This window comes from Pinus tabuliformis, chromosome J (genome assembly GCF_031772625.1).
Source record: "Pinus tabuliformis cultivar Carrire ecotype Pingquan chromosome J, CPIR1, whole genome shotgun sequence".
NCBI classification, from domain to species: Eukaryota; Viridiplantae; Streptophyta; class Pinopsida; order Pinales; family Pinaceae; genus Pinus; species Pinus tabuliformis.
The window spans coordinates 1,539,590,928-1,539,663,016 of record NC_142295.1 but is presented as its reverse complement, the minus strand read 5'-3'; positions in this window follow the sequence as shown (position 1 = coordinate 1,539,663,016).

Here is a 72,089-nt window from a genome sequence, read left to right as displayed (position 1 = left end):
TTACAACACTTTATGATTTACTTGTTTCAACACTAGAAATGCATAAATTCAAACCAAACGACAAAAGTAAAAGCTCAATCAACTGTGAACAGCAAACAAACTCACTCCTAAGATCAAAACGACACTTATGATAGGTCTAGATCTAAGGGCGACAGTATGACTAGTTTACTTTTATAATGGGAAACTGCAAATGATGTAACAAATACACAAAGAACAAATACAGTTTCTTTATACAACTGAGGCGGAATTGAGGCAAAGAAAAGGGGTTTCAGATAGGTACACTGACTGATAACAGGCTGCAAAAAAAAGAGATAAAACTGAGCAAAAGGAAGCAGGGAACTACAGCTACACAAGGCAAAGACTGATCAGCGCACTCTCAACATAGAGGTTTTGACATTCAGCGCAGGTAGCCTTCACGGGACCTGCGTTGAAATGCAGAACCTCTTCACAAAGTCTGCGTTGAAGCAGAAACGAGAGTTGTTTCTGGGTTCTGGGTTACGGTTTGCAGTTAAATCAACAGTTTTTGGCCAAATCCAAGCTATCAATTAGGTACAATTAGGAGGATGATTTATAGGAGGACTAAGATCTATCACAAAGGGTTGTTAGAGCACTTGTGTATCAGTTTGTTCAGATCATAAAAACACGCCCAGTGATTGGACTAGAGAGGCAGATCTCTACTTTGCGCTTAAAAATGGCAAGTGCATTTCGATTCGACACTCCTGAGTTTATGAGAAGAACAAGACCAAAAACACAAATAAACTAACAAGATACTCTCCCCAGCGGAGTCGCCAATTTGTTGTTGGGAAAAGTATCCAATACGGAATGCCCCTATCCCACTCTAAGAGGTGATAGTGCCTTAGCAACAAACAGGTAAACTTATTTGAATATTCTTCTTTATGAGATGTAAGTGAGGAAGAAGGATCTAACTAACCTGTATCTTCCACTAGTTTGCCGATCCAAATCACTCCTCTCTTCAGTAGCTCCCAGCTTCTTGCTCCTTCACCGGCCCAGCTTCACCGAATTCCTGCAAGATCACAAGAGAGAGAAACTACACAAAGATACAGATATACATTCATAAAAAGCCCAAGATCAGATTAAGCTAAACATGTAAGCATAACAAAACATCATTGGTATACAACATGTAGGAGAAACTCAAATAGTTTATTGATAGAGTAAATAAAGTCCAAGAGGAGATACAACCAAGTGAGGCCCGATCCAGCATCTACCTCCCAGTAATGGAATCCCTTCCTCTCCTCCAACAAAGCATAAATCACCCAATGTACTAATCTCAATCTCAAACCAACAACAATTCTCTGCAAAGTACAAAATTCCAGCCTCCTGAACCTCTGGGTGAGAGATCCATATATAGATGTGAGCAGAGAGGATGAGTCAACTCATGTTTTGACTTGTTACTTCTCTCTGTCAGTTCTTGCTTCCACTTGGAGGTTGAGAACCTCTTACTCATCACTAGTCGAATTCATTGAGGCAAGTGTCATTGAGGAAGATTCTGGAAGCTTCCAGGGTCTTTCCACCTCGTTGAATGAACTTGCCATTTGTCATTTCCCGCTCAGCGCACCCTGGTAGTGCTTCTACCTGCGTTGCAGTGCACCTAGCCAGTGTAATCTCTGCATTTCAGCGTAGACAGCTAGTGGAGCCTCTGAATTGATCCTGAATTGACTGTTTCTGAGTGGTTTTTGGTGGAGAACTTCTGGGAGAAGCTGTCTTTGGTTGACCTTGTTCCTTTAGGGGTAGGAACAACTCATTTAGGGACTTTGGATCCCTTGGATTATGGACATTTCATGCTCAATGCTGTAAGGCACAAAAATGTCTATAACGATATATATATATATATATATATATATATATATATATATATATATATATATATATATATGCATATATATATGCTCCATATAACCTTTTATATCTAATTCTTTTGCTTTTATCCCTTTAGCAATGCCGATATATAACAAATAAAATATTTTATTTCTTTTAGACTTTTTCACTTTTTTGGTAAGGGTAAAGGATATAAAGGAGTTTTATGACTCCCGATGCTGATATAACTGATAAATAAACCTCAAGCACAATAGAAGCTACAACATTTGGCTCCAACAGGGGATAGTGCTTTTTCCACAGAAGCACTAAGAACCATAGATCAGTGCCTTATCCATTAGGCATGGAGTCATATATTGCTTCTTTGAACTCTTAACTGTGTGAAGATCTATACAGTGAATGAACACCAATATCTGTAGTGATTAGATGCTAGTGCTCTGATTAACAAAGTATTGAGAATCATAGATCAGAAGCCTTAGTTGGGCATGGAGTCCAAAATTGTAAAAAACCCTGAAATCTGGCAACTAAAAACTTGACAATATTGAAGTTTGACACATCTGCAAACCCGTTTCAAACTAGGAAAGCCACCCTTATTCATCCACTCATGTTTAATTGAAGAACTGCAACTTGAAACCAAATTCTCAACACATAAGCTTATTTATGTACAAGTTCCTATCTATGTACATGACTGACCTTAATCAGGCGAAGTCAATCTTCCAATGATACCGGATTAGCATTTGAGTGCTTAATCCAGAACCATTCTACTAGCTAACATTGAAAAAATAATTCATTCTGAATTTCTCTTGAGTTCCAACGTTGTGATCTTGAATGTGTTCATCCTATGAAAACTTCCCTAAGTCAATAGCCACATCATTGGGGTTAGAAAGCCTTTCAAGAGGAATAAGTCCCTTTGGCAAAATATTATCCTTCAATTGAAAAATCTTCAGATTAGCTATTGAATCTTTTGAACCACTGATTTCTGCAACTTCTACTATTTCTTATTTATCCTGATTAATTTCTATGCCCTGAAACTCCTCAGCTATAGTAAAAAATGATTTAATCTGCTGATCATCTTCAAAATCTTGCCAATTTTTAACATTATCAGGAACAGAGGGTCTATGTCTTGTCCCTACCTCATATCTTAGTCTTGGATTAATAGAATGCTTGAAAATACTAGCAGACATAGCTAATGAATCAGCTAATCTATTCTCATCTCTTGGAATGAATTGAATGTTAAAAGCTTCAAAAAATTTCTCAATCAAAACCCATACCTCATTTTTGTATGCCCTAAGCCTAGGGTGCTTTGTTTGGTAGTGATCTTTTATTTTCTTAATGATCAGCTCTGAATCTCCAAAATCAGAAATTGACTTAACTCCCATCTGTTTCGTTTTTTGTAGAGTAATAATCAAGGACTCATATTCGGCTACAATGTTTGTTTCCTCGAACTCTAATTTGAAAGAAAAAGGGAACATATTCCCTACAGGCACAATTAGAAGAAAAATGGCACCTGTTCCTTCCTTGGAATAAGATCCATGAAAGAAGCATTTCCACACTCCTTTAGTCTACAGCTCTGTAAGTACATTGGCTGAAGCAAGTTGCTTCTGATTATCTTCAACCAGCTCTACATTATCATACAGTGTGAAGCAAGCAAATTCATCCTTCTCTTGAGTATATATAGGTGAATTACTTGCTCCATTTATTGTATTTGTTTTTACAAATCTAGTTTCTCTGTACAATCTCTTCTCTTTCCCACCAAAATTGGTATAACAGCATATGTAAAATCCAATTGCAAAGCACTACCCAATTTATTCCCCCCAGGACCTAGATAGAAGCATTCCAAATCTATTAGGTAGATTTGCTACTACTACATCCATGACCAAGCTTCTCGCTGGAATTTGGGCTAGTGACACTGCCAGATCCTTAATAACCCCCAGGCTCCTAACTTTTCTCGAATCAAAAGAATACAAATCCCTATAGGGTTTGGTAACTTGTAGATCTAGTTGCTTCATTACTAACAAAGGCATAAGATTGTGTGAAGCTCCCGAATCAAACATTAAATTATATAAGAGGAAGTCATGGACCAATAAGGAAATATAAAAAGGAGGTATTGAAGGATCTACTTCATCCACATGTGGACCAAAAACCACTACTGGTTTGTCTTCGTTTTCCAACTCCTTAGTAAGACTATTAACATTCCTTTCGTTCTCATCTTCACCTTTCTTCATGACTGGAAGTAATTGAGGAATTGAAACAAGTTTCTCCAAAGGAATTTTTCCAGTTTGATCTTGAGAAGACTCACCTTGAAGTATCTGCGTCTTGCCATTTGCATTCTGTTGCTACTTTCCTTTATTCACTTGTTTTGCAGACTATAATTCCTATGGAGTCACCTTTGGTGAGGAAGTTGAAACTTGTCGCTCACTTTCATTTTCTTGATTTCTTGATCTCTTCCTCGACCTTAAATCATACTTCTTATGTAGTTCATCTTTCATAAAATCAGAGAATTGCTTGCAATATTCATCAATTTTATCATGAATGGCATATGCTTCATCATATTCATACTCTTCTTCTTCGATACCAAGTTCATCTTCATCTATTGCATATAATGTAAAAATTTGACCTTCAGGATGCTCTTCTCTTTCAACAAGACCTGCCTCTATATATATAATAGTGCTTGAATTTGATCCTGATCTTTTCTTTCCTTTTGCAAAATTTGCAAAGGTTGTCTTCTGAATTAGGGATTAAAGTTCTTATTAAATTGTGTTTGTCTCTGAGAGTTCTTATTTTATAACTCTAACATATTTAACTTATCTAACATGGTTTTAATTATATTACACATATCCTCCAATGATTGACTTTGAGAGGACTCTATCTTTTCCTTTCCCTTGTCTTTGGAAAGCTGTGTTTCTCGTGCTTTTCTTGCAGCCAACAGATTTTCTTCTATCTCTAAAGCATCTATTTGGATTTGTTCAAGGAAAGGAGGTAAATCCAAAGTTTGATTCAAAAGCCCCTGCAAAAGTTATTTTCGCACCAGTAGGAGGAGGCTTAATCTCTGTTCGGAGACTATTATACAATTTGTTAAGTCTTTTGACAAATTTAGCCACAGTTTCATCAGACTTCTTCTTTATGGCATTAAATTATGTTAATGAATATCCATGATCTCTTTTTTCTCCCCATCTATGAATAAACACACATTCCATATCTTCGCAAGAAGAAATGGTATTATTGGGAAGTCCTTTGAATAATTTTATTACTTCTCCATCCAGGGACTGAACAAAAAGTCTTAGAACAACATCTAAATGTTCAACATTTAGGCATTCTGCAAAATTACAAAATACTACTACATGATTCTCTATTGTTTGTTCATATTCCCCTGAAAAATGAGGAATAATTTTCAGGTAATCCTCTGGCATTTGATTGTAAGGTTATGGCAACTAAAGAGGTGCATACCTATTCACTAGGAATGCAGGGGCTACCATGTTTACTGAACTTTGATTACCAACAAAAGTGGAACTTGATTGAGTGTGAAAAGGAGTTAATGTGGTTATTGGTTGAGGTTGAATAATTACAGCAGGTATGTTGTTGGGAAAAGTATCTACTCAGAACGCCCCTATCCCACTCTAAGGTGTGACAGTGCCTTAGCAACAAACAAGGAAAACTACTTTCGTATTCTTCTTTATGAAATGTAAACGAAGAGGAAGGATGTAACTAACCTGTGTCTTGCGCTAGTTTGTTGATCCAATCGCTCTCCTCTTTGTTCGCTTCCCGTTGCCTGCTCCCTTACTTGCCTAGCTTCACCAAGTTCCTGCAAGATCACAGAAGAGGAAAACTACACAAAAGACATAGATTTACATTCATAAATAGCTTAGGATCAGATTTAAGCTAAACATGCAAATATAACAAAACATCATTGATACACAAGCATGTAGGAGAAACTCAAATAGTTTTATTGATATAATAAGAAGATCCAAGAGGAGATACAACCAAGTGAGTCCCGATCCAGCATCTACCTCCCAGCAAAGGAATCCCTTCCTCACCTCCAACAAAGCATAAATCACCCAAAGCACTAATCTCAATCTCAAAACCAACAGCAATTCTCTGCAAAGTACAAAATTCCAACCTCTGGATCTCTGGGATGAGGGATCCATATATAGATGTATGCAAAGAGGATGAGTCAGCTTATTTTTTGACTTGTGGCTTCTCTCTGTCAGTTCTTGCTTCCACTTGGAGACTGAGAGCCTCTTACTCATCACTGGTCGAATTCAGTGAGGCAAGTGTCATTGGAGAAGATTCTGGAAGCTTCCATTGTCTTTCCACCTCGTTGAATGACTTTTCCATTTGTCATTTCCCGCTCAACGCACCCTGGTAGTGCATTCACCTGCGTTGCAATGCACCTAGCCAGTGTATTTGGGTGCTTTGCAACGCAGGCAGCTAGTGGAGCATCTGAATTGATCCTGATTTGACTAGTTTTGAGCAGTTTCTGGTGGAGAACTTCTGGGAGAAGCTGTAATTTGTTGACCTTGTTTCTTTAGGAGCTGGAACAACATTTTTGACGAGTTTAACGACAAAGATAAATCGGTCCTTTTCATTTTTAGAGAGTCTGAAAAGATACGTAAAGGTAACTCCAAAGTTCCTTTTTCGTCATCTAATCCCTTAAGTCCGAAAAAGTATAAAACAATACAGAAGGGATGAGTTTTCGATTAGCTTTAACGAGCCGGACAAAACAAGCGCTCGATCTTTTTGTGCAATAATCCCTCAGGTCCAAAAAGATTAAAATCTAGAGGAGGGATAGCACTTCCTGTCGCTTTAACGAGCTGGAAGGCCAAAACTCGGCAATCTTTTCATATTTTACGAGTCAGTTGAAAAGAGCTTAAAGAAGACTCCTCTTTTGAGGAACGAGTGATAAAATGGGTAGCAGCTGATTCCAGGTAAGGTTTGGAATTTTCCAATCACGGCAGTGTCACAAGGATGGCTAGTGAAATCACTCTTCGCAGCTGTTCCTCAAAATGGGTAAACAATCAAATGGAGGTGAATGATCGGCCAATGGAAAAGTGGAGGTGACGGTGCAAACACGACCAAGGCTTTAATGGCTGAAGTACTACATTCACGGTGGTTATTTACCAGGGGATAGTTCATTTTTTAATGATCTTAAACACTGGTGGAAACATTTTCTCGGTGCGGGTTTATTTTTTAACGAGCTTGAACCTTGCGGTAACACTGCTCGATGATAAGTTTGCATGCCTCCAGCATAATAATGCAAATCGAGGTGCATGCCCCCCCAAGCTTCATTGCATTTAATTCGGTGGTTGGAATGAAGGTTTACCTTTGAGATTTGAAAAGGGGATTTGTTTCATTTTTTAATGAGGTTGACATGGTAAAAGAACTATCCTCATGACTCCTTGTTTCATTTTTTAACGAGGTTGACACGAGATAAGAACCGTCCTCAGAGTCCAAATCCATTAGATATAGAAGGTTTCATATTCCACTGTGGCCACTTCCACCAGATTACTCGGAGGCGGTAGGGCAAAAGTACCCATTAAGGCAGGGTCTTTTAGGAGACCCACTCCTATATTTTGGAGCGAATGATTGCTTCCATGGATCATTGGAATGCTTCCAGTAACTTGAGAACCATTGGGGAGGAAGTTTTGCTGATCGACGATTGTAATCCCTCCTTGAAAGGGAAATGCAATCTTTCTGAAATAGGTCGACACAACAACTGCCATGGCATATATCCATGGTCTTCCTAGTAGGATGTTGTAATCAAGATTCCCATCTATGACTTCAACATCAATTTCTATTGTTTTCCCTCCTAGTTCAACTTTCAAGTTATTTAGGATACCATATGGGGTATATGTCCTTCTGTCGAATGCTTTTAATGTCGTCGAAGATCGCGACAAGGTTGGAGATCCTAAAGTTTTCCAGCAACTCATCGACATAATGCATGTAGATGCCCCCTCATCCATAATTGTTCGATGAACAGTTTTGTTGAGGGCTTTCACTTGAATAAGGAAAGCTAGTTGAGCTGGTAACTGAGGGTCATATCCTTTATGATCAAAGGCCACAAGATTGGAATTCATTGGGTCAACCCCACCTATTGCTAATAATAAAGCTTGCTCTTGGGAGAGGCAATTTTGCGGTACCTCAAGTGTCGACATAGCGGACGACGATTGGGCCAGGTCCTCTATTATATTATAATTCTGTGCTATTTTTGCACGAGGATTAAATGTCGATTTGTGCACTACTCCTTTTGGCGACTTTATCATTTATTCAGGAATGATGGGTGGCACAACTTTGGTCAAAGTTGTTGTCGAACTACTAGGTTGTTCATTAACCTTGTTATTCGACACCTGTGGATTCCCGTAATCTTTATTCCTTGCCAAAGCATCATTTTGCTGCTTTGAGATAGACAACATAAGCACTTGGGATCGGGAAGCATTTTGATTAGCAACCAGTTTGGTTCCCGGGCTTGGAAACGGATCAATCAATACTGCTGAGGCTTTTGAACTCTTAAAGAGTTTCTTAATTCAGCTATATGTGGACAATCTCTCGTCCAATGATCCTCATCGCATATATTACACCCCGCAGGGGGTTTCCTTTTTCTCCCTTTCTTTTTCTTCTTTCCACCTGGTTGCTTCAGTTGTTTGCCCTTGTCGGTCGACACGGCATTTACTTCCGAGGCAAGAAGTTCCTCATTTGCATTTTGACTGGAAATCTTACGGGCCTTTTTAGATGTAGCCTTTGTCAATTTCGTGTCTGTCGTGCCAATCACGCCATCAATGGCATGAGATTCATTGTTTGATTTAGGAGGAGGAACTGAGAATTCGGGTCTAAGGGCGTCAGGTATTTTATCGTAGAGCATGTCGGACTGAGTGTAAATCAAGTCCAAATATTGCGCACGGGCGATAACTTGCTCTTCTGTGACGACTCCCCCTTTTGCCACATCTTCCGTGATGGAAGGTAGTAATGACTTGATAAACCATTCAGCTAAAAGCTGATCAGGAACATACGTTTTTACCATTCTACGACGACATCGCCACTCATGTATATGATCAGATATGTGAGTGGTCGTCGTTTGTTTGAAGTTGGTAAGGAGTTCCATTCCCGTTTCATACCTAATCAGTAATTGAAAATGGGTTAAAAAGGTTTTGGCTAGGGTACTGAAGTTGTCGAATGAAGCTCTAGGCAATTCGATATACCATTTTGCTGCCGGACGAGTTAACGTCCTCTGAAAAAGGCGAAGCCTAATCGAATCATCGTTTAGGGTGTTTGATGAACACCACAAATGAAAGGTCATCACATGATTCGATGGATCTTCCCCCAGATTTCCATTAAATTTAGGAATATCTAATGGAAGTTTATGCGGAATCGCTGGCCACCAAGCGGCATAAGCAATTGGATCATTTGTCAGCCGATTTAGATCTGGTAATTCTAGAGTTGCTACAAAGGGCAACTGTTGATTCAGGCTAGGCGAAGCATACCCAGGATAAGATGGAATCGCCTGAGCAGTGGGTCTTTGCATACCAGCATAATGTATTTGATGCTGGCAACTTTGACAAGGTTGATGGGCATAACCATTATAGTATGGTTGTTGATAACCGCTTTGGAAATGTAGTTGCCCATTACTTACAAAGACTTGTTGCTCAGGTCCTTGATATGATTGCTGGAATTGCGGTTGTTGAGATTGAACCAGGCCTGGTTGTTGGACCATTTGCTGTTGTCCAATACTGGATGATTGACCAAGATGAGGAGTCATAGTACTTGTTTGAGCCTGAGTCTCTCCAGATAAGGAGGCACTAACCTGAGGTTGTGATTGAGTTGTCGAGACAAGAGGTTGTTGTATTGCAACCTGAGAAACTTGGGGTTGACATACAACAGGTAGCGCTTGTACTTGCGACGCAATCACCATACCAGGTATAGTGGGAATATTCGACACAGGGTGGACTGGTTGCATTGAATATGCAACCCTTGGTTGCTGAGGCAGTATTGGTACCCAACTGCTGGATGTAATTCCAGTTTGACCTGAACTTTGTTGTAAACTCCCATATGGTTGTTCTCCGGGAGGGAACAATGAAAAGGCATACTGCCCTCCATATGGTGGAAATCTAGTACTTAAAGGGTATATTGGCCTTTGAAGACACATTGGATCAATTTGTTGAGTTTCAACATAAGAAATACCAGATGATAATCTGGATGAAGAAATAGGAACTGACCATGTCGTCAGAACAGTCTCTGATTGGACTCCGGCTTGTTGTTGATAACTTGCCAGGACAGATGATATACCATCGAACATCGTTGGAGTAGCAGCAGGAGGCTCTGCCGCTGCTGCGTCGGATGACACAGTCCTGGAATTCGACGGTTGTTCAGACATATCTAGTCTATCCAAAAGATTTTCTAGCGATTCTACAAGAACTTGCGATGAAAAGAGACTAACTTCGAAGACCAATGAGGGAATGGTGACGATTATTCCGTTTAAAATAAATTTTAGACGCTTTGACACAACTTGTTTTTTCAATTTTTAAGAGTCGAGAAAAAACAAAATATGACTCTAGTCTCCTTCGATTTTTAATGAGCCTGAAGTGACAAGTGCTTAGATGGACCTTTTCTGTTAAGGAGTCTGAAAAGGAACGAAAGGGACTGCTCTGGAGATCTAGGTAGAGGGTTTGCCAAACCAATCGCAAAACTGTAGAATACTTTTTAAGGTACGGGCGGTCAATCTTCCTGAATGCTGTGTTCAGTGCATTGCGATCAGTAGGGCGGCCAACACGGCTTCCTATGGATAAAGGTTTTATGCCTATAGGGGTCTCCCAATATATACTCGACGGTATGTGGGAGCACAATCCGTACTGGCACTTATCGTCTCACAGTGGAGGAATCACCCAACCAACAGTGAGGACAACAGTTACCAGGCTTTACGACGCCGAAACACGTCTCTAGCCTAGACCTCTATGTTGTGCGTTAAGTTACAAAGCGTTGTTAAGTTCATTCAATTTATTTTAGGTTGATCTTTCTTAGAAGTTTGCCTTTTTGGATCACCACGAGATGTAGATGTAATTCCTAAATGCAGTCTAAAGATGATAAGCAAGCTTTTATCTCTTTTCAACAATGAAAATCCTAGCTACAAGGGGAAAAGAAAGACACAATCTTTTCTCAAAGAGCAAAGAGCACACTCTAAATGCACTTTTCCTAAATCAAGCCATACAAACTGTCAATATGAAAATGCACTTGTGCATGTATTTGTTTTTCACTTTCTTAATATTGATGCCTAAAAAGAAATTTTTTGTACAAATTTGAATTCGATTTCAAGTGAAAAACACAAACAAGCTTCTTTTCGAAATCAAAAAGGTAGAGATGATTACGACACTTTATGATTTTGAAGTAAACACTTGTTTCGACACTAGAAATTCACAAATTCAAACCAAAAGGCAAAAGTAAAAGCACAATCAACTGTCAACAGCAAATAAACTTTCTCCTAAGATCAAAACTACACTTACGATAGATCTAAATCTAAGGGCGACAATATGATCAGTTTACTTTTGCAATGGGAAACTGTAAATGACGTAACAAATACACAAAAAAAAATACAGTTTCTTTTATACAACTGAGGCGGAATTAAGGAAAAGAAAAGGGGTTTTCAGATAGGTACACACACTGATAACAGGCTGCAAAAAACAGAGGCAAAACTGGAAAAAGTGAGCAAAGAACGTCAGCTAGGCAGGGCTAGGCTGATCAACGCACTTGCTACACAGAGAAACTGAATTGCAGCGCAGGTAGCCCTCTCGAGACCTACGTTGAAATGCAGAGTCTCTTCACAGAGCTTGCGCTGAAGCAGAAACGAGAATTTTCTCTAGGTTCTGGGTCACGGTTTGCAGTTTAATCTATGGTTTTTGGCCGGATAAAAGCTATCAGTAAGGTACAATCAGAGGGATGATTTAAAACAGGACTAAGAGCTATCACAAAGGGCAATTAGAGCATTTGTGGATCAATTGTTCAGATCATAAATAGGCCCAGTGAATGGACTAGAGTAGCAGATCTCTACTTTGCATTTGTAAATGGCAAATGCAGTTCAATTCGCCACTCCTGAGTTTATGAGATGAACAACAATAGAAACACAAATAAACTAACTAGAAACGATCCCCAGTGGAGTCGCCATTTTGTTGTTGGGAAAAGTATCTACTTAGAACGCCCCTATCCCACTCTAAGGTGTGACAGTGCCTTAGCAACAAACAAGGAAAGCTACTTTCATATTCTTCTTTATGAAATGTAAACGAAGAGGAAGGATGTAACTAACCTATGTCTTGCGCTAGTTTGTTGATCCAATCGCTCTCCTCTTTGTTTGCTTCCCACTGCCTGCTACCTTACTTGCCGAGCTTCACCAAGTTCCTGCAAGATCACAGAAGAGGAAAACTACACAAAAGACATAGATTTACATTCATAAATAGCTTAGGATCAGATTTAAGCTAAACATGCAAATATAACAAAACATCATTGATACACAAGCATGTAGGAGAAACTCAAATAGTTTTATTGATATAATAAGAAGATCCAAGAGGAGATACAACCAAGTGAGTCTCGATCCAGCATCTACCTCCTAGCAAAGGAATCCCTTCCTCACCGCCAACAAAGCATAAATCACCCAAAGCACTAATCTCAATCTCAAAACCAACAACAATTCTCTGCAAAGTACAAAATTCCAGCCTTTGGATCTCTGGGATGAGGGATCCATATATAGATGTATGCAAAGAGGATGATTCAGCTTATGTTTGACTTGTGGCTTCTCTCTGTCAGTTCGTGCTTCCACTTGGAGACTGAGAGCCTCTTACTCATCACTGGTCGAATTCAGTGAGGCAATTGTCATTGGAGAAGATTCTGGAAGCTTCCATTGTCTCTCCACCTCGTTGAATGACTTTGCCATTTGTCATTTCCCGCTCAACGCACCCTGGTAGTGCATTCACCTGCGTTGCAACGCACCTAGCCAGTGTATTTGGGTGCTTTGCAATGCAAGCAGCTAGTGGAGCATCTGAATTGATCCTGATTTGACTAGTTTTGAGCAGTTTCTGGTGGAGAACTTCTAGGAGAAGCTGTAATTTGTTGACCTTGTTTCTTTAGGAGCTGGAACAACATATTTAGGGACTTAGGATCCCTTGGTTTATGGACATTTCATGCTTATAGTTGTAAGGCACAAAAATGTCTATAACAAGGTAAATGAAAAGTGACAGACTCAAAAGATTGTTCTTAACATCTAGGTTCCTGAAATTAAGATGATGAAAAAGATGATTCTTCACCAGATGAATGTTCAAGTGAATTGTTGCCTGATGTAAACAATGTAGGAATGGGTGTAATTGGAATCTTAGACCTTTCAACCCTCTTAGAAAATAGCCTTTCAGGATCTGAAAGAGCTTGAACTTTCATTTGTGAAGTGCCTGATCTTGTATGTGGCCTTCCTGAAGCTAGAATTATTACTTTGATTCAAAACAGCCAAATATTTCCTCCTCACTGAACAATAAGAGGAAAATATTGAAACCCAGGGAAAAATATTCTTATCTTCTCTCCCCAGCGGCGATGCCAATTAATGTTGTTCCTTAAGAAACAAATTTCCTAGCTGTTAGCTACCTATACCAATAGGTTTCATGTTTCATGATTAGCAGGGGAAGTGCCAATATGATCTGCTTTGATGATGCAAAGATCTCATATTCTTGTGGAAGACACATATCTACAGTTGGTTGATGCTGCCCCACTTCTGAATGGGTGATCCAACAGTCTAAGCTGGGTCATGCCATGTTTCAATTTTCTGTTGTAGATTAGAGAAAGAAATCTGTCCAAACAGTTCAATCTTGGCAGATAAAGTAGTTAGGTAGAGAATGAAGGTTCCCAACTGTTTAATCTCGAGCCTTGGAAGAAATAAGGCTAGCCTTAGATAGAAAATCAAGAGAAAAATCCAAAGGAAAGGAAAAGGCACATAAGGGTTTGCAAGTCTAAGTGCACCCTCCTTGGAGTAACAAAAAATGCTAGGCAATAGAGTGGGTAGGTAGATGGGGTTGCAGAAGCATGATTTCTTTTATGTCACTGGCCCAAGCAAAGGAAAAACATGGTGCCAGTGCAGGTCTCTTATTCAGCAGTTTTGCAGCAATACAATGAAGCATGTCTAACTCCCTGATTATCCCCCATTACATTCATTACTAACATCCCAATACTACCTATGTTCATGGAAGAAGTCAAAGTCTTTTGTTGGTTCTTGTTTCTTTAAGAGCCACATTTCTTGTGTAAAATTCTTTTCATTTTGATCTACTTCCTAACTAAGTTTGTTTCCTTAAAACTTAGTATCTATCACTTCCCATTCCTATTCCCCTACAAAACTAGCTACTAACACTATCTATACTTAATTCCCTATGTTTCCCTTTCCCTATTACTATAACACCATGGTGTATAAAACCCCCAAAAATGTATATTCCCTCCCCTTTGGCATTATAGCCATATGTCCAAATATTGGACAACCATGCTGAGTCCAAGTCTGAAACCGGATGCTTTGTTCGAAGTCAGGAATTAAATTGATCTCTGGTCAGTCTAATAACCTAAACCCTACCCCTTTTCCCTCTACAACCCTCTGAAATGATTTACCCACTTTATTTTGCAAGCAGCCTTGTAAAAACCCACTATTACTCCTAACTCGCGCTATTTGCAAAATACACTAAAAAACCCATTTTTCTGCTTTATCCAAAGTTTTGGTGCAATGCGCGTTTGAATGCAAGACCCTTGTAAAAACCCACAAATCTGCCAAAGTTCCAAAGTCCCCGCTGGGCGCGCACTTCAAGAAAAACAATAAAATATTCCCGCCCCGCTGGCGTATTGTCCTTGCTTTTTATCGACCCGTCGACCGTTGGATTTGGGCTTTCCCATCCAACGGCCCACATCCATATCGGGTCGCCCCCGATGACCGGACGTTACCTCCCGAGAAAGTGTCAGAGGGTGACGTCAGGCCTCTGCCACGCGTCGCTCCCAAATCTTATCGGGAGGCCGCCTGCCAATACCACCACCGTACCATAAGCGGTCCGATGGAACCGCTTACCACCCTTTGTATACCACTTGCCCACGTCACCGCTACGTCATCCCCACGTCATGCCACTCAGCGCTGCGTCAGCACCCGACCCGCCACTGCTCCGACCTGTCTGCCACCTCACCAGTCCCCGTGGACCACTCGCAGGCTGCCACATCACCTTTCCGTACCCAACCCCACCCGATGATGTCATGCTGACGTCATCCAAAAAAAACGCCAATAACCCAAAAAGTCCATATTTTCGCCAAAATTCGTGTTTTTTGTCACTTTTACCTAAAAGAACTATTGCTTCTCTCTGCATGCAAATTACGACCATTCTGTCGCCAACCTGCAGAAATCGATCCAAAGACCGTGGGCACTTCCAATCCACCTGCATTTGTAACCATTGCCGGCAATTTACCAGGTATTTATTCAAATCATTCCCTCTGCGCCTGGTTTTGTCCATAATTCCCCGAAGCTAGCTTAAAAAGAGTGAAAAACAGTGTATTTACCAGCAAATCCTCGATGACCAGCATTCATTTTCAGTTGTAGGTTCGAAATTCACCTGTACAGTCCACATTTAGCCAAGTTTTCATAAACCTTACAGTCAGTCCGCGCATTCGTGGACTTAAAACCTGAGCTGCACTAATTCACCGGGAAAACAGTGTTACTAGTCCCAGCATTTGCTCACTCAACTGTCTTTGGAGCATTTCAATTTCTCTCACCACAATTTACCCCGTTTTCCCCTGCAATTTGCCTTACTCTTGCAAAAAATACCCCTTTGTGTTGCTCTGTCTAGTAACACAAGTTCTAGTACAAATCAGAGTTCTAATTAGCCATGGAAACACCAGTAGCATTAAATGTTCCACCTCTGAATGCCCCACACAGAGAGCTAGAGTGGAAACCCCTGGGTGATAAAGATTATCAGATGACAGAGACATTCTCAATAAATTCCAAGTTTAACATTCATATGCTAAATGAGTTGAAGGCCCAGCACCTCAGTGGAGCTGATATTTTAGGGATTTGGGACTCCAATTTGCCCATTTTCAACCTTCCTCAAGTCAATGTCCTTCCAGACTTGATCCATAAATGCTGTGAAAACTATGATCCATGTCAAAGAGCTAATCTCAGCCCCTCAGGATCAGTTCTGTTCCATATAACCCCTGAGGCCATAAATGAGATGCTGCACTTTCACACTACAAAGCCACTAACTCCTCTTTCCATGATGGAGTTGTTAAAGAAAGGGGGCAAGCTGTCCAGTGCCCAGATCATCAAGATTAATCAATTATTTGTTTAGCCAAGCTCTGAAGCTGTGAGAACACCTCCTATTGGAAATCCATATCTCAATGACTTGGGCAAAATGCTTGTGGACTTGATCAGTTATGTCCTGGGGTATCGGGGATGTGAGGATGTTGATGACACCATTATGGCCATGTTGTCCATTTTTTCCCCTGGAATGCCTCCTGCTATGCACTATGATTATGCTGCATACATTGCCAATAATATTCATGAGCAATTGATGAATCTAGAAAGGGAAAAGGTGTTTAGATACACTTCATACATCTATCACTTGTTCTTATTGTATCAGCCTGACAGTTTCCCTATTCCTCTCAAGAAGCTTGATGCTCAGGGAAACCCAAGGTCTGTGGTATTTTGGACTTCAGTTTTTCATCACACCTCTTGTTCACCATACACCTACTGTGAATTCATAGACCTTTTTATCCATCCAGCTATGACCTTGTTATTGGGTGTCCCTCCTCCAAGATTGACCGATGAGATGCAAAGGATTCTCCAACTCTCAAAGGCCTACAGCATTGGGGATTGGTACTTTTACCAACACCACACAGTAATCAAAATATATGGCTGTGAGTTGGCCCCATATAGGCTGCCAAGATATGTCCCTATGAGACTCTTTGCCTTAGAATACTTCAGGCAGTTTGGAAATGCAGACCATGTCCATTTCCATAGCAAAAACAAAAAGGTGCAACTTAAAGTCAGGAACCAGCTAGGCCCATTTCTTTACAACAAAAGGGAAGAAGGATGGAAGGAAGCAGATAGCATCCTATAGCACCTCCAATTGCAAACCAGTTTCTGCTGGGTACCTTATGACCCTAATCATTTCATTTCTGTTAGGAGGGTAAAATATAAATTGGGTAGCTATGATCACATTAGATTGTCTCATATTGAGAAATATGCCAATATGTTAAGTTGGAAAGAGGGCACTCTAGAAGAGGCAATTACTAGAGAGAAAATGCTACAAAGATAGGCAAAGAATCTTGAGAAAGAAGCTGACTTGGAAACTTGTGGACAGGTTTCCTCTTCTCATCGAAGGCAACTTGGAGCGGCTGCCTCATCCTCTATAGTCCACCAACAAGCAGCTAAAACTGCTCATCAGGTATCAAGCAAGGGTAAAGAAAAGTAGATGGAGCAGGAACAACCACCCCCTACAGCAGAACAACAAAAAGAGCAGCCAATGCAGCAAGAAGAAACAGCTGAGGCCCCAAAATCCAAAGAGCAGCAGGCTCAAGAAATTGTGCCTCCTAGGCAAGAAACGACAGTGGAGTCCTCGGTGCTCCAAACCCCACAAAATGAGGAAAAAAGTAGGAAGAGGGATAGAGAGCAGGAGACTCCCCTAACAACATCCACAAATCAAGGGGAGAAAAGACAGAGAATAAATCCCCTTTCAGAAGAAGAGATGCCTATTGGGCAATCCTTGGTCATGGGCCCACCAAGCATGGAGGCATCTGCCAGTTCCTTTCAGCAGGAACAAGAAAGAACCCTTGGAGGAGAGGTCATCTCCTCAATTCAGCAAAGGAGAGCTGAAACAGGCATCAAGCAACAATTCATTGACATCAAAAAGAGAAATGAGCCACTCAGGCTCCAACTCTATAATCAATTGCTTAAAATGGCCCCTACAAACCAGCAGAGGCTTATGTCAGCTTATGACATAACAGAGGGGAAAATGACCATGAGTCATTTCATGCCAACCATGCTGCAGCCACAGTCAACTGCAGACTATATAAGGACCAACCTTGAAGTTCTTGCAAAAGACATCCACCCTATGGATCAAATAGAACTTCACAAGCAAATGGGTGAGATGGTGTATTCGACACTTGCAGATAAGACCTTCTTGGCACATAGGTTGGAAAATAGCCTGAAAAATACAACTGCCCAACTTGAGTTGGAGAAGGCATCCTCTCAGGCCAAAGACAACAGGATCAGGTCTTTGGAGGATATAATCATAGAGCTTGGGCATGACCCAAAGGACCCCAAAGCTATACAAGCATGCTTAAAGAAACATATGCAGATATTGCAGCCTTAAGAAAGATGGTAAAGCTCCCAGCAACCCTTCACCCTCAAATAGAAGAGGTTTCCCAGCAAAGGCAGGACCAAGATGTAGCAGCCATGCTAATATCACTCCATAAGCAACTGGTACAGACAGAGGGAAAATTGGTAGAAACAGAGGCTGCATTACAGGCAGCCCTACAACAGAAAGAAGGAGGACAAACATCTCATCCCCCTCAGCAAGTAATCAACCTTGAGGAACCCCCTCAAAGTGTCACTCCTCCCACAGGGCAGACAATGGAGACAGCTCCATCAACATCGGCACTAGCACCAACATCAGAGCAAGCTCCAAGCCTTGACATGCAGAAGTTGATGAATGAGATTCAAGTCCTAGAAGCCCAAATGACAGAGCTGAATGAAGCCAAGGAAAAGCTAGCTACTCTTAATGAAAAATATGACAAATCCAAACAAAGTGTAGCTGAAAAAGGAAGAGAAATAAAAGCTCTTAAGGAGAAGATAAAGGAGCTAGAGAAAGAGCTCACTGTTGACAAGGTGGTGGCTGAGGTCAAGAACGTTTTATGGGCCAATATTGGCCAATGAATAACAGATCAATGGGAGTACATAGAGACTATTCACGAGCAGATGGATCTCATCAACAGGGCTCACAAGGAAATTCAAAAGGCAAGGGCATCTCTTGGAAACATGCCTGAGATAGCCAACAGGATGATCAACGTCCTCAACAACCGTACAGGCTCTCAGCTGACAGCCATGGGTATCTCTGGTAGAACTGACACCATATTATTGATAAAAAGAGTGCTCACTTTGAGAAGCCTGGTGCAAACATTGGATAGAAGATGCCAGGAAATGCAAACAGAAGTAAATAAATTTGTGGAAAAATTCACAGTATTGCATAACAGAGGCCTTCCCAGCTTACTGAACAGCGTAGGGAGGCTACTATCACATGAGAACTATGCAAAAAGGGTAAATGCATTTGCCACCAATCAGATCACTGCAGGATCAAGCACTCCAGAGGAAGTAGGGCTTGCATCTGGGCAGAGCCTTTATGAAAAAGTGGAGAATTTGTTTTTTATTATGAATGAAATCAGGCATTTGTTCGAGGTGCCTCCAAATTTCTACAAATATACAGAGGCAAATGAAACCTTAGGTGCAATTTTGAGACATCAATTGCCTACACAGGAATGATGGACCAGCATGATACAGTTATTACTATAAACAATAGGCTTTGATCAAGTTTTTTCATCAAAATGCAAGTCATCATGTTCAGAAAATTTGATGCATTCAGTATGACTGGAAAAGACTGGGCTGAGCCAACTCAGCAAACAGATTCAGCCACCACAGCAACACTGACAGCTACAGGTGACAAGGCCGAGAACTCTACAGTATGACAGAGCCATAAAGACACATCATTCAGCATTAATGCAGAACGCTCAACCGACTCAGTGGCCTCCAAAGGTCAAAAAGACTTCTGACAGAATTAAAGAGCATTCGTTTTGTATTTAGAGCAGCAATAACTTCCTTATCTGCTATTTTGAAAGTTGTTGAACGTATTTATTAATCAAATGACTCAGCGGTTTAGATATTTTTGTAAAAACCGATTGTATATATTCCCCCTCACACAAGCTTGATGGGGTTGTTGATTTTCTCTTCAAGAGATCCTAGGCTGCGAATGTTCAGAGTTTTAATACAAAAAGCTGATGGAATTTCCAAAGTTCTGTGTTGTCTGATGCGTTATGGTGTGTTTGCTGAATGCTACAAGATTCCTGCATATTTCATGGAACAATAAGTTTTCTTTAACCTCTTCGTTATGTTTGTTATTTCCTTCATAATCCATTCATGTTCTATGTTTCACAGTTTAATGGCAAAGAAAAAGAATAGTTTCAGGATTTATTCATAGAATACCCTGGACTCAATCTATGTTGTTATGAATGTTTTCCTCAGTTATAGTTATAAGAGTGTGATTCTTAATTGCCGCACCTTCATACTGTACCTTTCACAGTGATTATTGTTCAGGAATTCAAACCTGCTCCTGGGCAATACATCTCTTTCTCACACTACCAGCTTAGTGGAAAATTCTTAATTGCCTTCCACTGGTTAAACATACTTCATCACCTCAATTTCAAGTTTGTTTCATGAAATATTTAAACGGCCCTGCAGTTTCAACAATCCCACTTAAACATCTCAAACAGCCTGTAACCACAGAATCCATTGCCCAATGCACTAAAACTATCTGAAGATATCATCTTAGGTACTGAAAGACATCATTCAACCGAAATATAAAACAAAAACCCCCACCTCATAGCTAGCCTAAGATCCCCAACAACATAGTGAAAAATCATAAGAGAGAGCCCTCTCTGATTACAGGTTGGCTAGAACCTGTAATCCAAAGCTTGGTTAGTGGTTACCCTGGCCGTATTCCCTCAGGAGTCAAAGGGAACAACCTGGGTGTTAACATAAATGGCGACTCCACTGGGGACTGAATAAACTTTATAACCCCCTGTCTGATTCTTAATACTGTAGATAAAGCCTGAGTGACAGCCAGACAGCCTTAGAAACTGCCTCTGCTTTCCAGTTGCAGGAGTACATAAAAGCTGCCTCAGTCAATCTTTATTTAGTCTTAAGTTCCATATAGATGTGCTATGCCTGATCAGTCCTTGTCAAATATCACTATCTCCGAGAAAACTCTCCTAAAGAAAATCACAGAAACTGGCTCCTAAGAAGAAAACCCGATATACTAGGTCAAACCCAGACCCTGATCCATCACCTGAATTTCAAAATCCAAACTTGATTTCAAGAAACCTCAAGAGACACAAATCAAAAGGGACTCTTTCAGAATCTAGCTCTGAAGCGGGTATTCAAACTGACATTCCAACCCCTGCTAAGGCTTCTCTTCATCCTCATACCACTGGTCCACAATCTACTAGTTCATCATCCACTTCACAAGGTATTCTTCCAACCCGTCCATCAACTACACATACCCCTTTCACCCCCTTTCCCCCACTTGTCCCATTCAACCCTGTTATTCATATTGTCCCTCCAAACATGGCTAATAGATATGCTCCACTGCAGTTACCGGCCAATCCAGCTCCTGTGCCTCAAGAGTACCAAAGCAAGATCTCATACTTTGATGGTATTGGCTCTTATCCAGCCCTTCAACATACTAAGAAAATGCAGGACTACTTTGAAAACTACGAAATAGATGACGATGGGGTTAGAATGAAAATTTTTGTGCAAAGCCTAACAGGAGATGTGAGAACATGGTTTAGGTCGCTTACAACAAACTCAATAGCTGACTCTGAAGCCCTGTATCAAACTTTTATCAATAGATGGGAGAAGAAAAAGGATCCACTTCATATTTTATCCGAATACAATACAATCAAAAGAGGTCCACAAGAAACTGTCCTAGACTACTGTGCTTGGTTTAACAATGTCTACAATGTTGTTCCCCAAAATCTTAGACCCCCACCGGATCTGGCCCTATATACCTTTCCTGATGGGTTTGATTCAGATATGGCATATCAATTAAGGGAAAGGGCTCCCCGAACTTTAGCTGAAATGCAAGATATAGCAATGAGTGTAGAAGCCAACCTGATAGCCAAGAGAAATAGGACAAGAACTAAGAGAAAGACTACATTCAAAGAAGAGCCTTCAGGCTGGGATCAAAAACTGGATGCAATCATCACTGGTATGCAGAGATTAGGTGACAGAGTAGAATCAGTTGAGAGGAAGTCATCATGGGAAGCACCACAAAATAACCCTATTAGGAATCCCAATTTTAGGAGAAGTCAAAACCCTAACATTGGCAAGGCCAGTTCTGAACCAGAGATTAGACCTCCGTTCCAAGAAAATTATACAGAAGCATCCACTTCAAATGAGCAGATAGATGACACCCACATTAACCTAATGGGCCTGAACGATGATCAACAAATTTTTCTAAGTCAAGAAGATCATAAGGATGATGACATTAAGCAGTTCCAAACCAAATCAGGTGAGTCATTTGATTTTAAACAAGGCTATGATGTTGAGATTGCAACAAGATGATGGAGATAGTGAAAAGAGTCGCCTTCACTAAGTGGGCCTGCAGGCTATTTTTGGCGCAAGTCTATTTTTAGACATATGGATCATGTCTATGTTTATGGATGATTGATCAAGTTGGGAAAATAGATGGACTTCTATTTTTGATGAAAGTGTGAGTGATCAAGTCTATTTTTAGACTGGCTGTCAAAAATAGAAAAGTCAAATATTATTATCTCACAATAATATTTGGACTATAAACTTAATCTTATTCTCTTGGAGCACTTCAGTTTGAGCTACGGAAGTGGCACATGCAGCTGTCAGAAGGAAATTCGTTTTTCTTATGAGTCAGTTGAGTTGTTGCATGCATGACTTCAGTTAGAACTCAAGTGAGTTGAGTTTAGTGGACTGGAGGTACAGTTGATGGAGTTGTGTTCAGATTAACTTAGTTAAACTGGTTGTAGTTAGTCTAACTGCAGATAGACTAATGATGAGTTGTTAAACTAATTATTAACTCATAATACAACTAAAGAATACATCAGTTAACTCAGTTGCATGTCAGTGCATGTTCAGTTCAACAGGGACAGGTGGTAGAGAATCAGATTGCTATCAGTTGTGACTATAGTTGTGCACCAGATCTTGCACAATCAAAGGATTGAGTATGCCAATGAGTTTGCTCACGTATTTGGCCCGTATTTTAGCCTTTGCTCACGTCCACAAAGAGTGAGTGACTATTTTGCAGGTGAAAATCGAGTTTGGGAAGCAATTCTCATCAGTTTTAAGAGCAGGTATTGAGCAGTGGAGGCAGGCAAGCAGTGGAAGAGATTTGGAGATCAGATCTGAGCTGTATTGTGTGGAACAGAGGTGGAGATACTTGTGAGAAGTATTATGCTGTGTAATGTTACATGACTCAATCATTAATATACAGATAGTGTGGGGTTTTTAGCGAGATGCTTTCCCCGTGATACATACTGTGTTAATGTGTGAATGCTCTTGATGTTTTATTGTTATTGATGCTGCTATATTCTTGATCAACGTAGAGGAGCTTATGTATTGTGTACGTTTTCCGCATTAGTACATGATCAGGATAATCTCCATTGAATATGTGTTAAATTATTCAAAATTTCTACATGGTATCAGAGCTAGATAATTGTAGAAAAAGTTTCTACATGGTATCGGAGCAGCTTGATTTGTAGAAGAGATTTTTACAGGATATCAAGCGAGGGTTGATCGGAAGCAGTTGAGTTGGTTGCTGGTGGAATTCGAATTTGCAGCAGTGTTTTCTTGGTGACAACGCAGCAATGTCTTTCAATGGATTGCGATTGGAGTATGCTCTTGAGGGCAGCTCAAACTATATTGCATGGAAGGACAGGATGGAGGCAGTATTGGATGATAACGGGCTGAAGGAATTCATAGATACGGATATCCCAAAGCCTACTGATGCTACTCAAGCTGATGCTTGGCAAAAGAAGATCGCAAAATGTCGAAGAATTCTGTTGGAGGGCGTGAAGGATCACATTGTGTCTAGCCTCCATGGAAAGGCTACTCCATATTTGATGTCGAAATCATTAACAGAATTATTCCAAAGCAAGAGCGATCAGAGGAAGCTAGCGCTCAAAGATAAACTCAGAAACATCAAATGCGAGAAGGGAGACAGTATTCCCAAGTATCTCACGAAGTTCACTCAGTGTCGAGATGAGCTGGGAAGTGTGGGGGTTACTGTCGATGATGAGGACTTGGTGAGCTTGGCTCTCCTTGGTCTTCCGAAGAGTTGGCATTCCTATCAGGACTCTGTCAATGGTCGGGAGAAGTTGCCAGGATGGGAAAGACTATGGTCAGATCTTGTGCAGGAGGAGATCAGGCGGAGTACCAGGGACGGATCTTCGTCAAAGGGAGCTGATGAAGAGAATTGTGCTTTGGCTGCCAAAGCAAAGAAAGGGAAGAGCAAGAAAGCTTCTCAGTCTGGTGCGAAAGGCAAGAAGCAGGATATGTCCAAGGTGAAGTGTTTTCACTGTCACCAGCATGGACACTATGCCACAAATTGTCCGCAGAAGAAGAAGAACAAGCAAGCTGCTGGATCTACAGGGGGAGAGGCTTTAGCTTCTCAGTTTGAGCTTGATTTTTCATTGATCGCATGCTTGGTTTCAAGTGTGATGGGATCAGTGTGGTTCTTGGACAGTGGTGCGTCTTTTCACATGACGGGAGATAGAGATTTGTTCTCTGATCTGGAGTACAAAGATCTTGGAGTGCACATCGAGATGGGCGATGATGGTAGATACAGTGCGACCGGTATCGGTACCATTTCCTTTGAGAGGGAGTCTGGTAAACCCTTTGTATTGAAGGAAGTCATGCATGTTCCAGGATTGAAGAAGAATCTCATCTCAGTGGCGATGTTAGAAGACAAGGGTATGATGTTGTTTTCAGCGAGGGAAAGGCCTTCCTGCGCAGCAAGACAACTGGTGAGACCCGGAAGATAGGGGTTCGAGTGAGGAACCTTTATCAGTTGCATGTAGATGGATGCGCAGCAATGGCAGGCAAGGCAGAAGGATTGGTGAGCCGGGATGATGGCGAGTTGTGGCACAGGAGATTGGGTCACCTTCACCATGGAGCCTTGAAGATACTGCAGCAGATCACTACAGGGCTTCCTAAAGGCACACTTGCGCAGTCAGATCAGTGCAAGGGGTGTACTTTGGGGAATTTTTTGAAAGCCACCTTTCACGAGAAGGATAGTCGCGCCACGACGATCCTTGAGAGAATTCACACAGACGTGTGTGGACCTTTCTCAGTTGCTTCGACAGCAAAACACAGGTATTATGTGATTTTTGTTGATGATTTCTCTCGTAAGTGCTGGATCTTCTTCATGCAGAAGAAGAGCGAGACATATTCAAAGTTCTGTGAATTCAAAGCACTGGTCGAGAAGGAGTCGGGGAAGAAGGTGAAGGCTCTTAGGAGCGATAATGGTGGTGAATACATCTTGGACGAGTTCAAGGATTTCTACAAGGCAGAAGGGATTCGTAGAGAGCTCATAGCTCCCCATAACCCACAGCAAAACGGGGTAGCTGAGCGGAAGAACAGAATGATTGTGGGTGCTGCACGGGAAATGTTGCATGATTAGGGCCTACCCCTTCACTTGTGGGCGGAAGCATGCAATACAGCAGTTTATGTGCAGAACCGTTGTCCTCATAGGATACTTGGCATGAGTACACCCGAGGAGGCTTATTCTGGTAAGAAGCCTGATCTTTCTCATTTGAGGATTTTTGGTGCTAACGTTTACATGCATGTGACGAAGGATGCCAGAAAGAAGTTGGAGCCGAATGCAGAGGTTGGGATATTTGTGGGGTACACTGATACGCCCCACAACTATCGTGTGTATTTTCCAGACAGTGGTAAAACTGTTGTGCGACGGGATATAAAATTTCAGGAGGAGAAAGCCATGAAGTGTTCGCTTGAGAGGGAGCTACACTTGCATGCAGATGAGGAGCTATTAGTTCCTAAGGATGAGCTTCAGGACATGGATCAGCCACAGGACGAGGTTCATGGAGTGGAAGAGACCACTCATGCAGCGCCAACCATCAGAGGGCGAAAGCGCTTGACAGAAGCTGAGCGACTGGCTCAAGATGCAGAGAAAGTTGTAGGACCACCTACTGTTACACTAAAAAATGTCACCATGACTACTTACAGTTAGTATGGCTCAAATCAACAGTCATACTACCCTCTTAGGCAAGTCTTATGCCTCTGCTATCCATCTCAAACTCAAAGAAGAGAGAAAGTCTTGTAAAAAATGTGTTTATCTCTGGGGTCGCAGGTTCTCTCTAGCCTTACCTGCGGGGACGCTCACAATGTTCACAAAAGTTGCGTCCATGGACGCTCTGTATGTTAAGGGACAGGTGCGTCCTTCTGTAAAAGGCAAAATGCGCGAGTTTCATCTTAAAAAAGTTACTTGTGGTTACTTCTAGAACTTTCTAGAGGTCGGTTTGATGAAATGGATGCGCCTCCAGTTGGTTCATGTATCCCTATTAAGGAGGAACTTATCCCATCAATAAGGGAGCTATCCCACCCAAAGAGGGGGATTATCCCATTGATGGTGGACCTGAATAACCTCTTTACAGCACTATAAATAAAGGCATTGAGCCAGAGGGAGGGGAGGTTGGAGCTATACATTTTCTTTGGGTAAATGCTGCAGGAATTAGGACTCCCATTTAGAACCTTGTGAGGAGAGATTGTCTTTGCTTGATTCTACTTGGAAGTGGGTGAGCTTTGTCAAAGTAGAGGAAAACCCTTGATGGACCCTGGGAGGAACTTGCACAACACCAAGGCCAGGTTGTAAGAGTTTCTTTGTTTCGTTATTAATACAAACTGGTTTATTTTTCTCAATAGCTTGTGTTAATGAGTTATTTCATGTGTTCCTTGGTCTGCATGTTGAATATATGTTTTATTATATGAAATGCAAGTGCTTGGTAATTGTTTGATTGTTTGTGGTTGCAGGAATTGACATGAAGGAGGAGCTCATCCGGATCGGCAAGGACGGACTACAACAACAGCGTTTTGGAATAAGGTAAGCCTAAACACTTGTAGTTTTCATGTTTTAAAAGGTATATTTAGAGAAAGATCACTCCATTTTGTCTTGTTTGTCGCTAGAGAGTTTAGACTCCTAGGGAGGTCAGTTGTGTCCGCACAAACGACTTTTTCCGCCACGACAAATTGGCGACTCCGCTGGGGAATCCATTAATGAGAAAGTCTTTTCCTTTGTGTGAACTTTGCTCTGAGAAAATCATTTTTATTTTCTGGTTTTTGACTGTGAGAATTAGTATTTGGGTGGCTTAGCTTTAGATTTAGTTAGATTTGGTTTTTCTTAACTTTTCCAGAAGGACGCACCCTCTGAGTACTGCACAGTGCGTCTTTGGACGCGCTGTTGCCGTTTGCACAGAGCGGGCCCGCACCTGTTATAACGGGTTGCCTGCGTCTTCCTGTAAAATTTAGGAAAATTCCATTTTTTGCTTTAATTGCTTTTAGATTTTGATTTTTCTTAGTGTTTTCTGCCCAGATCCTTTAGTACCCTGTCAAAAATTTTCACCTGAACTTGTTTTGTGAGCTTTGAGTGTTTTAGTGGATTTCAACGAAGTTTAGGCCTAGGGTTTGATTTTTGGATAGGTCCTGTAGTGACTTTGACGGTAGAAAGTTGTCCAGCCTTAGATCTCTCTGGTTAGTCAGCCTTCTTAGAAGTCGGGCCTGTCGTAAAGTCTCCTTGTGTGAGCAGCTTGCCATTTAAGTTGTTTTGGGTCAAATTTCGAATTACTTGTTTATAAAGTGTTGATTTCCATTTTACAAAAGAACAAAAAGATTAGAGTTTTGTTTTGACTAGTTTTTGGTTCTGCAATAAGCTAGTCCTTGATTTGATTGTGATCAAGTAAAACACCTTAGAATAATCATTGTTGGTTTTGGCCTCGTTAAGATTGCTTAGAGTAAATTTACCTTTTAGTTTGCTTATGAGTGAATTTTCGTAGATTTTAATAGTTGTTAAGATTGATTTTTGGTTATATTAGATTTATTTGCTTTATTAAAAGAAAAATACAAAAACATCTTCTTTAAAAGTCTTGTTTCAAGTAGCTTTTTGTTTTTGAAAGAGGAAAAGAGTTTTTTCGTGCATGTAAAGAGCGGTCATGTTTTTATGCTTGGAAAAGACAAACGAATTGTTTCTTTGATTGTCTTCAATTAAGAAGTTGCTTTTATAAAGATTGCATTCTCTCAACTTTTTAGTTAAGCAATTCATCGAAAAAGTAAAGTAGTGGGTAAATCATCCTAGGTGCATTTTGTAGTGGTTTCGAGTCGAGTCAACACACCACTGGTTTCACTTCCATCACCTTTTGACTTAAGAAACAACCTTAAAAGTAACGCTTAAATTAAAATCAATCTAGTAATTTTTATTTTTCTAGGGCTCTGAAACACCAACATAGCTTAGGCTAGGGTCTTGGAGTAGGTGAGTACTTAACTCTCCAAGACTACAAAACCAAACAGATAGTTTATCTTGAGTAGATTAAATCCAATTGTTTCAGTTACACTCTGGGAAAGCTCCTCTTAAAGGAGAAGCACGAGCTCGTGTCCGAACCAGTGAGGGGATCATTCCCCCCTCGTTGGGAACGACGCCAGACAGTACGTATTACAAACGGTAAAACTCGGATTAACCATTGTCGAGGAGCCAGGGGTCACTTATCGGTAAACCTTGGATTATTGTCAAGGAGCCGGTAAGGGGATTGAGCTTGTTACTCTGCCCTTGCGTGCTGTCGGAGTTTAGACTGTTCCCCCAGGTGTAATTGTTGTGATTGGTAACTTTAGTGACCATAATCTTTAGGGTTCTACCGAGGTGACGGTGGAGGGAAGGTCCCACTGTACCTGGAGCAGACGTCGGTTATACTCACTTGGATTTTCCGGGGGGTTCACTTCACTTCGAGACGGTTAAAGTGGAGGAACTTGTGCCGGTCTATTCATTAAGCAGGTTGCCGGGGTAACTGTTCCCCCAGGTGTAATTGTTGTGATTGGTAACTTTAGTGACCATAATCTTTAGGGTTCTACCGAGGTGACGGTGGAGGGAAGGTCCCAATGTACCTGGAGCAGACGTCGGTTATACTCACTTGGATTTTCCGGGGGGTTCACTTCACTTCGAGACGGTTAAAGTGGAGGAACTTGTGCCGGTCTATTCATTAAGCAGGTTGCCGGGGTAACTGTTCCACCCGCCATTTCTGTATTGAATCCTGCGAGGTTGGGCCTAATCACCAACTAGCGCTTTTGGTCCGGAAGACTACTGTTTGTGTTTGGTATGACGCTCTAGATTCTTTAGGCGTGTGCTTCAAATTTGTTTGCTTCTTTAGAAGACTTTAGGTGGTTTGATTTGAAATTTTTTCTTTGTTTTCGTGTGTTGTAGTTAAAAATCTTTAATTGTGGCGGAATTACCGAGACAGTCCCGTCGACTTCGGGGCAAGTCTCCTGAGATTGTTACCGGAATAGATTTGTTAAAAAAACTCCGTAAATCGCGGGGTGAATCTCCTGAAGACATTCCGGGTCAGTACGAAGGTTTAAAGGTCCTTGTAACTCCTCCTAGTGACAGTAGAGTAGGTTCACCTGAAGAAGGAGAATCTTCCTTGGTAGTCCATCCAGATTACCAAAGTTTAGAAACAGGTTACAATCCCGAAACTGTTACAGTTTCCGAGCTTGCTGGTAGTTTTTCATCTGCCAGTGAAACAGGCGAAGAACCTGAAATTTCCGAACCTGTTACTCCAACTTCTAGTGTCCCTGATTCACCGAGAATAGAAAGAATTATCACCGAAAATCTACCTTCTGGTTTGATTGCTATAGAAGAACTTGCTCCAGAAGAAGATATAGGTGTCTCTCACCTTGAAGGTCAACTTACTATTGATCTAAGGGAGCGTGAATCCATCTTTTACAGTCCTCCTAGAAGTACTTCTTGGTACCTTGCGTTAACCAATTTTTTAGACAACTCAGTAGGTTTTTCTACACCTCGTACTCCTTTTCCACCTGGAGGTATTTATACTCTTGTAAATATGTCTGGTCAGTCGTCCGTGTTTACTCAAAGTTCTGAATCTTTTTTACACGGCGGTCCTTCTGTTCCCACTGGGTATCAGTCACTTTCTGGTACCTTTGCGGGGGCATCTCCTCAACCCGTTGATCATGGGTTATTTGCTGGAAACAGTGGTAATATACCATTGGGTGTAGGAGACATTTACATGATGTCAGGTTCAGTTCCCGTTTCCCAACCTCAAGGTGGCCAATTACCGCCTGGGGGGCAACCGCAGTTAACGCCTGGGGGGCAACCTCAAGGTACACAAATCATGTCTGGGGGGCAACCTCAAAGTCAGTATGTACCTATGGTGCAATACGTGCCTCAAGGTCAACCTCAGCCTCAATATGTACCCCAAGGTCAACCTCAGTATCAATATCAACCTCAAGGATGGCAACCCCAAGGATGGCAACCTCAAGGGTATCAACCCCAAGGTTATCAACCTCAAGGGTACCAACCTCAAGGTCAAGGTCAACCCCAGTATCAGTATTTACCTCAAGGTTATCAACCTCAAGGTCAATACTCAAGTCAAGGTTATCAACCGCCTCAAGGTCAGTCATATGTTCCGAGTATGGGAACTGCACCTTACAATTATCAATCCTACCCTCAATCTGGTTATGGATCTCAGTATCCTCAACCTGTTACGGGTCAGTACCCTGGAATGTTAGTGTGGGATCCATCACAGGGTCAACAGGTGTTGCAGCCAAGTGTACAGATGATTCCTCAAGCTGGACAACCCGTAGTTTCTGGTCCAACCCAGCAACCGCAACCTGTCCAGCCAAATGTTCAAACTTCTGTAGCTTCGGTAGTTACTCAGCCGTCAATTGCACCTAGTACTCCATCTCAAACGGCTGCTGCAACTACTGCTACATCTACCATACTTACTTCTGGAGTATCGACGGCTCCAGTTTCTACTGTCCCTGTTACCACACCTCAGACATCGTTACCGTTGTCTGGATCTACGATTCAAACCACGGTCCAGATGCCTGTAGGTCAGCCTGGTATAAGTACGGTTGTCACTACTCAACCTCAATTTGTTCAACCTCAGTACCAGGGACAGTACCAACATGGGCAAGCTGTCCAACAACCTGTTTACCAGTATCAACCGTATCCTGGGTACACTTATCAACAACCTCAACAACCCCAGTACGGTCCGGTTAATCCTGGTTTTCCAGGAGGATATAATATCCCAAATGCGACTCCTGTTCCTAGTTATCCTGGATATCCTCCTCCTGGGGCTGGTATTGTGACCCAGAGTTTTAGAGATCCTAACCGGCAGTTACCGTTTATTGCAACTTTGGATTTACCCGACTTAACGCGCCTAACGAACGATCCAATTCAATATCTTCAGTTCTGGCCGCCAATGCCAAATAAGTTGCCCAGCGATATACCCAAGTTCGAAGGTAAGTCTGGAGAGGATCCGTCCAATCATGTGATGACTTACCACCTCTGGTGTGCTTCGAATTCTATCTCAGATGATTCCATCCGCTAACGTCTTTTCCAGCGTACACTCATTGGTCTCGCGGCCAAGTGGTACATTGAGTTACCACGGGCCTCTTTTTACAACTTTAGCCAGTTAGCTACCTCGTTCTTAACTCACTTTCAGTTGCCGGTCAGATACGATAACGGCACGGAGTTATTAACTTCACTAAAACAATCGACGTCCACGTATATTTCTGATCACATTCATGAGTGGAGACGTCGAAGGAGATTAGTGAAAGTTTTTATCCCGGACCAAATCTTAGCTGAATGGTTTGTCAAATCATTATTACCGAAGATTACTGAAGATGTAGCTAAGGCCGGAGTAGTTACTGAGGAGCAAGTCATTGCTCAGGCACAATACCTTGACTTAGTTTACACTCAGTCGGGTACGTTACACGAGAAGATTCCGGATCTTCCAAAGTCGAATCAAATCGCTGCTGCTCCTTCGGGATCTCATGCCGCTGATGGTATGATTGGTATCGTGACTACGAAGAGCAAGAAGAAGTCTTCCAAGGCTTCAACTACTCCAATTATCACTTTGCCTGATTCTCCGACAGGAGAGTCTTCTCCTGAACTCACCGCCGACATTCACGCTGTAGAGTCATCTACGGCCAAACCAAAAAACGGTGGAAAGAAGAAAGGAAAGAAGAAGGCTAAAGCAGACAAGGCTCCAAAGGAGAAAACTGAAAAGTCGGAAACCAATGACGAAAAACGCAAACCTCGATATCCTTGTCTTATTTGTGAAGAGGATCATTTTACGAGAGATTGCCCTCATCGGGCCGAGGTTGTAAAAATAGTCAAAGGTTCTCCCACTCCTGCTGTGTTAAAGAATCCATTTCCAGAGCAGGAGAATAAGATGATAGGTTCTTCTTCGAATGCCAGTGAAGAACCCATTTTGATGATGTCTCATGTGAGGATTGCGACTCGATCGCAAGATTATGGTAGTAAGGCTCCTGTTGATGGCAAGGAAGCAGAATCTTCTCACTCTAACCCATCAACCTCAGCTCCTGGTTCCGATCCACTACAGATCGAAAAAACTAACCCAGACTTAGTGATTAAGCCGCCCGCCAAGGGTGTACTTCGAAGGTCTGCTTTCAATCCACATGCGAGAGCAGCCCAGAATTACAACATTGTTGAGGACTTAGCTGTTTCACCTTCAGCAATGTCGGCACTCGAAGTGCTGCAATCATGCCCAGCACAACGGAAATTGCTTTTGTCGGCTATCGGAGCTGTCGATGTTCAGGACCCGAACCTAATGATCTTTGATCTAGAAAATAGTACGCCACGTCTCCCCCATCAAATGGCTTTCCAAATTCCAGTGATAGTCAAAAACAGGCCTATTCATCGGACTGTGATTGATGAGGGAGCTTCTACGTGTATTATGTCGATTCAATGTTGGAGATCGCTTGGTTCTCCTTCGTTGAACCAATCCCCCACCATCCTTAAGGCCTTTGATGGCCGTGGGTTCCGTCCGTTTGGTATTCTACAAGAATTGCCTATAGGGGTTGAAGGTAAAACCGTTAGTCTGGATGTGGAAGTGGTTGATGCCCCTCTAGACTACAACCTTCTTTTGGGTCGAAGTTGGTCATATGCTATGACAGCGGTCGTTTCATCGGTCTTCAGAGTAATTAAGTTTCCACATAACGGTAAGATCGTGACTATTGATCAGCTGACATACTTTTCATCCGACCCAGCCTCTTCAGAGAGTATCCAGCATGTTGGTAAGACGACAATCCCTTATAGGGACGTTGGTGTAGGTTTAGTTAAGGATTCCGGTTTACTGGGAACTTTTCCTCTCCCTCCACTCAGCGCAGATCCTTCGTTTGCAACCATTCATATGATTACATCAGAAAACATTATTTATGATGATCCTTGGTTCGTCCCATCTGACTCTGAGATAGACTCACTCGGTAATGTTATGCCTTTGAGTCCGTATGAAATTGCTTATGAAGCTCTCATGTCTTTTACCGACTTTCATTCAACCGAGGTCGACCAAATGAATGTGGTCAATGAAGAGTCACTTTTCACCTCACCCTTAGAACGGATAACGTTTCCCGAAGTCGTGTCATCTGACGAACAACTTCGCGAAATCCTAAGTGTAGATGATCTACCATGGGAGGATCTCCATCACAGATCTTCGTTTTTACCTAAGGATGATGCATTTGAAAATGATTTTTCATCTATCTTTACCGCTGAATATGTCAAAGACGCTCAGGATCCAACGAAACATTCTGATTCAGAGTTGAATTTAGGGAATATTTCTCGTACTATTCCCATTGATATTTCAGTGAAGCCCGGAATCGAGGAAAACATTCATATAGGTGCCGCATGTACTGAAGAAGAAATCCAAACTTACAAGGCCCTATTCCAAGAATTCCGCGACGTGTTTGCCTGGTCTTACGAGGAAATGCCAGGAATTGATCCTGCCATTGTTGTTCATGAAATAAAGACCTACCCGGATGCTAAACCCGTCCGGCAACGGTTGCGTCAAATTCACCCTCGAAAAGCGGCTGCGATTAAAGCAGAAGTCGAAAAGCTGTTGAAAGCAGGTTTCATTTATCCGATCCCGTTAACGGATTGGGTATCGAATATTGTTCCAGTCAATAAGAAACAAGGAACAATAAGAATCTGTATCGACTATAGGGATATAAATCGAGCTTGTCCAAAAGACAACTATCCTACGCCTTATATCGATCAAATTATTGATGATTGTGCCGGAAGTGAAATGTTTTCCTTCATGGATGGTTTCTCGGGCTATAATCAAATCAATATTCTACCTGCCGACCAACCAAAAACGGCATTCATTTGTCCATGGGGGACATTTGCTTATTGCAAATTACCTTTTGGGCTTAAGAATGCCGGCGCTACTTTTCAACGGGCGATGTCTTATGCATTTCATGACATCAAGCACATTGTGCAACCCTATCTCGATGATTTGCCTGCTCATTCTTTACATCGAGCTGATCACCTTGTCCACCTACGAGCAATCTTTATGAGGTGTAGGCATTATCGAATTCGGTTGAATCCCCACAAGTGTGTTTTCTGTATAGAAACAGGTCGATTGCTGGGATTTGTTGTTTCAAAAGCCGGCATTCGCGTCGATCCCTCGAAAGTCGAGGCTATCATCAAATTGCCTCCTCCTTCGAGTTTGCGCCAACTCCAAAGTTTGCAAGGGAAAGCGAACTTTTTACGCCGATTCATCCCAAACTACGCCGAGGTCACTAAAGGTTTTACACGGTTGTTGAAACAGAATGCACAATTCTTTTGGGACGAGATTGCCCAACAATCTTTTGATGCACTTAAACACGCGTTGACCCATGCACCGTTGTTGCATCCTCCCAACTACAACCAGGACTACTTCTTATACCTCGCAGCTTCGCATTCCACCATTGGAATGGTGTTAGTTCAAGAAGATGAATTCGGAGCGGAGCATGTGATATATTATCTTAGTAGGACCTTGAATCCCACTGAGCTAAAATATTCGCATGTGGAGAAATTGGCCCTGGCAGCCGTTCAAGCTGTCCAGCGTTTCCGTCACTACATTCTTCTCCGCAAAACTACAGTTATTTCGGATTGCAACCCTATGATTTATATTTTGACAAAACAACTGCTAGGGGGCAAGTACTCTAAATGGATTGTCATCCTGCAAGAGTTCGACTTGGAGTTCGAGAAGTCCAAGTCTAAGAAATCCTTAGTTTTTGCGGAATTGATGTGTGATTTCCCGAGTGCTGACACAGAGACTGTGGCAGAGGAGTCCATTGCGGACGAATCTTTGTTTCTTATCAGTACTGTAGATCCGTGGTACGGGGATATAATCATTTATCTCCAAACCCAAACCTTTCGGCCTGAAGCTTCCAAAGCGGAACGTCGAAAAATTCGGTTTCAATCCCAGCCATACAAAATTATTGGAGATACACTTTATCGCCGGGGGGCAGACTTAGTTTTTCGACGTTGTTTAACTCACGAAGAGGCTGAGAGGGTTTTGAATGATTGTCACTCTGGAGCATGTGGCGGTCATATGTCTGGGTATGCCACAGCTCAGAAGGTGTTGCGCGCTGGCTATTTCTGGCCGTCTATGTTTAAGGATTGTATCATTGCAGTCAGGAAGTGCCACAACTGTCAAGTGTTTGATCGCAAGATGCGCGCTCCACCTGCTCCTCTCCACCCTATAATTGCCGTTGGTCCATTCGCCAAATGGGGTATCGACTTTATTACTTGTAACCCTCACTCGGCCGGGGGGCATGCGTATATCATCCTTGCGGTTGATTATTTTACTAAGTGGGCCGAGGCGATGCCTACATTCGACGCAAGCGGCAAAACAGCTGCAGTTTTCGTATTCAATCATATCATAACTAGGTTTGGTGTCCCACAAGCAATCATTACTGACCATGGGAGCCATTTTCGAAACGTCATGATGACTGAGCTTACAAGCCAGCTTGGTTTGCGCCACGATAGCTCTACTCCTTATTATCCGCAAGCCAACGGTTTGGTTGAGTCTATCAACAAAGTTCTAGTTATCATGATCCGACGAACCATTGGTGTTCATCGGTCGAATTGGCACAACATGTTATTTTCAGCGCTATGGGCATACGGAACCTCAGTGAAAAATTCAACAGGGTTCACTCCTTTCCAGCTAGTTTATGGCTTAGAAGCTGTGTTACCCATTGAATGCGAAATCCCATCACTTCAAATGGCTGTCGAATTACTTCCAGCTACTTCCGAAGAGGAGAAACGTTTATTGTACTTGGCTAAATTAGATGAGACTCGACGTGACGCTACATTGGCAATCGAGACTCACGCGAAACGAATGAAAGCTCAGTATGATAAAAATGTAACCCCTCGAAGTTTTTCGGAAGGAGACCTAGTACTATTATATGATCAAGCTAACGATAAGCTAGGTGCTGGAAAATTCGTTCCCATGTGGCATGGGCCCTACATTGTAAAGCGAAAGCTAGCAAAAGGGGCTTATGAGCTAGTTGACTTTGATGGGGACTCTTTGGGTAAACCCAGAAATGGACTTTACCTAAAGAGGTATTATGCTTAAATGATGGGTATGGAGAAATTTTTAGATAGGTTAGATTTTCTTTCTAGCTAGCAAGTGTGTTAGTTTAGTCAGTGTGCTTAGCTTAGAGAGTGTGGTTTTTCGTCGTTATTCTGGCTTATCTTGGTTTTACTCTTGATATTGCAGATGTCGACGCCTCTCCAAACATACATTGGATTTGCTGATGGTGCTTGTCGTAGTACACGGAACATCTCTTCCGCAGCTTGGGTTATCTATTCGCCCTCTGACGAGTTAGTTTCTATGCATGGGGTAAGCCTCGGTCAAACAACGAACAACATTGCAGAATACAGTGCAGTGATTGAATTATTATCCGAATCTATTTCATTTGGAATTCGACGTTTGATAGTGAGGTTAGATTCTGAACTTGTTGTATTACAGCTTAATAGAGTTTATGCCATTAGGAATCCTGTGTTATTAAGGTTGTTTTTGAGAGTGCGTCTCTTGGAACGTGAATTTGATTACATTGAATATCAACATATTCCAAGGTCTTTGAATACATTAGCAGATGCAATTGCTTCTCGAATGTTGGACAGACATTTACGATAATCATGCAAGTAAATTTAAAAAACATTTCATCACATATGTTAAACAAGATAAGCCGGTAATAGTGATATATATAGATAGAAGTGTGTCAAAAAATATATACATCGTCTTCGATCATAGGTTGAAAACACCTTATGATCGGCAAAATGATAGTACAAAAAGTCAAAATGTCACATGTGACTACAAAAGTGACTAGTCAATCACTGGTGGTGCTCTCTGTATGACACCACTGCGCGGGCTACCTTACGCAAAAATCTCCTAAACGGTCCAGGGACCGCGACTACGAAGCGCTGAAGCCGGGTAGGAATGTCATCCATAGTAGTCTCAGGTATATCTGCCGTGAGACGCTCTAGATCATGCTCCAACTCAGCTAGTACTTCTGCAGCCGCGTCCTGTGGGGCCGGTACCGGTGCAGCTGGATGTAGTCTATCAAAAGGCCGGAGGTTGGCTGGACGCTGTGGACCAACATCTGCATTTTGAAAATTTTACTGTTAGTTTTGAGACGATATATATGAAAAATAAAAAAATACATAATTAGAGAACTTGTGAAAATAAAAGTACCTCTGTCATCCCATTGTTCTCCCGTGGAAGAACCATGTCCGGATCACCTCTAAAATCCACTCCGGCATACGGAAAGTCCTGTATCGAAAAAACCTGGTCCTCTAACCAGTGAAAGTAACTATCTGAGAATCGAACCACTGTCGCACCCTCGTCAGGATGCCGGGCCATCACCGCAACCCATCGTATCAGCTTTGGCTCCCGAGGACCCAAGATATCAACAGTGAGTTGCTGAGGGATCAGCATTGGAACTCTCTCCAAGGCAAAGCTCACGACTAGAGGCCCATATCCAAAAGTCTTTAGTCGTCCGTTCTTTGCCTTGGTCAGTTGGCTCTTCATATGAGCCGACACAGCTTCACACCAGTTGAAAATGGTGCCTTGGTAACAGTCAATTGCCATCCGCATTTGGGATCCGGAAGCAATGTGTAAAGCGGCCGCGCCGCAAATTCTGGTAACCGTGAACGCTATGACTTTGAGTTCAGGCAGAGTGATGTGTTTTATCTCTATGCCTTTCGAATGGCGAGCCCCAGGTGTGCACCACTCGTCGCGGAGACTATCAAGGGATTGGCCACCCGGCCTAGTCCCCGCAAGACTGAGTTGCTCACCTCTGTTCGGCAAGCCAGTGAGAAAGTATACATCCGAGGGCTCTATCTCGAGCTGGTGCCCTCCTATGTAAAAGCATTGTTCTTGAACGTTCCATCGCTCAACCAGCCATTCCAAGAATCTTACCTGGCCCCTCATGCCCGGTATGGTCCAATATTTGTATAATCCGCATGCTCTTAGGGCATCCAGGGAAGGTTGATGATTTATTGCAGCTTCATCATCCTCTACATGCTCTCTTTCTCTCCAATCTAACATGGTTAATGCCTTGCACATCAGAAATAGTCATTAGAAATTGATTTGGGAATTTTTAGATAGTTTTTTGAGGGGGTTGGGGTTTTGAAATGCGCGTTTCACGGAAGACGCACCCCGACTTTACAGCACAGGGCGCCCGGACGCGGATGCCCTGAAGGCGGGCTGCGTCTTCTGACCGTTTTCCTGTATAGGAAAAAGTCGGGGGACGCGGGTCACCCGAAGGGCACCCGCGTCCGCCGAGAGGCGCATTCCAAAACCAAAACCCCCCCAAAAAATGAAACTAAGACCTAAAAATTAATTCTAAACGGATAGAAATGCAGAGTAGGATGTGTAAAATACCTGGATAAGACGGCGTTCGATTCCGACGGTCGGATTTTCCGCAGCGACCACGGGAAGTTTCTTGTCAAAAGCTCCTTTTTCAACCTCAACAGTCAAACGGTAAAAATGACATGGTAAAAGGTCTTTTTATAGGTTTTTTGGATGAATTAGTTCATTTTTTACCATGAAAAGATATTTTTCGATGTATTTTTGCCTATTTTAAACAGGTATGAGTAATGTGTTGCTTTTGTGCAGGACAAAGGGATTTCGAGGGAAATTGTCATTTTTCACAAATAAAAATATCAGAGTCATCTTTTAAGCCCTTTTCTGACTCCTAAAACATGAAAAGATTTCCGAGCGTTTCTTTTACACTCGTTAAAACGGAATTAAAAGACGGTCCCCTTTTAGCTCTTTTCTGACCGCAAAATCAGGAAAAGATTGCCGGGTTTTTGTCGTTTCAAACTCGATAAGGAAATAAAACGACGTGTCCTTGATCACTTTTTACTTTTCAGGTCAACGACACTATTATGAAAGTACTCCTTGGTCGCAAGATCAAGCGGTTCCCCCAGGTATTATTTTATACTTTTTCGGGCTTGAGGGACACAAATATACGAAAAAGTTCAACGTGGAGTCTCCTTTTGTTTTTTCAGACTCTCTAAAAATGAAAAACGCCGAGTTTCTCCTATACTGGGCTCGTTAAACTTTTACAGTAAAGGACCTGTTCAATTACAAACAGGAACGAACCACTCCTTCCTAGGGTTCGAATTTAAACTAGGTTGGACTCATCCGAAGGATGAGCTTATAATCAAGCATATGTTATCCTCCTCAAGCTTGTTAAAAATAAAGAGGTACTTGCCAGAAATGGTGGGGGAAAAGAGAGAAGAATGAACCTGTTTGTTACCTTTTGTCTCAAAAGAAACTTTATTACCACTCTTGAACACGACACTTTTCATTCACCTGGGTTGGGAAATCTTTTACCTCACAGTTGACCAAACCACTTTGAAAGTCTTTAACCGGGTTCCGGGGATTAACTTTGAGTTATTCGTCACCAAGCCATCTGTCGTGTCGTTATGTGTTCAAGAGGTCTGCAAGCAAAACTTTCATCTGCAAAATACTTGTCATCCATTTGACCATCCCTGAGTCAGTCCTTACAGCAACATTTCTTCAACTTGAACAATGATTTCGTGTTGCAGGCTTGCCTGCAACGGGTCGCTTTCTATCGACATCGACACATTATCTAGAAAGATGACTTAGGAATCGACAGTACCTTGAAGTCTGCATGCATCAATGGCAGGTTTCTCGCCTTTGACGTCAGTTTACATCATTGACTTTCGATCAAAGGATTCCGTGAAGTGTTCGACATCAAAACATCTATTCACATTTCACGGGTTGTGCTTGGTACTTTGAGAACCATTGACATTACTGGTGGTCTCTCTCACGCTTGTTAACAGTTTACATCATCGACTGGTAATCAAGTGGTTTCTAACATGTTCGACATCAAATCATTTAATCACATGGCTAGAATCGTACCAATTCGGGAAGTAGAAGTGAAGACCCTGGATCTAGTTTCTACCATCCAGGCTGCGAGGAGTTTTGTATTCATTATCTATGTAGACTAATCATAAACAGATGGCTGCGTCCATACTGTGTCTACAAAAGTCTATAAAAAATGATGTACTGCAAGATCATTCCTGTATCAGAATAGCTAGTCCATTAGTTAAAGTTTTGAATCTGAGTATGGGAATGCCTACCTCAGCGATGATATAATCTTATACATGTATTTTGTGTTGAAAATTGCAGGTTCCAACCAGGTCATCCACAAGACAATCCTTGAAATGATAAAGCGCTTCACCCTTCCTAGAATTACAAAACCCTAATCTATTCCAGGCTTCGCACTTTAGGGGGCAATCTGTTACACTAAAAAATGTCACCATGACTACTTACAGTTAGTATGGCTCAAATCAACAGTCATACTACCCTCTTAGGCAAGTCTTATGCCTCTGCTATCCATCTCAAACTCAAAGAAGAGAGAAAGTCTTGTAAAAAATGTGTTTATCTCTGGGGTCGCAGGTTCTCTCTAGCCTTACCTGCGGGGACGCTCACAATGTTCACAAAAGTTGCGTCCATGGACGCTCTGTATGTTAAGGGACAGGTGCGTCCTTCTGTAAAAGGCAAAATGCGCGAGTTTCATCTTAAAAAAGTTACTTGTGGTTACTTCTAGAACTTTCTAGAGGTCGGTTTGATGAAATGGATGCGCCTCCAGTTGGTTCATGTATCCCTATTAAGGAGGAACTTATCCCATCAATAAGGGAGCTATCCCACCCAAAGAGGGGGATTATCCCATTGATGGTGGACCTGAATAACCTCTTTACAGCACTATAAATAAAGGCATTGAGCCAGAGGGAGGGGAGGTTGGAGCTATACATTTTCTTTGGGTAAATGCTGCAGGAATTAGGACTCCCATTTAGAACCTTGTGAGGAGAGATTGTTTTTGCTTGATTCTACTTGGAAGTGGGTGAGCTTTGTCAAAGTAGAGGAAAACCCTTGATGGACCCTGGGAGGAACTTGCACAACACCAAGGCCAGGTTGTAAGAGTTTCTTTGTTTCGTTATTAATACAAACTGGTTTATTTTTCTCAATAGCTTGTGTTAATGAGTTATTTCATGTGTTCCTTGGTCTGCATGTTGAATATATGTTTTATTATATGAAATGCAAGTGCTTGGTAATTGTTTGATTGTTTGTGGTTGCAGGAATTGACATGAAGGAGGAGCTCATCCGGATCGGCAAGGACGGACTACAACAACAGCGTTTTGGAATAAGGTAAGCCTAAACACTAGTAGTTTTCATGTTTTAAAAGGTATATTTAGAGAAAGATCACTCCATTTTGTCTTGTTTGTCGCTAGAGAGTTTAGACTCCTAGGGAGGTCAGTTGTGTCCGCACAAACGAATTTTTCCGCCACGACACCTACAGCCCAACGCAGGTAGAGACAGTCACCTGATCGGTACACTGGATACATGGCTCTTATGAGCAAGTGTGTTGTGACTGATCCATCCTCTTTCGAGGAAGCTGTGGAGGATCCTGCATGGGTAGACGCCATGGTGGAAGAGTATGATTCTATTGTCAGAAATAGTGCATGGGAGATTGTTCCTAGACCGGAAGGGAAATCAGTGGTAGGTTCGAGATGGATCTACAAAGTTAAGCAGGCAGCTGACGAGAGTGTGGAGAAGTACAAGGCAAGATTTGTTGCCCGAGGCTTTTCACAGATTGAGGGGATCGATTATGAGGAGACCTTTGCACCTGTCGCAAGGTATTCTTCCATACGGACGATTCTTGCTCTCTCAGCGCAGATGGGATGGCACATTCATCAGATGGATGTGAAGACTGCGTTCCTCAACGGAGTCATTGAGGAGGAGGTGTACATTGAGCAACCCGAAGGCTTTGAAGTCTTCAGCAGCGAGTCGCATGTGTGCAGGCTCAAGAGAGCGCTGTATGGGTTGAAGCAAGCACCACGTGCTTGGTACACACGGATAGACAGCTATTTCACAGGACTTGGATTCTCCAAGAGCGAGGCGGATCCGAACCTATACCAGATTGTGGTGGAGGGTAAGTTGCTTATCATTGTACTGTATGTTGATGATTTGATTCTAACGGGTGATGAGCTGTTGATACTGTCATGCAAGAAGGATCTTGCTACAGAGTTTGAGATGAAGGATTTGGGCCTCCTTCACTATTTTCTAGGATTGGAAATATGCCAGCGCAGTGGTGGACTGTTTGTTTCTCAGGGCAAGTATGCTCGGGAGATACTGGAGAAGTTCAACATGCATGGCTGCAAGCCTGTTGATACTCCTCTTCCTGGAGGTTGGAGGAAGGAGGATGCCACTTCGGGAGAAGAAGTGGATGCCACTGTTTATCGACAGTTGGTGGGGTGTATTTGGTCAATACACGACCTGATATATGCTATGCAGTTAACCAGCTTTCACAAGCTATGGTTAAGTCTACCAAGCTCTTCTGGAAGGCGGGCAAGCATGTATTGCGCTACTTGAGAGGCACATCGGGATATGGTTTGTGGTACAGACAGGAGGATGAGGTGAAGCTATGTGGCTTCACGGATGCAGATTGGGCAGGGAGCCCAACAGACAGAAAGAGCACATCAGGAGGGGTCTTCAGTATCGGATCGACAGCAGTTTCTTGGTACAGCAGGAAGCAGAGATCCGTGGCACTCAGTTCAGCGGAGGCCGAGTATATGGCAGCAAGTTTGGCTGCATGCGAGGCTATATGGATGAGGAAGATCCTGGTTGGTTTGTTCGGTTCTCATTTGGATCCTACTGTGATTTACTGTGATAACCAGAGTTGCATTAAACTCTCGGCTAATCCTGTATTTCATGATAGATCTAAACATATTGACATCAGGTACCATCATATCAGAGATTGTGTGCAGCGGAGGATCATGTTACTTTCGTACATTCCAACGGAGGATCAGGATGCTGATATTCTGACGAAGGCTCTCACTAGGAGCAAATTCGAGTACCACCGAGGCAGGATAGGGGTTGCTGATAATCCATATCTTGTCGAGAGGGAGTGTTGAGATTGCAACAAGATGATGGAGCTTAGTGAAAAGAGTCGCCTTCACTAAGTGGGCTCGCAGGCTATTTTTGGCGCAAGTCTATTTTTAGACTATGTCTATTTTTAGACATATGGATCATGTCTATGTTTATGGATGATTGATCAAGTTGGGAAAATAGATGGACTTCTATTTTTAATGAAAGTGTGAGTGATCACAGTGTGAGTGATCAAGTCTATTTTTAGACTGGCTGTCAAAAATAGAAAAGTCAAATATTATTATCTCACAATAATATTTGGACTATAAACTTAATCTTATTCTCTTGGAGCACTTCAGTTTGAGCTACGGAAGTGGCACATGCAGCTGTCAGAAGGAAATTCGTTTTTCTTATGAGTCAGTTGAGTTGTTGCATGCATGACTTCAGTTAGAACTCAAGTGAGTTGAGTTTAGTGGACTGGAGGTACAGTTGATGGAGTTGTGTTCAGTTTAACTTAGTTAAACTGGTTGTAGTTAGTCTAACTGCAGATAGACTAATGATGAGTTGTTAAACTAATTATTAACTCATAATACAACTAAAGAATACATCAGTTAACTCAGTTGCATGTCAGTGCATGTTCAGTTCAACAGGGACAGGTGGTAGAGAATCAGATTGCTATCAGTTGTGACTATAGTTGTGCACCAGATCTTGCACAATCAAAGGATTGAGTATGCCAATGAGTTTGCTCACGTATTTGGCCCGCATTTTAGCCTTTTCTCACGTCCACAAAGAGTGAGTGACTATTTTGCAGGTGAAAATCGAGTTTGGGAAGCAATTCTCATCAGTTTTCAGAGCAGGTATTGAGCAGTGGAGGCAGGCAAGCAGTGGAAGAGATTTGGAGATCAGATCTGAGCTGTATTGTGTGTAACAGAGGTGGAGATACTTGTGAGAAGTATTATTCTGTGTAATGTTACATGACTCAATCATTAATATACAGATAGTGTGGGGTTTTTAGCGAGATGCTTTCCCCGTGATACATACTGTGTTAATGTGTGAATGCTCTTGATGTTTTATTGTTATTGATGCTGCTATATTCTTGATCAACGTAGAGGAGCTTATGTATTGTGTATGTTTTCCACATTAGTACATGATCGGGATAATCTCCATTGAATATGTGTTAAATTATTCAAAATTTCTACATATGACACAGCTGTTTATGAAGTTCATAAGCAATACAAGCTAAGGAGCAGAACTATAAATGTCACACAGCCTGAGAAAACAAAGGATAGCTTGCAGCCCAAGAAGGCTATTGTCATAGAGCCAATTCATAGGACTGATTCAATCACAAATGAAGTAACAGTTGAAGAAATAACTGAAGCATCTCCCTCAAATCAACAACCAATGGCTACATCACCCTTGCAACCTGATCCAATCAATAATTCTCAAAAGATGAGTAAAAGGGATAAGTCTCAAGATCAAAATGAGAATCAAGAAGAAAGCTCCAAGAATTCAATTGAAAAAGAAAAGGTTGTTAACCAGAACACCAAGATCCAATTTAAAAGACCTTTTGACTTAGAAGCTGAAATTGGAAAATTGAAGATAGCCATACCTCTTTCAGAGCTAGCCAAGCATAGCATCTATAAACAACAAATCAAGAAATCCCTTCAACTCACTCACAATAAAGATTATGTCAATGTGTTGGATGACACCCCAGAGCTACTTTTTGGCCCAGAGGTTGATGGAAAGACAGCAGTTACTGGAATCTTACCTTTTTATGTCAGCTTGCATGTTCATGATAAGATATTACATAATGCAATGTTTGACTCAGGCGCCTCTCACAACCTGATGCCCAAATCAGTCATGGAAAGGCTAAATCTGGATATTACCAGACCATATAAGGACCTATTTTCATTTGACTCCAGCCAAGTTAAGTGTTTAGGCCTCATAAAGGATCTATGTGTGTCACTTGTCCAATACCCAAATAAGACAATCTTGATGGATGTTGTAGTTGCTGATATCCCACCCAAGTATGGAATGCTGTTATCAAGATCATGGGGGGCTAAACTCCAAGGTTCCCTGCAATTAGACATGTCATATGCCACCATTTCTGTATTTGGGCAACCAAAGAGGCTATACAGAGAGTCACTCATGAAATACATGGTGAGCAGTGAAGAAAAACCTCAAAATTTCCCTATTTATGCAGTCCATTCAGATATGGATTCCTTTATTCTGTTCAATAATGATGTAAGTCCAATGGAAGAAATATATCATACTTGAACAAGACCTGCATATAAGTGAGGAATCAAGTTCCCAAGAAATCAAGGGCGTGCAATCAAGTAATGAAACTGTTCTAGAAGGCAAACCAGGTGAAAGACAAGAACTCCAACTTATAGTCCCAAGCCATAGAGAAAATGTTGAAAATCCCTTAAATCAAGAGATCCTATGGTTTCTTGAATTTGATGGATCAGTCAACAAATTAGGGGCAGGAGCTGGAGTGTGGATTCATAACAAACAAAGCAATCATGCAGAAGGTCGAGCTTTTAGGCTAAATTTCAGATGTACCAACAATATGGCAGAATATGAGGCTTTACTGTTAGGCCTCAAACTGGTAAAATCATTGCAAGCCACAAAAGTTTCGATCATGGGAGATTCAGACCTTATTATCCAACAAGTGAAAGGCAATTTTGTCACCAATGACAAAAGACTAAGGTCATACCGGTCTGTTGCAATTGAAATGCTCAAAACTTTTAATGAATTTCAAATAACCAAAATAGCTAGAACCCACAACCTTCATGCACACAGTTTAGCTACATTTGCTAGTACATGCAAGATGCCTTTTGAACCTAACCATTGTTTCACAGCTGAGATAAAACACAGACCTTCTGTCCCAAACAATGTTAAAGACTGGCAAGTATTTGAGGATGACACACAAATAAATAATTTCTTAACCTTGCAGCATGAATTTTTAGGCTTGAACATTGATGGTGATTCTGTGAAAGACACACAACCATTGAGTGAACAGGACCAAACAGCAATATCACCCAAAACAGCAAATCAAGTGCTTTGTCCAACAAACTTTGACAAGGAGAAAATACAAGAACTTGAACAATTCCATTTTGATGAAGCAGCTGGAACATAGGCTAAAATCATAGAGCTAAAGGATAACTTTCTACCAACAGGCCTAACCCCATTGGAGGACATTTTTGACTCAAATGATGTCCCTAGGAAACCGAAAATGCAGCCCCTCAATGCTGCCATTGAAGAATGCAACATTGGGACTCCTGAAAAACCCAAAATAATCAAATTGTCTGCATCTTTACCTCCTGACCAGAAGCCTAAATACGTTGACCTCTTTAAAGAGTTCCAAGATGTCTTTGCATGGAGTTATGAGGATTTAAAATCCTATGACACCTCTGTTATCCAACACACCATCCCTCTCAAGCCTAATCAAAAGTCATTCAAGCAAAAATTGAGAAGGATCAATCCTATGCTTCCCCCTTCAATTGAGAAAGAGGTACAAAAAATGTTTAAAGCTGGTATCATAGCACCAATCAGGTTCTCAGACTGGATTTCAAATTTGGTGCCCACAAGAAAGAAAACCGGTGAGATTAGGCTTTGCGTTGATCTAAGGAATTTGAACCAAGTATCCCTCAAAGACAATTATCCCTTACCTAAGATGGATCACATTCTCCAAAGAGTGGTAGGGGTTTCAAGAATATCATTACTTGATGGATTCTTAGGCTTCAATCAGATCCTAGTCCACCCTGATGATCAAGATAAAACAGCATTCACAACCCCATGGGGAACTTTCAAATATGTTAAAATGCCTTTTGGATTGAAAAATGCAGGAGCTACGTTTCAAAGAGCAATGGATATTGCGTTTGCTAAAGAGATTCATGACTTTCTTGTCATTTACTTAGATGATCTCACACCTTTCTCAAAATCTGACCAAGAACACTTAAAACACTTAAGACAAATATTCATAACATGTAGGAAGTATGGGATCTCCTTAAATCCTAAGAAGTCTCTATTTGGTTTGGAAGAAGGTAAGTTGTTAGGTCATATCATTTCAAAGGATGGCATTAGAATTGACCCAGACAGAATACAGGCCATCTTACAAATGCCCCATCCAAGAAACATCAAAGAATTACAAGCCTTCTTGGGAAAGATCAACTTCTTAAGGAGGTTTATCCCAAACTTAGCAGAATTGATCAAATTACTAAACAACATGCTAAAGAAGGATTCAAAGGTAAAATGGACAGTAGAAGCAAATCAAGCTTTTGAAGGTATAAAATTGGCCCTTACCCAAACCCTAGTCCTAACAAATCCTCAATTTGACAGAGAATTTATCATTTTTTCTTTTGCCTCCCAGCATACTATTGTTGTTGTCCTATTGCAGAAAGATGAGCAAGGAAATGAAAAACCTATTGCTTTCTTTAGTAGAGCCCTTAGAGATGCACCTCTGAAATATCAGATCATGGAGAAGCAAGCTTATGCTTTGGTCAAAGCCATCAAAGACTTTAGGATCTACATCTTATACTCGCATGTTATAGCTTATGTACCAAGTCCCATTGTGAAAGACATACTCACTCAAGAAAACTTAGAGGGTAGGAGAGGAAAATGGATTGCTAACATTTTAGAATTTGATATTGAGATAAGACCTACAAAACTGATAAAAGGGCAAGGTTTGGCTAAGTTGATGTCTGAAGAAAATTTTCAAGCCTTGGACATTAACCAACTGGACAATGAATCAGAGCTGGCGACTCCAAAGATCAATGTAGCCTTTGAACAATCCCTGTGGTATTCTGATATTTGTTATATATTTCAAAACCTGTGTGCTCCCCCAGGATTGTCCAGAACCAAATCTAGATTTCTAAAAATGAAAGCTTCAAGATTTTGTGTTATAGATGGTAATTTACTATGGAAAAATCATGAAGGTATACTGCTGAACTGTTTGAATATGGATGAGACTAACAATGTTATGAAAGAAATTCATGCAGGAGATTGTGGTGGACATTTGTACTGGAAGTCCACTGTGGATAAGATACTAAGAGCTGGTTACTATTGGCCTACTCTGTTCTCTGATGTTAAAAAATTTACCACTTCATGTCACAAATGTCAAGTGTTTGAGGGAAAAAGAAAGTTACTACCACTTCCTTTAAAGCCTATTGCAACAGAAAAACCCTTTCAGCAATGGGGCTTGGATTTCATTGGGGAAATTCATCCTTCATCCTCAAGCCAACATAGATGGATCCTAACAGCCACAGATTACTTTACTAAATGGATTGAAGTTGTTCCATGTAGGCAGGAAAATGATTCTACTATCATTCAATTCCTTGAGACTAATATCCTTTCTAGATGTGGTTGTTCTGACAAGATTATAATAGGCAATGCTGCTGCTTTTAGATCCAAGAAGATGGTGAACTTTTGCCACAAATTCCACATTACCTTGGGCCATTCTACTGCATACTATCCTCAAGGCAATGGGTTAGCTGAATCATCTAACAAAAGTCTTATCAACATCATTAAGAAGGTACTAGAAGAGAATAAGAAAAGTTGGCACAAGAAGCTTGTAAATGCCTTATGGGCAGATAGGCTAACAACCAAGAGATCCATAGGGGTCAGCCCATATGAATTGGTTTATTGAATGGAAGCCAAATTCCCTTCATCCTTAGGGATCCCTGTCATGAAACTTCTTCAAGAAAGTCAAGCTGAACCAAATGACATGCAAAGAAGAGTAAACCAAATTATATGTTTGCAGCAAACCAGAGATCAAGTGTATAACAAAGTTCAAATCCTACAAGAGAAGCTGAAGAAAGCCTTTGATAGAAGAACCAAGGCTGAAGACTTCTTTATTGGTGACAAAGTGCTTAAATGGGATTCAAGAAGAGAAGACAAGGGTAAGCATGGCAAGTTTGACTCCCTTTGGAGAGGGCCTTTTGTGATTCAAGCAGCACAAGGAAATAATACTTATTTCTTGGAAAGTCTGGATGGCACTGAAGCTGAAGAGGGCCCTGTAAATGGCCGGATGTTAAAGAACTATTTTGATTACTTTCCATGTATATAGCATGGTTGTTCCCTTGTATATAATCAGTTGTATATACTACTTTCTTTCAGCATGTAAATAGCTCAGTTTGAAAGGTATTGTATATAAGCAGGAAAAGGCTTTTAGTTCAGCAAGTTCCAAAAAGATAGCAGATTCTAGTTTGAAGTCCAAAGAGAAAGTTTTCAAGTTTTGAAGAGAAGTCACAAGTCAAGGCAGTCTAACCTGCTGTTCTTGGTCTTTCAAGAAGAAAAACCATCCCCAAGTGGAGCCACTGTTAGCTACCTATACCAATAGGTTTCATGTTTCATGATTAGCAAGGGAAGTGCCAATATGATCTGATTTGATGATGCAAAGATCTCATATTCTTGTGGAAGACACATATCTACAGTTGGTTGATGTTGCCCCACTTCTGAATGGGTGATCCAACAGTCTAAGCTGGGTCATGCCATGTTTCAATTTTCTGTTGTAGATTAGAGAAAGAAATCTGTCCAAACAGTTCAATCTTGGCAGATAAAGTAGTTAGGTAGAGAATGAAGGTTCCCAACTATTTAATCTGGGGCCTTGGAAGCAATAAGGCTAGCCTTAGATAGAAAATCAAAAGAAAAAGCCAAAGGAAAAGAAAAGGCACATAAGGGTTTGCAAGTCTAAGTGCACCCTCCTTGGAGTAACAAAAAATGCTAGGCAATAGAGTGGGTAGGTATATGGGGTTGCAGAAGCATGATTTCTTTTATGTCACTCGCCCAAGCAAAGGAAAAACATGGTGCCAGTGCAGGTCTCTTATTCAACAGTTTTGCAGCAATACAATGAAGCATGTCTAACTCCCTGATTATCCCCCATTACATTCATTGCTAACATCCCAATACTACCTATTTTCATGGAAGAAGTCAAAGTCTTTTGTTGGTTCTTGTTTCTTTAAGAGCCACATTTCTTGTGTAAAATTCTTTTCATTTTGATCTACTTCCTAACTAAGTTTGTTTCCTTAAAACTTAGGATATTCCCCTCCAAAACTAACTACTAACTCTATCTATACTTAATTCCCTATGTTTCCCTTTCCCTATTACTATAACACCATGGTGTATAAAACCCCAAAAAATGTATATTCCCTCCCCTTTGGCATTATAGCCATATGTCCAAATATTGGACAACCATGCTGAGTCCAAGTCTGAAACCGGATGCTTTGTTCGAAGTCAGGAATTAAATTGATCTCTGGTCAGTCTAATAACCTAAACCCTACCCCTTTTCCCTCTACAACCCTCTGAAATGATTTACCCACTTTATTTTGCAAGCAGCCTTGTAAAAACCCACTATTACTCCTAACCCGCGCTATTTGCAAAATACACTAAAAAACCCATTTTTCCGCTTTATCCAAAGTTTTGGTGCAATGCGCGTTTGAATGCAAGAGCCTTGTAAAAACCCACAAATCCGCCAAAGTTCCAAAGTCCCCGCTGGGCGCGCACTTCAAGAAAAAACAATAAAATATTCCAGCCCCGCTATCGTATTGTCCTTGTTACATAGTAATTTATCACTGCCTTCCTGTCAGTCACCCTGCTGTGTCCAGGAGTTACAATCACTAAGTGTTTGATCCCTGAACTGGCTTAAAAACCCATTTTTCCAAAGTTTTGTGCATCAGCGCGTCTGTTCCTAAAATAACCGCGATGACCAGCGCCCCACAGTGTATTTCGTGCGCTGCCATCGCGGAAGAACATCACTTTTCCGCGATGACGCACAGCGCGGCTTTCGCGTGTCCTTCCGCGCTGACATGACTTGTTCAGTTATTGTTATGTGCTGACAGCGCGGCAGTATCCATATAATCCGCGCTGATCCAGTTTGGGCGAATTTGTTCAAACAACCAGCCTTCCAGATCTCTCCAGGCTTGGTTGTTAGCTTTGTGAATATCGACTCCCTTCTATGGCATGTCTGTTCGACCCTTTGCAACTACTCCCCTTGAAGATAAGCTCATCCTTCCACCTTTTTAGGAGACTCCTTCTCCTATATAAACTTCCACCATTACCATGAGCAGCTGGTTAGAAAATAGCTAGACTTAGCTTGGATTATACAAGAGCTTGTAGTGCTCAGATTGCTGCTATAGGTGTGGTGTGTTAGGAGTGGAAGTGATTGATTGCTTTGGGAAGTTTGTTTGTGACATTTGTGTGAGAGAGAGAGAGTTGTTTGTCTTGGGAGAACCATCCTCAAAGGTGAATGCTTGAGATACATGCTGACTGATCCCTCCTGAGAAGTTTACCGACGTCAGAACATTTGGTTGTACTCTTCTCTATTCTGATTAATAATAGATGACTGCTATTATTGTTCCATTCTCGTTTGTTTATGCAATGGATAAATGTGAATTATGTCTTTTCTGACTGGCATATAGTTACTTTTACTAGATTTCACGCTTGCGTTTGCTTTCCCTTCGTGTGTGCAGGTGTCCGTTCGCGGGGATCGCGGAAGACTATGACCAGCTGAAGCGAAGGAGCAAGGGAAACATCCCCTCGACAAACGACAGCGCAGGAATCCAAGTAGGTGCTCTTTACTTCTTGTCTAATTGTAACTAGGAACATGCGTGGCAGCATTGTGTGATTGTTGCTAGACCCCTATTGGGCTAGTAGGGATCGCCTCTATCCGTAGAGGGGATTTACCTTCTCAACAATTTGGCGACTCCGCTGGGGATCAGCCTTTTTGTCTCTTGAGTCCATCTTTGTGTTTGAATTTGATTGCTCTCTTTTTGAAATTGGGGATTAATTATCAATCTTTTGCGTTTTCTGGGTTGATATGGAAGTGCCCCTGTTTGATTGAAAGATTGGCTGTTTTGATTTGGGAGTTTTGATTTGCCTGTCACTATTTTTGAGCTCCATCGCGGATTTAATTTTAACAGTCGCGCTGAAAATCGGATCATCGCGGAAAAGACGTGTATATCCGCGATGTCAGCGCAACTTTCTAGCTTAATTCCGCGCTGACTGTGTTTTTCTAGCTTAATTCCTCGCTGACTCTGATTTTCTGAGATCATCTCGGTTTTTGGGGCAAAAGTCGCGCTGACAGCTCGGGTGGCCTGTGTAAAAGTTGCGCTGACCCTTGATCATCTCGGGTGCTCAGTGTAAAACTTGCGCTGATTCCTAAAAGTTGTTTTTATAACTTTATCTCCTGAATTCATCAATCTTTCTTATCCCCTGTTGTTTCTTGTCCCTCATTAGCTTGTTTTGATTGCTTTTGGTTAAGGGACGCTCTCTCTTTGATTTCATTCAAGTGAGTCTTGTGACCATGTGACCTAGCCCTTTAGAAGTTTCATCGAGAAACCATTTGCTTGGGTTACTTGTCTATTCAAGGTTCATCCACAACCCTCTTATTGATTTGCTTGAGGCTTTTCCACTGCTTATTGCTGGTTGATTTTTAGTGTCGATTATTGAACCACCTTTTTATGTTGATTCGATTTCTTCACTACCAAGCATAGATTACGATTGTTTGGATCGATCAGTTCACATTCGCTTCCTCCTTGTTACAATCCTTGCTTGTCTTGACGAGCTTAGATTACATAGCTCGTGCAGACCTTTGTTTTCCTTTGATTTGGAAGCTTTGGTTGAATGTTTAGGGAACTTTGTGTGCTTTCATTAAGTAGTTTACTTGGTGTTCCGGTTCCTCCAAATTATTTTAGATGCTTTGTGTCACTGAAAGAAAATCAAACTAGTGGCTTTGCTTTTAAAAAATCGAAAAGGAAAAGAATGTTTCATTGATTTGCATTTTCAAAAGAAAAAGTTTCCTTTCCTCGCTTTTAGTTGCATTAGGCTGTTTGATTGATTGTGTTCGTTTTGTTTGATTGAAATCTCTTTACCTTTCCATAGCTAGAATTCATCGAACAAAATGATTCTCGTTGACATGTAGTTTGCATCTAGGTAATTGTGAGAGAACATACGATAGGACCTGAAATCGAAACTTAATCTCAAGATCAACTATAAAATGAACCGAATGAATCTAAAAACGCATTGGAACTAAACGCAAATATCTAGAGGTCTAGGTTAGAGACGTGTTCCGGCGTCTTTAAACATAGTCACTGTTGTTTCACATTAGGTTGGGTGATTCCTCCTTCTGTGACTCGATAGTGGTCTAACACGGACTGCGCTCCCACGTACCGTCGCGTATATAGGGAGACCCCACTAGGCTTTTATCCTTTATCCATAGGAAGCCGAGTCGGCCGCCCTACGATTCGCAATGCAGTGAACACAGCATTCACGAAGATCGACCACCCGTACCCTAAAAAGTATTCTGTGGTTTTGCGAAAAGTTTGGCACACCCTCTACCTAGAGTTCCAGAGCAGTCACTTTTGATCCTTTTCGGACTCGCTAAACGAAAAGGTGCCTGTGAGCGTCTTGTCACTTCGTGCTCATTAAACATTCGAAGGAGACTGGAGTCATCTTTTCCTCCTTTTCTCGACTCCTGAAATATGAAAAGGTCAAGTTTGGTTCTTGTGTCTTAAAATTTATTCGGCCACGATAACATTCCCTGTTAGATCTTGTGTGCGTTAGCTTGAGTAGGTTTCGTTTTCATTTGCTATGGCAACTTTTCCAGGATTCACTAACCCAGGTTCCCCCTCTGATGGGAACCCAGGACAATTCCCTCCTCTTGGGAATGTTGGTGCTCCGTATATGGCGACGTTGTCCCTACCAGGGTTAACTGTCGGGTTGCCTGTGTGGTTGTTTTCAACCTCTTTGGTCCCTACCGTATCGGCTGTTAGTCCGTCAGTCCCTCCACCTGAACGACATCATGTTGATCCAAAGGTGGATCTCTCCCCTTCGACGCCTACTTCTACGTCGTCCTCTTCCACTTCGCCTGGTGAAAGTCTCGATTCGCATAACCAGGTGGCTAAGAAGAAGAAGAGGAAGTCCAAGAAGAAGAAGTCTCCTAAGGGAGAGTCTACACACACAGTCCCCCTCTCAAGTCCAGCTATCCACTCCAGTACACCTGAAGTCGGGTCACCTTCTGCCCCTCCGCGGAAGGTCAAGTTTCCTTGTCGATTATGCAAGGAGGACCATCTCCTTCGTGATTGTCCTGGCATTCCCAGGGTATTAGAGGTTTGGTCTCACGATCCGGCCCGCCCTTCATCGTCCACTGATGATCATGGTGATGCTACCTCATCAGTTGGGAATGGTAAGGAGAAAGGGAAGTTTCGAATCCCCTGTCGACTTTGTGAAGGCAAACATCCCCTTCACCTTTGTCCACTCATGGATAAAGCCTCTGTTGTGTTGGAAAGTCTTGCTGCTCCTCCGAATCCATTTCCCGCTGGTTATCAGCGTCTTTCTACAGCTGTAGATCACGCCCCTGTTCACAAAGAGATCGCTTCAGATTCTCCTATTGTCCAGGCCCTTCTTCCCGAACCTGGCTGTTCCCAGCCTGTTCCAGACCCGCCATTGGTCGGAAAGGGTGTTGACTCGAGTTCACCTCCTCTCAAGCACTCTGTTTCGGAAGAGCAAAATTCTCACATTCTTCTCGTCTCCTCAGATTCTCCTGAGCTTGATAAAGGTTCTCCTGAAACCTCTCCGGAGAATTTAGATTCGGTTCTTTCCGAGCAGGGGGGCAACCATATGGTTCCCCCACCAAGTAGTTCGGTCATTTCCTTTGATTGGAGTCGTTTGACTGCCCCTCCCCTTCCATCCCATGTGCCTTTCTGGGTCACCGCCTATGCTTGCAATAAGGCGCTGCCCGGCACTGTGTTAGACGAAGGAGCATCGGTTAGTCTTATGCCCGTTACTACTTGGCGAGCTTTGGGTTCCCCATCGCTTGTACCTGTCGCACCGCATCTCACCGCGTTTGACGGAGGAACGAGTCAGCCATTAGGGATCCTTCCACAATTTCCTATTACTTTGGGAGGCAAGACTGTCTATATAGACATCTCAGTTACCCAAGGTTCTTTAGACTTCAGTCTTCTCCTTGGTCGTGATTATGTGTATGCCATGGGAGCCCTTGTTTCTTCACTTTTCCGTGTGGTTTGTTTTCCACACGATGGAAGAATCATGACATTCGATCAATTATCGTTCGTTCGTCCACAAGCCCCTCCGGCGCACTCCTCCTTCCCTCCTGGTTTTCATCCACAAGTTGCATCTGCCTCACCGCAAATCAACTACGTGGCCACCCAACCCGTGCCCGTACCCAGTGACGACACCATCGTACATCGTGTCCTGGGGGCATTAGGTCCTGATTTCCAAGATGTTGGACTCCCCTCCGGAGCCACTTTCTTGGGGGCCTCCACTTCCCGTTCATTATGATGAAGTCCATTCTGAGCACAGTTCCTTGTCTTGTGTCAAGCTCGCTAAAAAATGAAACACGACGTTTGGAGCATAGTTCTTTTCCGGTGTCAAGCTCCTTAAAAAATGAAACTGGGTCTGGTTGGAGCACAGTTCTTTTCCGGTGTCAAGCTCCTTAAAAAATGAAACTGGGTCTGGATGGAGCATAGTTCTTTTCCGGTGTCAAGCTCCTTAAAAAATGAAACTAGGTCTGGTTGGAGCATAGTTCCTTTCCGGTGTCAAGCTCCTTAAAAGATGAAACCAGGTCTGATGGAGCATAGTTCGCTTTCCTGTGTCAAGCTCCTTAAAAAAATGAAACTAGGTGTCGGAGCATAGTTCCTGATCTTGTGTCAAGCTCGTTAAAACATGAAACAAGGGTTATGAGGATAGTTCTTTTACTGTGTCAACCTCATTAAAAAAAGAAACACTTCCCTTTCCAGATCGAGTCTTTTGATTAAGATCTCGTAAAATACAAGTCGAGTCTTTCATAGATCTCGAGAGTGAACCTTCATTCCATCCACTTTGTTGAATGCAATGAAGCTTGGGGGGCATGTACCTCGATTTTCATTATTATGCTGGGGGCATGCGAACTTATAACAAGCATAGTTTTTCGTTTCAAGCTTGTGTAAACATGAAACCGAATCCAAGCAAAGTTCTCCATGGTTCAAGCTTGTGTAAAAATGAACCCATACCCGATTTCCAAGCAAAGTTCTCCATGGTTCAAGCTTGTGTAAAAATGAACCCATACCCGATTTACATCTCGTGATTGCCATTTTTATCCGCTGAATTCTGCTAGATGAGCCTTGGTTGTTTCATTCCATCGCCACCATCTCTTTGGCCGATTATATGCTCTCACTTGGTTGTTTATCCTTTCCTGAGGAACCGCAGCGATGAGTGGTTTTATTAGCCAGCCTCTTGACCACTACATGTTTTGAGCAGTTCCACCATTGCCGGAACCAATTACTACCCTTTATACCACTCGTTCCTCTAGGATGAGTCACCTTTAAGCTCTTTTCTGACTCATAAAATATGAAAAGATTGTCGAGTATTTTTCCCTTTTTGACTCGTTAAAGAGAATAAAAATGGAGGTCTGCTTTAAGCTCTTTTCTGACCGTTTAAAGATGAAAAGATTGCCGAGTCCCCCTCTCGACTCGTTAAAAAATGAGAGGCGGTCACTTTTAAAGCTCTTTTTTCGACCGTTTAAACTAAAAAGATTGCCGGGTGTTTGTCGTTTCGCACTCGTTATTGGCTCCAAAACGACGTACTTCTGACCGCTTTTTTACTTTTTCGGGTCAAAGTTACTATTCACGAAAAGTACTCCTCGATCGTAATGGTCGGGCGGTTCTTTCGAGCATTGTTTTATACTTTTTCGGGCTCGAGAGACACAACTGTACGAAAAAGGACCCCCCTGGAGTCTCCTTTTCCGCATTCTTTTCAGACTCTCGAAACAAGAAAAGAAGCCGAGTTTTTCCTTTGTCAGGCTCGTTAAACACTCAATGACATCGGATATGGTCAACATGACACACACCAAGCATATGTTACCCCCGTCAAGCTTGTCATCCAAAAATAATCGGGGTACCTGCCTGCAAAGGTGGGGAAAATGGAACTTTGATTACAGTCGTCTCGGCAGTACGTCGCTCTTGAACATGGCACTCCGCTGTTTCGTGTCTGGGTGGGGTCATCTCATCTCGTTTTCACTAGCCTCCATGGGTTTGGGACATCCTATTTGACCTCTCATCTGTTCATTGCCATCATCATCCTACCCGCTGCTCATTTGATGTCAAGTGCTGCCAAATCCGTTACAGTGCCGTTATGTGTTCAAGAGAAGTTGTCCTCTGCCACAAAGCAATCTCGTTCGCTATCTCATCACAAATTATTAATACCTCTGTCTCGTGTCGATGATGTGGGAATCATCATGGCCCACCTTCGATCAAAGCCACTTCTCGTCGACTTCAACTCATTATCCGAGAAAGTGACTTAGAGACTCCTTCCAGGTGCCTTGGAGCCTGCATGCCTCAATGGCAGGTTCCTCGTGTTCGACGCAAGGTTTACATCATTGACCTGCGATCGAATGATTCCGTGGGTGTTCGACACCAGCTCATTGATTCACACGCTACGGATTGTACCTATAGTACCTTGAGGGCCATTGTCATTATTGGTGGTACCTCTCGCGTCTGTTAACGGTTCTCATCATTGGCCGGTAATCAGACGATGTTCATACATGTTCGACTCCAACCCCTGTATTCACATGTTTGAACTTGTACTCTATTCGGGTCGAGATGGAGCGCAAGACCCTGGATCCTTGCTCACTGTGGTCCAGGTTGCGATTTTGTGGATAATCATTACATGACTCATTGATGGATGGCTGCGCCCATACCTGAGTCTTCATGGATGGCTGCGACCATACCTTATCATTATTATGGTCTCTTTAGCTGGGTGGCTGCGTCCATACCATAGACCAGTCTCGCATGTCTTTTGGATGGCTGCGCCCATGCCTAGACTGCGTGTATGTGATTGTCAGAGATTTTTCGGTACTTCCTGGTGGTGTTCCAGTTCGGCGTGTGTTGTAAAGCATTTCACCCCTCCCACTCTCTCGGTCTTCATGCTTTAGGGGGCATCTGTTACACAGTAATTTATCACTGCCTTCCTGTCAGTCACCCTGCTGTGTCCAGGAGTTACAATCACTAAGTGTTTGATCCCTGAACTGGCTTAAAAACCCATTTTTCCAAAGTTTTGTGCATCAGCGCGTCTGTTCCTAAAATAACCGCGATGACCAGCGCCCCACAGTGTATTTCGTGCGCTGCCATCGCGGAAGAACATCACTTTTCCGCGATGACGCACAGCGCGGCTTTCGCGTGTCCTTCCACGCTGACATGACTTGTTCAGTTATTGTTATGTGCTGACAGCGCGGCAGTATCCATATAATCCGTGCTGATCCAGTTTGGGCGAATTTGTTCAAACAACCAGCCTTCCAGATCTCTCCAGGCTTGGTTGTTAGCTTTGTGAATATCGACTCCCTTCTATGGCATGTCTGTTCGACCCTTTGCAACTACTCCCCTTGAAGATAAGCTCATCCTTCCACCTTTTTAGGAGACTCCTTCTCCTATATAAACTTCCACCATTACCATGAGCAGCTGGTTAGAAAATAGCTAGACTTAGCTTGGATTATACAAGAGCTTGTAGTGCTCAGATTGCTGCTATAGGTGTGGTGTGTTAGGAGTGGAAGTGATTGATTGCTTTGGGAAGTTTGTTTGTGACATTTGTGTGAGAGAGAGAGAGTTGTTTGTCTTGGGAGAACCATCCTCAAAGGTGAATGCTTGAGATACATGCTGACTGATCCCTCCTGAGAAGTTTACCGACGTCAGAACATTTGGTTGTACTCTTCTCTATTCTGATTAATAATAGATGACTGCTATTATTGTTCCATTCTCGTTTGTTTATGCAATGGATAAATGTGAATTATGTCTTTTCTGACTGGCATATAGTTACTTTTACTAGATTTCACGCTTGCGTTTGCTTTCCCTTCGTGTGTGCAGGTGTCCGTTCGCGGGGATCGCGGAAGACTATGACCAGCTGAAGCGAAGGAGCAAGGGAAACATCCCCTCGACAAACGACAGCGCAGGAATCCAAGTAGGTGCTCTTTACTTCTTGTCTAATTGTAACTAGGAACATGCGTGGCAGCATTGTGTGATTGTTGCTAGACCCCTATTGGGCTAGTAGGGATCGCCTCTATCCGTAGAGGGGATTGTACCTATAGTACCTTGAGGGCCATTGTCATTATTGGTGGTACCTCTCGCGTCTGTTAACGGTTCTCATCATTGGCCGGTAATCAGACGATGTTCATACATGTTCGACTCCAACCCCTGTATTCACATGTTTGAACTTGTACTCTATTCGGGTCGAGATGGAGCGCAAGACCCTAGATCCTTGCTCACTGTGGTCCAGGTTGCGATTTTGTGGATAATCATTACATGACTCATTGATGGATGGCTGCGCCCATACCTGAGTCTTCATGGATGGCTGCGACCATACCTTATCATTATTATGGTCTCTTTAGCTGGGTGGCTGCGTCCATACCATAGACCAGTCTCGCATGTCTTTTGGATGGCTGCGCCCATGCCTAGACTGCGTGTATGTGATTGTCAGAGATTTTTCGGTACTTCCTGGTGGTGTTCCAGTTCGGCGTGTGTTGTAAAGCATTTCACCCCTCCCACTCTCTCGGTCTTCATGCTTTAGGGGGCATCTGTTACACAGTAATTTATCACTGCCTTCCTGTCAGTCACCCTGCTGTGTCCAGGAGTTACAATCACTAAGTGTTTGATCCCTGAACTGGCTTAAAAACCCATTTTTCCAAAGTTTTGTGCATCAGCGCGTCTGTTCCTAAAATAACCGCGATGACCAGCGCCCCACAGTGTATTTCGTGCGCTGCCATCGCGGAAGAACATCACTTTTCCGCGATGACGCACAGCGCGGCTTTCGCGTGTCCTTCCGCGCTGACATGACTTGTTCAGTTATTGTTATGTGCTGACAGCGCGGCAGTATCCATATAATCCGCGCTGATCCAGTTTGGGCGAATTTGTTCAAACAACCAGCCTTCCAGATCTCTCCAGGCTTGGTTGTTAGCTTTGTGAATATCGACTCCCTTCTATGGCATGTCTGTTCGACCCTTTGCAACTACTCCCCTTGAAGATAAGCTCATCCTTCCACCTTTTTAGGAGACTCCTTCTCCTATATAAACTTCCACCATTACCATGAGCAGCTGGTTAGAAAATAGCTAGACTTAGCTTGGATTATACAAGAGCTTGTAGTGCTCAGATTGCTGCTATAGGTGTGGTGTGTTAGGAGTGGAAGTGATTGATTGCTTTGGGAAGTTTGTTTGTGACATTTGTGTGAGAGAGAGAGAGTTGTTTGTCTTGGGAGAACCATCCTCAAAGGTGAATGCTTGAGATACATGCTGACTGATCCCTCCTGAGAAGTTTACCGACGTCAGAACATTTGGTTGTACTCTTCTCCATTCTGATTAATAATAGATGACTGCTATTATTGTTCCATTCTCGTTTGTTTATGCAATGGATAAATGTGAATTATGTCTTTTCTGACTGGCATATAGTTACTTTTACTAGATTTCACGCTTGCGTTTGCTTTCCCTTCGTGTGTGCAGGTGTCCGTTCGCGGGGATCGCGGAAGACTATGACCAGCTGAAGCGAAGGAGCAAGGGAAACATCCCCTCGACAAACGACAGCGCAGGAATCCAAGTAGGTGCTCTTTACTTCTTGTCTAATTGTAACTAGGAACATGCGTGGCAGCATTGTGTGATTGTTGCTAGACCCCTATTGGGCTAGTAGGGATCGCCTCTATCCGTAGAGGGGATTTACCTTCTCAACAGTCCTTGCTTTTTATCGACCCGTCGACCGTTGGATTTGGGCTTTCCCATCCAACGGCCCACATCCATATCGGGTCGCCCCCAATGACCGGACGTTACCTCCCGAGAAAGTGTCAGAGGGTGACGTCAGGCCTCTGCCACGCGTCGCTCCCAAATCTTATCGGGAGGCCGCCTACCAATACCACCACCGTACCATAAGCGATCTGATGGAACCGCTTACCACCCTTTGTATACCACCTGCCCACGTCACCGCTACGTCATTCCCACGTCATGCCACTCAGCGCCGCGTCAGCACCCGGCCTGCCACTGCTCCGACCTGTCCGCCACCTCACCAGTCCCCGTGGACCACTCGCAGGCCGCCACGTCACCTTTCCGTACCCGACCACACCCGTTGACGTCATGCTGACGTCATCCAAAAAAAACGCCAATAACCCAAAAAGTCCATATTTTCGCCAAAATTCGTGTTTTTTGTCACTTTTACCTAAAAGAACTATTGCTTCTCTCTGCATGCAAATTACGACCATTCCGTCGCCAACTTGCAGAAATCGATCCAAAGACCGTGGGCGCTTCCAATCCACCTGCATTTGTAACCATTGCCGGCAATTTACCAGGTATTTATCCAAATCATTCCCTCCGCGCCTGGTTTTGTCCATAATTCCCCGAAGCTAGCTTAAAAAGAGTGAAAAACAGTGTATTTACCAGCAAATCCCCGGTGACCAGCATTCATTTTCAGTTGTAGGGTCGAAATTCACCTGCACAGTCAACATTTAGCCAAGTTTTCATAAAACTTACAGTCAGTCCGCGCATTCATGGACTTAAAACCTGAGCTGCACTAATTCACTGGGAAAACAGTGTTACTAGTCCCAGCATTTGCTCACTCAATTCTCTTTGGAGCATTTCAATTGCTCTCACCACAATTTACCCCGTTTTCCCCTGCAATTTTCCTTACTCTTGCAAAAAATACCCCTCTGTGTTGCTCTGTCCAGTAACACAAGTTCTAGTACAAATCAGAGTTCTAATTAGCCATGGAAACACCAGTAGCATTAAATGTTCCACCACTAAATGCCCCACACAGAGAGCTAGAGTGGAAACCCCTGGGTGATAAAGATTATCAGATGACAGAGACATTCTCAATAAATTCCAAGTTTAACATTCATATGCTAAATGAGTTGAAGGCCCAGCACCTCAGTGGAGCTGATATTTTAGGGATTTGGGACTCCAATTTGCCCATTTTCAACCTTCCTCAAGTCAATGTCCTTCCAGACTTGATCCATAGATGTGGCGACAACTATGATCCATGTCAAAGAGCTGTTCTCAGCCCCTTAGGATCAATTCTATTCCATATAACCCCTGAGGCCATAAATGAGATGTTGCACTTTCACACTGCAAAGCCACTAACTCCTCTTTCCATGATGGACTTGTTAAAGAAAGGGGGCAAGCTGTCCAGTGCCCAGATCATCAAGATTAATCAATTATTTGTTCAGCCAAGCTCTGAAGCTGTGAGAACACCTCCTATTGGAAATCCATATCTCAATGACTTGGGAAAAATGCTTGTGGACTTGATCAGTTATGTCCTAGGGTACAAGGGATGTGAGGATGTTGATGACACCATTATGGCCATGCTGTCCATTTTTTCCCCTAGAATGCCTCCTGCTGTGCACTATGATTATGCTGCATACATCGCCAATAAGATTAATGAGCAATTGATGAATATAGAAAGGGAAAAGGTGTTTAGATACACTTCATACAACTATCACTTGTTCTTGTTTTACTAGCCTGACAGTTTCCCTATTCCTCTCAAGAAGCTTGATGCTCAGGGAAACCCAAGGTATGTGGTATTTTGGACTTCAGTTTTTCATCACACCTCCTGTTCACCATACACCTATTGTGAATTCATAGACCTTTTTATCCATCCAGCTATGACCTTGTTATTGGGTGTCCCTCCTCCAAGATTGACCAATGAGATGCAAAGGATTCTCCACCTCTCAAAGGCCTACAGCATTGGGGATTGGTACTTTTACCAACACCACACAGTAATCAGAATATATGGCTGTGAGTTGGCCCCATATAGGCTGCCAAGATATGTACCTATGAGACTCTTTGCCTTAGAATACTTCAGGTAGTTTGGAAATGCAGACCATGTCCATTTCCACAGCAAAAACAAGAAGGTGCAACTTAAAGTCAGGAACCAGCTAGGCCCATTTCTTTACAACAAAAAGGAAGAAGGATGGAAGGAAGCAGATAGCATCCTAGAGCACCTCCAATTGCAAACCAGTTTCCGCTGGGTACCTTATGACCCTAATCATTTCATTTCTGTCAGGAGGGTAAAATATAAATTGGGTAGCTATGATCACATCAGATTGCCTCATATTAAGAAATATGCCAATATGTTAAGTTGGAAAGAGGGCACTCTAGAAGAGGCAATTACTAGAGAGAAAATGCTACAAAGACAGGCAAAGAATCTTGAGAAAGAAGCTGACTTGGAAACTTGTGGACAGGTTTCCTCTTCTCATCAAAGGCAACTTGGAGCGGCTGCCTCATCCTCTACAGTCCACCAACAAGTAGCTAAAACTGCTCATCAGGTATCAAGCAAGGGTAAAGAAAAGCAGATGGAGCAGGAACAACCACCCCCTACAGCAGAACAGCAAAAAGAGCAGCCAATGCAGCAAGAAGAAACAGCTGAGGCCCCAAAATCCAAAGAGCAGCAGGCTCAAGAAATTGTGCCTCCTAGGCAAGAAACGACAGTGGAGGCCTCGGTGCTCCAAACTCCAAAAAATGAGGAAAAAAGTAGGAAGAGGGATAGAGAGTAGGAGACTCCCCTAACCACATCCACAAATCAAGGGGAGAAAAGACAGAGAATAAATCCCCTTTCAGAAGAAGAGATGCCTATTGGGCAATCCTTAGGCATGGGCCCACCAAGCATGGAGGCATCTGCCAGTTCCTTTCAGCAGGAACAAGAAAAAACCCTTGGAGGAGAGGTCAGCTCCTCAAGTCACCAAAGGAGAGCTGAAACAGGCATCAAGCAACAATTCATTGACATCAAAAAGAGAAATGAGCCACTCAGGCTCCAACTCTATAATCAATTGCTTAAAATGGCCCCTACAAACCAGCAGAGGCTTATGTCAGCTTATGACATAACAGAGGGGAAAATGACCATGAGTCATTTCATGCCAACCATGTTGCAGCCACAGTCAGCTGCAGACTATATAAGGACCAACCTTGAAGTTCTTGCAAAAGACATCCACCCAATGGATCAAATAGAACTTCACAAGCAAACGGGTGAGATGGTGTATTCGACACTTCTTGGCACATAGGTTGGAAAATAGCCTGAACAATACAACTGCCCAACTTGAGTTGGAGAAGGCATCCTCTCAGGCCAAAGATAACAGGATTAGGTCTTTGGAGGATATAATCATAGAGCTTGGGCATGACCCAAAGGACCCCAAAGCTATACAAGCGCTGCTTAAAGAAAGAGATGCAGATATTGCAGCCTTAAGAAAGATGGTAAAGCTCCCAGCAACCCTTCACCCTCAAACACAAGAGGTTGCCCAGCGAAGGCAGGACCAAGATGTAGCAGCCATGCTAATATCACTCCATAAGAAACTGGTATAGACAGAGGGAAAATTGGTAGAAATAGAGGCTGCATTACAGGCAGCCCTACAACAGAAAGAAGGAAGACAAACATCTCAACCCCCTCAGCAAGTAATCAACCTTGAGGAACCCCCTCAAAGTGTCACTCCTCCCACAGGGCAGACAGTGGAGACAGCTCCATCAACATCGGCACCAACACCAACATCAGAGCAGGCTCCAAGCCTTGACATGTAGAAGTTGATGAATGAGATTCAAGTCCTAGAAGCCCAGATGGCAGAGCTGAATGAAGCCAAGGAAAAGATAGCTACTCTTAATGAAAAATATGACAAATCCAAACAAAGTGTAGCTGAAAAAGGAAGAGAAATAAAAGCTCTTAAGGAGAAGATAAAGGAGCTAGAGAAAGAGCTCACTCTTGACAAGGTGGTGGCTGAGGTCAAAAAAGTTTTATGGGCCAATATTGGCCAATCAATAGCAGATTAATGGCAGTACATAGAGACTATTCATGAGCAGATGGATCTCATCAGCAGGGCTTACAAGGAAATTCAAAAGGTAAGGGCATCTCTTGGAAACATGCCTGAGATAGCCAACAGGATGATCAACGTCCTCAACAACCGTACAGGCTCTCAGCTGACAGCCATGGGTATCTCTGGTAGAACTGACACCATATTATTGATAAAAAGAGTGCTCACTTTGAGAAGCCTGGTGCGAACATTGGATATAAGATGCCAGGAAATGCAAACAGAAGTAAATAAATTTGTGGAAAAATTCACAGTATTGCATAACAGAGGCCTTCACAGCTTACTGAACAGCGCAGGAAGGCTACTATCACATGAGAACTATGCAAAAAGGGTAAATGCATTTGCCACCAATCAGATCACTGCAGGATCAAGCACTCCAGAGGAAGTAGGGCCTGCATCTGGGCAGAGCCTTTATGAAAAAGTGGAGAATTTGTTTTTTATTATGAATGAGATCAGGCATTTGTTCGAGGTGCCTCCAAATTTCTACAAATATACAGAGGCAAATGAAACCTTAGGTGTAATTTTGAGACATCAATTGCCTACACAGGAATGATGGACCAGCATGATACAGTTATTACTGTAAACAACCGGCTTTCATCAAGTTTTTTCATCAAAATGCAAGTCATCATGTTCAGAAAATTTGATGCATTCAGTATGACTGGAAAAGACTGGGCTAAGCCAACTCAGCAGACAGATTCGGCCACCATAGCAACACTGACAGCTACAGGTGAAAAGGCCGAGAACTCTACAGTATGACAGAGCCATAAAGACACATCATTCAGCATTAATGCAGAATGCTCAACTGACTCAGTGGCCTCTAAAGGTCAAAAAGACTTCTGATAGAATTAAAGAGCATTCATTTTGTATTTAGAGTAGCAATAACTTCCTTATCTGCTATTTTCAAAGTTGTTGAACGTATTTATTAATCAAATGACTCAGCGGTTTAGATATTTTTGTAAAAACTGATTGTATATATTCCCCCTCGCACAAGCTTGCAGGGGTTGTTGATTTTCTCTTCAAGAGATCCTAGGCTGCGAATGTTCAGAGTTTTAATACAAAAAGCTGATGGAATTTCCAAAGTTCTGTGTTGTCTGATGCGTTATGGCGTGTTTGCTAAATGCTACAGGATTCCTGCGTATTTCATGGCACAATAAGTTTTCTTTAACCTCTTCGTTATGTTTTTTATTTCCTTCATAATCCATTCATGTTCTATGTTTCACAGTTTAATGGCAAAGAAAAAGAATAGTTTCAGGATTTATTCATAGAATACCCTGGACTCAATCTATGCTGTTATGAATGTTTTCCTCAGTTATAGTTATAAGAGTGTGATTCTTAATTGCCGCACCTTCATACTGTACCTTTCACAGTGATTATTGTTCAGGAATTCAAACCTGCTCCTGGGCAATACATCTCTTTCTCACACCACCAGCTTAGTGGAAAATTCTTAATTGCCTTCCATTGGTTAAACATACTTCATCACCTCAATTTCAAGTTTGTTTCATGAAATATTTAAACGGCCCTGCAGTTTCAACAATCCCACTTAAACATCTCAAACAGCTTGTAACCACAGACTCCATTGCCCAATGCACTAAAACTATCTGAAGATATCATCTTAGGTACTGAAAGACATCATTCAACCAAAATATAAAGCCAAAACCCCCACCTCATAGCTAGCCTAAGATCCCCAACAACATAGTGAAAAATCATAAGAGAGAGCCCTCTCTGATTACAGGTTGGCTAGAACCTGTAATCCAAAGCTTGGTTAGTGGTTACCCCGACCGTATTCCCTCAGGAGTCAAAGGGAACAACCTGGGTGTTAACACTAGCTATAGGGAAAATGTGCTTAAGACATTAATAAATATTATTTACTATCACTTATTGTTTATTATATTCCCAAATGAAGGACTTGGAAAAATTGACCTTAGACTCTTAATACATGTATGACTAGAACATCTCAGAATGCCATTTGTTGCTAAATATAAATGATGAATGAGGAAAGTTTGAAGGGGAAGTTAAAGACAATATGTTGATCTCTCACAAGAACTATTATCTGTAACTTAGAGGAATTAATGAGAAATAAATCATAGAAAATATGCTGGTATTTCACAGAAACTACTATCTATAACTTGGAAAGGAAGTGAGGACTTTAAGTATAGGAGCGCTCTTTAAGGGATTTTACCCTATAGCTTCATTACTACACCTAAAAATAAGAAAACATTGCATGACACATGATAGCGAAACTGACAAATTATATGTAACAAATCCTAGAAACTTCTAGTTGTTTCATTGATCAATGATGTTATCAGGAATACAGTGGCCTAGTTCTCCAAAATTCCTACCCTTTCTTAGTAAAATTTCCCCTTGTTATACATTGTAGAACAGTTGTTGATCTCTACAACTACCCAAATTATTTAACTATTTCTCTAACTATATGAATTAAAACTATTAAAAAACTTTTACAGAGGTATAAAAACACCTCAAAGAGCATAAAACAAAAAGCAACTAAACAATAACAATAACCGCCGGCCTTTTGACTCTGTTAATTTGCTACCAAAATCCTTTGAATGTGCCTCAACGATAATCAATCTGCTTTAATCGTAAAAACTGTGTTTAACTTGTGTATAATCTGGCTTACGCATGTATCAGGTGCATTTCAATTGGCCAAAACAGTAAGAAATTTGACCAACTGCCCTCTTCCTTAAATCTGGCTTTAACACTAATTTTTCTATTTACATAGCAAAATCAACGCAAAACAGGTAAAACGGAACTAAAATGGAATTAACCCATTTAATAAACCCATTGGATCCAGCTATCTAGCACTGCGTTAACTTCCCCTTATAAATCACAATCGGTGCTTATAAATGGTGTAATAGCCCAAATATTGATGACCTACGATATGGCAGACCCGATGGAAGAATTAACCAAAATGAATGTAATATCGGGTCCAACCATTGCAAATCGCAATCGACGTTTATCAACATATATGTATAAAGGCGGACCAGTCAGACTTTAAAATGTGATATATATACATTCAGGTCCGGCCCTTATCGTATATCGCGATCGATGCTCTCATACATATAATATATGTTGTCTTACGGACCCATTGCAATTATAAAAAAATAATGTATGTTTTTCGGGTCCAGCCCGCAATCACAAATCACAATTCGCAGTGTTTAATGTTCATTTTTTAGCGGTGTAGCAGACCCGCCACTTTATAAATCACAGTGTATAAATTTCAGGTTCGGTGTTAATATTTAACACTTCTTTCCCTTTTTAAAACCCAATATTTTCTTCATTTCTCTTACATTTTGATTTTTGATATACTTATATATATACATATCTCTCCATATATGCATATAGCTCCATATAACCTTTTATATCCGATTCCTTTGCATTTCTCCCTTTAGCGATGTCGATATATAACAAACACAATATTTCATTTCTTTTAGACTTTTTCGGTAAGGGTAAAGGATATAAAGGATTTTTATAACTCCTAATAGTGATATAACTGATAAATAAACCTCAAGCCCAATATAAGCTACAACATGTTTCATGATGAGTACACTTCCCATTTGTCAACATTTTGGCACTTGGGGATGTGGAATAGGAAGTGAACAGGAGGTGTGACAAAATATTGTGTAACAGATGCACCCTAAAGCATGAAGGAAGAACAGGGAGTGATGAGTGAAATGTGTTACAAGTTAAGGCAGGGACCAAGATAACACTGTTAGGAGACCTGCAAATCAATCATATACATATACATATTTGACATCTCTAATATAAAAATGCCTAGTGATATATCTTTGGATAGGCACCTAATAATACATGAATCCATGGCATGGACATAGCCATCCAAATAGAAGGGATCATGTGCATGGATCCATGGTATGGACGCAACCATCTGAATAAAAATGATAATATATATGGACCCACGGTATGGTCGCAACCATCCATACAATCATGAATAAATCATAACTCCATGCAACCTGGATTTTATCAGATGGAATCTAGGGTCTTCAACTCTGTTCTGATCTGATAAATGTATGAATTCTAGCATGTGAATATATGTGTCGAAGTCTAACATGATAGAAAACCACCTAATTACCAGTTCATGATGTAAACCGTTAATAGGCATGAGAGAAACCACCAATAATTCCAATGGTTCACAAGGTACAATAGCACAATCCAGGGGTGTGAATAATGAAGTTGAAGTTGAACACCCATAGAATCATTTGATATAATGCAAATGATGTGAACCTGTTGTTGAATGAGAAGAACTTTCGATTGAGGCATGCAAGCTCCAAGGTATTGGAAGGGAGTTTCTAGATCATATTCTCGGACAATGAGCTAAAGTCGACAGGAAGTGATGCATCGAAAGGGGGCCATAATGTATCCAAAATCATTGACATGAAATGAAAAATGTATTAAAGTAGATAAGTTTGATTCAGGACTATGGCAAAAAGGTCAGACATTGTATAAGCGGTAAAAGACTACAGATGGAAGTTCTCTTCAACATATCGATGACGTGACTCTGGAGTTTGGTAGCATTTGAATCAACACAGGATCAAAGGTCATAATGAAAATGTGGTATAATCATATAAAAGGAAAAATGTGTTTTCCAAACCTAGGAAGGCAAGTGATGAAGTGAGGATAACCCAAACCTGACATGAGAAATATATGAGTGTCACGTTCAAGAGTGACATGCTGCCTTTACAAAAAATACAAGAGATGTTCACTTTCATTTTTCCTCCACTATTTCTAGTGAGTACCCTATTATTTTTTATCACAAGGTTGAAGGGGATAACATATTCTCTCCATATAAGTTCATCATTCGAATGAATCTATCCTCATAAGTTTAACAAGCCTTAGGAAGGAGAAAATCAGCCTTGTCACAGTGACAAGTCCTCCATCATGTTATGTTTTATGAGTCTAACGGAGGGGTAACTCAACATATTTTTCATGTTTATAGAGTTTGAAAAAAGGCGAAAAAAGAAACTACAAAGGTCCCTTTTCATAAAGAGTCTCTTGATCCGAAAAGGTAGAAAACGATATCCAAGAGAACCACTTAGCCATGTTTGACTAAGGTATTCCTTTCTCATACAATAGTCCATCTTGGTCCAAAAAATGGTTAAAATTATACTAAGTAGATGTCATTTCATTTACTTTAATGAGTTCAAAATGAAAAGTGCTCAATGATATTTTCATGTTTTGAGAGTTAGAAAAGAGCTTAAAGATGACTGCAGGGAGTTCATTTTTCATTTATTTTTGATGAGTCCAAAAAGGTGATAAAATAAAAATCATTGAATCAGTCACCATTAGCATCTACCATGACCTTTCGCTACACAAGTGAAACACACATTATCCATTTCGAGGAAAATACTAAAATATAAGTGAAATATGCCCTAATTTGGTAAAAATATCTTTTAAAAACTTATGAAAACTCAAAAAAGTAGAACATTTTTACCATTTTACCATTTTGTAAATCAAAGATCACTCCTATTTTCCCCTGATCTTAAGGCGAGGAGTGCGAGAAATCTAGGACACCATTCTTCAATCCGTTTGCTATAAGTAAGAGATCTATCCCTTCTCTTCAGTATGATTGTGATTTTATGCATTTTCATCCATAGGATAGGCAGTAAGGAGGGCTTGAAATTTTTTTATCCCAAGCGTAATCAACACGGGTTTTACCCATCAGACCCATGTTTCTCACCCTATGGTCAACTATGTCAGCACATTGGAAGTGCAAAAAAGAATACAGGCAAATGCGCTAGCACAAAGTTATAAAATATTTGAAAAATCCTCCATGTTTAATGATTAATTTCTGAATTTGTTTCCATAGATGCTCATGAAAAGTTGTTTAATGGATGTTCCATAGGTGAATCAATGAAAAATGGTGATTGAATGGGAAGAGAGAGGGCATGAGGTAGAAGATCATGAGGCAGCCCAAGACCCAAATTACATAGCTGCCCTTCGAGAATGTGTGTTACTGAAATTCTTTTGGTTTCCTCAGATTAGGGGCCAGGTTGAATTACTATAGAATTTGATTGGTTGGTGGAATTTGGATCACAAATTGTTTATGATTGGGGACCAAGAACTTGAGATAGATGTTACAGAAATATATTTTATTACAGGCTTGTCCAGAAGGGGACAACAGATTCACGTGTCCAGTTCTCGTACTATAGGGTAAAGTACGAATATGCTGATTGCGAGACATTGTATAGGCACTCGGAAAAATCGGTGTGGGAAGATAGACATAAAGACCATCATCAATATCCCACTAAGAAAAATTTTCCATACTATGGCTCGAGTAGATGGGGATTAGTCTTTGTATGAAGCAACAAAGTCTCATTTCTATTATGCCATTGATTATCTAAGTTCCCCTTTTTTTCACTGGTGTGAAGGATTGTTGGTCAATATGAAGAGCCAACTCATAAAATTCAAGTCAAGAAAGCTGAAATAGTTTGGCTATGGATCTATCTTAGTGACGTTCTTCCTGGAATGTGTACAATTGTTCAGATATTAGTGGATATAAGTGGATGCACCAGTGCCTAGAGATCCACAGTTGCTGACGTGGGGTGAATTGATGCCTCGACAGGGAGGCGGTCAACAAATGTCATTTCCTCTAGCATTTTTTGGATGGATGTGACAACAACTAATCATGGTAGATTATTGGCTGTAATCTAGCATGGATTTCCAAGGAGATTCTAACCTTCCACTTCCAACTAGTACATAGTGGACCAACAGAGGTAAATTTTATTTTTAAATTTTTGGAATTTTTTTATTTTTTTTAGATATGTGTACAAATATTTGACACTTGTGATTTTTTCATATGTTTGACCAGGGAGATCTCCATGGGTTTCTATGATAGCCATGCGAGTGGCACAACAAATAGAATATTCTCCTTATGAAGAGGGAGTGAACCCGATCATAGAGGTGGAAAGTAACCTGGAAGTCTTTACAAAAGGAATTCCAGAATACGAGTCTATTGATGAGGTACCACTGTGATATCAGAGGCATATTGTAGTGGTTCCCGCTAGATTGTGTCGATTTATGAACCGAGTCATTAGATTTTTTTTGTGCTACCACAAGAACAACAATGGTGGATAGTTGTCTGTAGTTTTCATTTTCCATACTTATGCATGCTTGAGAAGCCATGTGTCTCAGGACATTGATTT